General features: G+C 41.9%; 2 protein-coding genes across 2 annotated transcripts; both read right to left on the reverse strand.

The window, feature by feature from the left end:
- Window positions 1-1270: 1270 nt before the first annotated feature.
- Window positions 1271-2221, reverse strand: LOC142204507 (olfactory receptor 2B8-like). The gene has a single exon (XM_075275822.1). It carries the CDS (start codon window positions 2219-2221, stop codon window positions 1271-1273), a length of 951 nt encoding a protein of 316 aa, XP_075131923.1.
- Window positions 2222-9125: 6904 nt separating this feature from the next.
- On the reverse strand, window positions 9126-52139 carry LOC142204508 (olfactory receptor 2B8-like). The gene is made up of 4 exons (XM_075275823.1): window positions 52065-52139; window positions 51546-51737; window positions 11283-11369; window positions 9126-10094 (listed from the first exon to the last, which is right to left on the reverse strand). Exons 1-4 carry the CDS (start codon window positions 52137-52139, stop codon window positions 9126-9128), a joined length of 1323 nt encoding a protein of 440 aa, XP_075131924.1.
- Between the last annotated feature and the right edge of the window lie 19950 nt (window positions 52140-72089).

Raw genomic sequence — 72089 nt, forward strand, 5'->3', positions numbered from 1 at the left:
ACGAAGGCCCTTACTAATTTTGTTTATACATTGTTAACATATATTATTTGATCCTGTGCCATTGTGAGACATTTTTAAAATATGAAAAAATAGAAACCCTTATAGGGTTTGTCCCATCTCAAGGATCCTATCTATACTGCTAGCTTATGTGGATTTAAGACTTTTTCTAAATACATTGCTTCATCAAAACAGCTTTGTTTGGCCATTATCTGAGATTATTCACTTCATTGTTTACACTGAGTTTCCATAACCACGGACCTAGGGATGATCTTATCTCTCTGCCCAGGACAAGTGACATAGTTCCCTGCTCTCAGGAGGGAGGGGGAACTGAGTGCTCAGGAACTTGTATTTCTGAGCTGTTTATCTCCCAGTTATCGGGTCTGCTAATTGCATTTTGATGATAAGGGCTGAGACAGGGAGTCTGTTACCTCTGTATGTAAACACAGACCTAAAACGGAATTTATTGCAAGCTGACTCTTGGTTATGTAGCATGTAAATTTGGGATTCTCATCAGCAATCAGATCCAGCTCTGCTACATCAGCTTTATATTGTGTATCTTCCAGTGATACTGTGCTAATTTATTAACAACCATCCCTCCTTACTGACTACAAATATGTACTGCTATGAAGAGAGCTAAGCAGAGCTGGCTTTGTCTGTGAGACAGCAAGTGAAACCCCGCCCACCAATTCACAGAGAAAACCAGGAAGTGAACAGAGCAGACAGCCTGCTAGGTGGTGAGTGGGCGAGTTGGGAATACCCCTTTAAGTTAAAAAAAAAAAAACTGTACTAAAATATGTAAAAATAGGACTCTCCCTGCAAAAGACAAGCCCATAGACAAGTCCTTAGTTGTCCTTAGAAGTAATTTTGTTCTCCTTTTCCTTCAGAGTGGTTTAGTTGGTAGGGTGAAGGATGTCGGCTTGTAAGTCTTTAACTTACTACTGTCAGTGTCTTACCTCCTGTATAAATGCATATTTGGAAATAAAAATAATTAATAAAAAAAATCTTCTGGTCGATACAAACTGACCATAAATGTTAGTGCTTCATAAAAATGTAGGGGAGCTGCGCTCCTGTCCCACAATCACCACCAAGTAGAATGATGAATATTGTCTCAATATTTGTGAAGGTATAGGTATTAGAAATATGCATTGCCGGAGTAACATGTAGAACAGCAGAACCTCCTAAGGCTAACAATGGATTTTCTCTTCTCTTAACACTGTACCTACAGAAGAAAGTATTAGGAAAGCTTTTACAAAAAGACACATTTGTGGTATTAATGTCCAGATCCTTTGTCTAACACAATCTTTTTTCTTAAGTCCACAAGTGCCCCTATCACATCCTTGTTCCTCAAAGTGTAGATCAAAGGATTCAGCACTGGGGTTATAACACTGTAGAACAAAGTGGCCATCTTGTCTTGGTTTGCTACATGGGTTGATCCAGGTCTCATATACATAAATATGATGGTGCCATAAAACAGGGATACAACTGTAATGTGTGAAGCACAGGTGGAGAAGGCCTTCCTCCGTCCCACTGACGTGCTTATCTTCAGTATGCTGGAAATGATATACCCATATGTGATGAGGATAAGGAAAAATGGACCCATCACCACCAACATAGCAAAGAAGAAAATAACAGTCTTATTCAGAGAAGTATCTGCACAGGCCAACTCCAGGACTGAAGGAACCTCGCAGAAAAAGTGGTTTATTACATTAAAACCACAAAAGGGCAATTGCAATGCCAAGACTGTGTGCACAATAGAGTTCAGTATACCTCCAACCCAGGAACCAGCTGCCATCTTATTACACAAGCCAGAATGCATAATATTAGTGTAGTGTAATGGGCAGCATATAGCCACATAGCGGTCATAGGCCATTGCCAACAGGAGGTAGCACTCCGTCCCACCGAGAGATAGATGAATGAACATCTGACTGACACAACCATTAAAAGATATACTTTTCCTTACTGATAAGAAATTAATAAGCATCTTTGGGACGATACTTGATGTGTACCAGATGTCCAAAAATGATAAATTACCTAAGAAGAAATACATAGGGGTGTGAAGCCGGAAGCTAATCCTACTAAGAGTTATAATGACTATGTTACCACCTAGTGATATAATGTAACACAATAAAAATACAATAAATAACACTATCTGAATATTCTTTTGACTGGTTAGCCCAAGAAGAATGAATTCTTCAACTCTCCTACAACTGGATATGTTCATCTCGGTGCTAATAATCCAACATGTGAAAATTCATCAGTCACCTATAGGAAACAAACACAGCCATGTGAATGAAGAAATCAACATCAATGCATTATGATATAGTACATCTAGCCAGTTTGGAGTCATTTGCACTAAATTTATAAATTGTTCCATGAGGTTTGATATATTTTGAGTCTATATATAAGTGTAATGCTTAGGCCACCCAGGAGTGAACATATAATGGAAGAACTTCTACTTCTTTCTTCTTCTCCATCCAAATTACAGTTGACATACTGTATTTGTTGCAGAGACAGCGAGACAGGCGAACCATGTCCATTTTTCAACTCATTTTTCAAAACGTGGGATATATGGTTTAAAAATACATAAAGTTTTTTTGCAAACAAGATCAAATAGTTGCAGATGTCTATTTTGTGATCTTTTAATGTCATAATTCTGGAGTGCAAGGTTTGATAAATTCACCCAAGTTCCACCAAGTTGTCAATTTATTAAACAAACATTTCTAGGAAAAATAACAGAAGAATGGCACAATGCGGTATTATATCAAAATCATTATTTTGTAGGAAATAATAGCATTTACTAAAGCAGATATATCTGGAGAGGTGATAGCTCCTCTTTACTAGCTGGTTGGACTATTAGCATTTACATTTCTGTAACTAGAAGCCATGATAGAGCGCACCCTACCATGGGGCAAAAAATTTATTAGAATTTCCACAATATTTTGGGTAATTAGTATTATTTTCCTATCATTTTTATAAAAATAAAACAACATTTTGGATTTTAGACAAATACACAAACCAAAACAGAAATAGTTTTTCTTTCCTTTAGCCATCTTGTGTAACAGTGTAGTCTAGTAGCAGTTTGAGAGTAATGTTGTTGCTACACCTAAAATAAGCCTATTAAATTATTCATAAAAACCTTGCAGTGTCTAAACCTAGTCCATATCAGTATAGAATGTGTAACCTATATAATATACAGCACTTAGTTTACAAACTTTGCTCCATTCACATCAGTCTTCAATTCTTTTTGCTTCCAAGTGACCATTATAGCTATAGAGATGATGTATCACATGACTATGACAAGATCATACAACATATATACATTGTGTTCCCATGTAGACCTATTGTATAATATAGAAAGTTCATTTAATTAGATCAGTTCTACAAAGAAAGATAGGAATAGAATCTCAACCCTAAGAAGCATTTGGTGCATATAGTTGTTTGGTTTAACATTTTCAAGACGAAATCTTCCAATGCCCACTGGGGTCCATGCGATTTCACTGCACACCGCTTGTGAATGCGTTCAGTAGTCCATTCGGGGGGTTCCATGCAGACTCCCCAAACGGATTATCAAACGCAGATGTGAACCAAAGGTAATACATGCACCATTTCCTTGAGAAACCAATTTTTGTAAATGGGGCTGAAGTACAATGCAGGCTAGACAAAGCATCCAAAGGCTCTATATTCAGAAGCTCCATTCCATTGCACTCACTTCAGCCCATGGACAAGGGTGGTGCTAGTTCTGGAAAAATGTAGCATTTTATGGTGTGTGTATAAACTCAAATGCAGATAAATCTTTGGAGAATTTATGCAACTGTACAATTCAATTGAAGCATATGCTGCAGAAGCGACCACAAATGGAATAGATTTTAAGTTACAGAAATGTCCGCAGCTAATGGGCCACATGTGAACATATCCTTATCATCATGTAGCAATGAAAATAATATTGAGGTTTGTTTAAAGAATGCAATTCTAAAGTATATAATGTAATTCTATAAACATACATTGTCTACATTTTGGCTGGTCCATTCACCAAATGATCTCATTGGTTGTGGTGACTGGTGACTATTTACTCATACATGTATTTTATAAGCATCAAGGTTTTTCTATGCCACCATTATACTAGTTATATTCTCTAACACACAGTCACAATGACAGACACAATGACATACACATACAAAGATCCCTGCAGTGATAGTTACCTGTAACAATAGCTTCATAGACTATCGATATGTGGCGTTTATGTAAAACACAAATGTCATTACAATTTCGTTTTCTTATTTCTCCTTCCAGTCTTGGCAGTATTATAAGAGGACACCATTTGTTGAATACAAGTCCATGTATCTTGGCTTCAGATGGATTTCAGATTCAGGGGCTTAGAGGTTGTTTCATATCAGAAACCGTCTGAAGTTCAGGTTCTGTAATAAGCCCTTTATAAGATCAAGCTCAACCTTTTCTAGTTTACATAAGGGATTATATCCCAAAGTGCAGCTAGGAAAGGGAAACTTTTTAACCAGCTTCTCAGAAACTTTATTGTCTGGAAATTAGTTAGAACTTTGAGTGGTAAAAGTCATTATCATGATGTAAGTTTATCCAGAAAGTATATGAAATAATCAAATTGTTTTATTAAAGCAGTTTTCTGGTTTTAGGATAAAATGCTTTATCATGATATACTGTACATGAAAATAATATAGTATATGAAATGCAAACATGATTAGGTTCAATGTAGTTGTCTTCAAGAATTTTATTAGATTTTGGGGTCTTTGACCAATAATCTCTTTGCTGTTCTACTACGAATCTGGGAAATTAAAGGGTTCTTATCGTTAAAACTTATTTTTTCTCACTGCCATGTAGGAATAGCTTTAAGAAAGGCTATTCTTCTCCTTCCTTTAGATGTCTTCTCCGCGCCGCCATTCGGTATATAATCCGGTTTTCGACAATATGCAAATGAGTTCTCTCGCAGCACTGCTGCCAGAGAACTCTCCAGCGCCGCCTCCATCTTCTTCAGGAATGGGTCTTCTTCCGGGGGTTGGCTTCAAACTTCTAGGCCTCGGGCCTAGGGCAAAGCTGACTGTGCATGCCCGCCAGCAACAAGAAAATGGACACTTACACAGTATTGTAAGCGGCCATTTTCTTGTGGCAGGCAGGCATGCGCAGTCGGCTGCCCGAAGCCTAGAAGTTTGAAGCCACTGCCGGAAGAAGACGCGATGAAGACCCGTTCCTGAAGAAGATGGAGGCAGCACCGGAGAGTTCTCTGGCAGCATTGGGGATGCCCCCAATGCTGTTTGAGCGCTGGGGCCACCCCCAGTGCTGCGAGAGAACTCATTTACTTACTGACAAAAAACGGATTATATACCGAATGGCGGCTCAGAGAAGACATCTAAAGGTAGGAGAAGAATAGCCTTTCTTAAGGCTATTCCTACATGGTAGTGAGAAAAAATTAAGTTTTAATGATAGGATCCCTTTAACTCCTCAGATGTTATGGTCAATATTCACTGTGGCAGCTAACTAGTTGGGGGGGGGGGGGGGGGGTTCCCTGTCTTCCCAATAGGGCCCTTATGCAATACCATTTTCAGGGTGCCAAGGAGTTGCTATATGAGCTAAAGGCCTCAAACTAAGGCCCAACATTGCAGAAGTGCATTGATTTTTTTTTGTTGCGGAAACACAGCAGGAAAAATGCTGTGTTTTACAGTACCCACAAAAACACCATAAAAAATACTGTGAAAAAAATGTGATGTGTTTTTACAGTTTTTTTTTCTCTTCAGAGTTTTTTTAGCTGTGTTCTGTAACATGGGGCCTTAGCCTTACAGTGGCCTCCATTCTGCCATGTACAGAAGACTATTAGGCTCAGCCTGAGATACAACATATAATATAATATAATATAATATAATATAATATAATATAATATAATATATAATAATAAGTCCACTGTGGGACTGAATAAAAAAAATCTAGACATTTTTTAAAAAACAAAAAAGAATAGAAATTCTTAAAAGTTAAAAAATAAGCTATAGCAAGATATTTGAAAAATACGTCAAAATAGTTCCAAGAAAAATGAAATCTCTCACTGCAAAAGACAAGTCCACACACAACTCCATCAACAGAAACATCATAAAGTTATGTTTATTAGAATATGGCAGGGTAAAATCATTTAAAAGGTTTATATTTTGTAAAAGTAGCAATAATAGTAGTAGTAGAAATCTAGTATGGTGGTGGATACCATGTTATTTGTAACAGAGTAAATGCTATAAAAACATTACGCATAAAACAATAATTGAATTTCTGGTTTTTATTTATACATTCTCCCAAAAACATTAATAAAAGCTAAGCAAAACTTTATATATACTTATACCCTAGAAGATTGACATCTTGCTCAACCCAGCTTGTCCTGCACACAAATGGCTTGATGGATATATAAAAATATTATGGCCTTTGAAATGGGGATAACATAAAATGAAAATCAATAAAATGATAGAGCAATGAAAGTGACTCTATCCTGAAGTATATAATAGGCTGTATCATTGGCAGGGTAATAGGTTAAGTCTAGTTATATAATGGATCTCAGGAACTCAATAATCATTGATATAGTCATTGATCTTGTCAAATAAAATCTGCCATTTTGAGAATAAAGTCAATGGCATGAGCCGCTGAATTCGACCAGTCATTTGCCCTTTTGCCCAGGCCCTGTTTTTTTTCTAAACTGCCCACCCCTGGGCAATTTACTTGTTTATATTAGACTGAAGCCCCACGTTGCGGAAACACAGCTTTTTTGTTGCGGATTTTGCCACGTTTTTTTGAGCCTAAGTCAAGAATGGTTACAAAAGGATTGAGATTGTTGATCTATATAATCCAACTATCGATTGATCAACTACAATAAAATCCATCACTATCTGATGTGATGGCAAAATGATGGGACTATATTGGATACAAAGTCCATTATAGCCAATAAGGTCCCTCAGCGTCGGGTTGGTGTCATTTAACGGATCCATTCATATTGGGGTTTCCTGTATTTTGTTCCTATAATGGAACAAAAAACAGAAATAGAGCATAGGTGTGAACTTACCCTAACACATTTGCTTAGTTTACACAGTTAATTTAATTTAGCATCTTCATTGACATAACACCTACTTTATATTGTTACATTTATTACATTTGCTTTATTGTGTTTACTTATTTCTGTACAATTTTCTGTGCCAGTGAAATTTTCTTATTATGAAGCTGCTGCACAAAAGACTATAGAGGCTGAAATATGAATCGATGGTTTTGTTACATTGTCTTATAATACACTTTTACCAGATAACATATTGGCCTGCTAAATAATATCAATGTATATATTCTCTAACTAATATATTGTTCACAATCATTTATACAGAGATATATTATGCATAAAAAGTTGAGTAACTTTGTAACTATATAAAATTATTTATTTTGCAATGACCTAGTGTTACAGTGTGTACTGTAGCCAAGAGCTGCATTCTCAATTCTGCTGGTTGCCATTGAAAACAAATAACAAACTTGATACTGGAAACATCTATTTTTCCTTACATTATATCAGATTGTTGTAAAGTCCTTGGTGTTAAGACTACACATACCAGAAAACAAAGCCCCACAGAAAGCTCTATGGTCATTCGGAGTTATTGCCATACCCATATTCATAGTTATTTTTTTTTTTTTTTAAATGTAGATTGTGAGCCCCACATAGATCTCAAAATGTACATTTTTCCCTATCAGTATGTCTTTTTTTGGAATATGGGATGGAAATCCATGCAAACACGGGGAGAACATACAAACTCCTTGCAGATGTTTTTTTGCCCTTGGCAGGATTTGAACACCAGGACTCCAGCGCTGCAAGGCTGCAGTGCTAACCACTGAGCCACCGTGTGGCCCCTCATATTCATAGTTATTGTGAAATACTACAGCGAAATTTTCCAAAGGATTAAGTTTTGTAAAATTTGAAAATTAACTACCGTATATACTCGAGTATAAGCCAACCCGAATATAAGCCGAGACCCCTAATTTTACCACAAAAAACTGGGAAAACTTATTGAGCCTAGGGGAGAAATGCAGCAGTGACTGGAAAATTTCAAAAATTAAAATGGTTGGAGTTTTTGGGTGCAGTAGTTGCTGGGTGATGGGGAAGGGGAGGGGGTGTTTTGGTTGTCCGTCTGCCCCTTCCCTGAGCTTGAGGACTGTTTTTTCTTCCCCCACTTGGAATTCAGTCTGGCTGAATACAGGGTATCTGCAGTGCACCTATTAACCCCTTCCCGACGGAACAGGAGCACTGCAGATCCTCTATATTCAGTATTTTTTATTAATTTCTTTTTTGCACTACTTTATGGGAGATTCTATACATTGATATTGTGGCTGGTTATAGACCCCCCCCCCCCCTCCTACTAAAAAAAATAAATATTTTTTTTGCTGACTCGAGTATAAGCCAAGGGAGGCTTTTTCAGCACAAAAACTGGGCTGAAAAATTCGGCTTATACTTGAGTATATACGGCACTATTTTTTCTTGGGTGTAAATCATATCTAATATGGAGGTTTCTCTGGTCATCAAAATATTACATGTATGCCTGATGGGCAAGACAGAAGACTGTTCTTTCAGCTAAATAGGCATTGTCTCAGCTCTATAATATACCTCAAATGTACCCCATGTGATGTATGTGCTGTCCATGGACCAATTCACATCAGTGAATGAACTTGAACCATAAAACGGGCAGAAACAGGGCATGTCTTGAGTTTTGCTGGGGCCATAGCCTCCACAAAGACCCATGAAAAACAGGATTGTGTGTATAGGAGTCATAGAAATAAATAAGTCCTTGTGATATCTATTAAAAATACATAGCACGGAGACAAAAATACATTTGCAAGTAAGGGACCCTAGAGCTAAGCTAGATGCCCCAGATATATTTCAGTGGCTGGATGATAAATTTGGCCTATTTTTAGACACCTATGTCTAACTGTAGATCAATTTTATGTAAATTTTGTCCATTTTATAAACATTGTAACCCACATCCTTACAATCAAGCAACACCCCTTCCCACTAAACCTCAACCCCCTTCTCTGACAAGCCACAGAAACTGTTCTGATACATTTTAACCAATAAAGTAGCCCCATTGTTTGTGGAATCAATGTCTAGAACATTTATTTGACTGAATCCTTTTTAGTCTGATGTCCTTAAATGCCCCTATCACGTCCTTGTTTCTCAAAGTGTAGATCAAAGGATTCAGCATTGGGGCTATAACACTGTAGAACAAGGCGGCCATTTTGTCTTGGTTTGCTACATGGGTTGATCCAGGCCTCATATACATAAATATGATGGTGCCATAAAACAGGGATACAACTGTAATGTGTGAAGCACAGGTGGAGAAGGCCTTCCTCCGTCCCACTGACGTGCTTATCTTCAGTATGCTGGAAATGATATACCCATATGTGATGAGGATAAGGAAAAATGGACCCATCACCACAAATATAGCAAAGAAGAAAATAACAGTCTTATTCAGAGAAGTATCTGCACAGGCCAACTCCAGGACTGAAGGAACCTCGCAGAAAAAGTGATTAAGTACATTTGGACCACAAAAGGGCAATTGCAATGCCAAGACTGTGTGCACAATAGAGTTCAGTATACCTCCAACCCAGGAACCAGCTGCCATCTTATTACACAAGATAGGATGCATAATATTAGTGTAGTGTAATGGGCAGCATATAGCCACATAGCGGTCATAGGCCATTGCCAACAGGAGGTAGCACTCCGTCCCACCGAGAGATAGATGAATGAACATCTGACTGACACAACCGTTAAATGATAACGTTTTTCTCTCTGACAATAAGTGAATGAGCATTACAGGAACAATGATGGATGTGTGGCAGATGTCCAAAAATGACAAGTGGCTTAAGAAGAAATACATAGGGGTGTGAAGGCGGGAGCTTAATTTACTGATTAGAATGATGGCTATGTTACCAGCCAGCGATGTAATATAACATGGTAAAAATATCACAAACAATATTATCTGAATATTTGGAAAGCTTGTAAGTCCAAGAAGAATGAATTCCTCAACTGTAGTGTAGTTCCACTTCTTCGTGCCAATGCCAGGATTCTGGAGATAAAAGTATACAGTAAAATACCATGGTAGTCACGTTATGTATAAAATTGTCGTGTGTGGATGTGTTTTCTATTAAGGTTCAAGGTGGCTAAAAGCACAAAAGTAGTCACTGATCCACCACCGCTCCCAACACCCTGAAATGCTGCTCAGCCGATCACAGGTTATGGCATGCAAAACTGACCAGATGTCACCCGCATTTTCCGAAAGTTTTCTGTTTGTCCAAACACATAACTTTGAGGGTTCATCCCCCATGACCAGGAAACACTTCAGACTCCAGAATATAATAGGTGGAGGCCCAAGGGAGGTGTAAAAAAATAAAACAATTATACTCATCTTCTATCACCTCTTTTAGGCCTCCTTGCGGCATCCAGCGCTATGACTCGACCCTCTTCTGGTGTCTTCCAGTTTCCTGGGTGATGCTTATGTGTCCAGTATCATTAATGAGGCCTGTGATTGGGCCATAGTAGTCAGATTTGACATGCCGAGGCCCAGAAAAGATGGTGAGTACTCTTTGTTATTATTTTTACAACTTCCCTGGGCCTCACCTCATTCAAACTGGAAATAAAATGAATCTTTAGAGGTTTGGCTATGTCTAGTAATACATTTTACCTATGTATCCCTGTTTTTATTAAGTTTAGTGAATCTACAGCATACTAGATGTACTTCTCTTATAAAGCCTGGTTCACATCTGCATTCGGTATTTTGTTTGGGCAGTCCACTTGGAGACCCCCCTGAACGGAATACTGAACGCATTAAAAATCAGTGAACAATGAAACCACACGGATCCCATACGAACTCCATTATAGTCTATGGGGAACGTTTGCTTTCATTGATCACTTACTTAATGCGTTCGGTATTCCATTCGGGAGGTCCCCAAGCGGACTCACCGAACGGAATACCAAACGCAGATTTGAACAAGGCCTTACTACTGGACAAGTTGCACTTTTTGTTTAATTGTACAGCAGCAAAATATATTTTATATATATGACATGTCTGCTATAGTAAATTCTTGCATTCTCAATGAATTAAAATCTCTGCAAATGTGTCATTTTTCTGCTATTCCACCTTAAATTTGTGAATAACAACTTACACTAGGTTTACACCTGCATTCAGGTTTCCGTTTGTGGGATCTGCTTGGGAACCCCACGAACGGAAACCTAATTTGCTTAAAAAAATGGTTACCTGAAGAAACCCGCAGACCCCAATGCGGAGAGACAAGTTCTGCTTGCAGTACACAGGCACTGTATGGTCAAGCTGAGTGCCCAAGGACTACAGTAAGATGAACATCAATTAAAATTATACATGAATTAAAACAGTACCAGCAGCATATAGGTAAAAACTGAAGTTCTTATATCTGTCAGCACAAACTAGCACCCATGTCCACAATCACACATACATACATGTTAAGTTTTCTTGTATTACTTGTATTGAAGTATATGGACACTCCGCTGATATGACCACAGTAACCATATGGCCTTCATACTCTACAGTTTAAGACTGGGATAACACCAGAGCTTGGCTTCTGTCTGGGCATTCTAACTCCAATCCTGTAAGCAGGACTTTTCTATTCGCATTTTTCAGGAGGGTCTGCAGGTAACTACTTTTTAAGCAGATTGGGTTTCCGTTTTTTGGGTCCCTAAGCAGACCTGAGGAACGGAAACTTGAGAGCAGGTGTGAAGCTAGAGTAACTTTCAAGTGCAATAAACTGAAAAATCTGAATTAGAAATATCTGCTCACAATCACACAGACAACACACTTTTACAGATACATAGTAACCTATTACATTTGTGCTCACCTCCCTTTTTATACTGTCCATACGTAAGATTGCCATATAATAAATATACATTTATTTAGACGTATTTTCTCAGTACTTCTCTTTGAAAGCTTTCTCCATTCTTGGATTTAAGTCAAGGTGCCAGGTTAGAGGATGATCATGAAAGTCCGTAGAAGTCTTTCTCAGCTATGTTTTGAGCCAGAATTTATATGACTTTTAGGCTCCCCAATGAGCACTTTGTGAGCTGCAGCTACACTTTCAGTTTACATAAGGGATTATGTCCCTGAATGCAAATAGGAAAGCCAAATGTTTTAAGTAAGACATTTTCATGTCTGCAACTTGGATAAAAAGTTTTTATGGTGAACACTTGTGAGTACTCTACTGTATAGTGTCAAATTTTTATGCAGGATGTGAAATATCTGGAATAACATGCATTTCTAGATTTTGTCCTTAGGGACTACCAGACCTTAACACTTACGCTATTATATGGGAATTTTTAAGTAAAAACATGTCCTTCCTATTCTAAACTAGAAGGAGATTCGTAAAGCAAACATTTAATAGCTGAAAAGTGGCGCTGTCATCTTCCCGGACATTTCTGTTTTGGCAAATACTTACATTTCCTATGTGAAAACCCACTTTTGGGGACTTGTAAGTGCAACAGACTTGCGAAAAGTGAAAAGTGAAGAAGTGGCTTTAAAAAAAAGCAACCAAAAATTACCCCTTTATAGGTGCAGAATGCTGCACCACCGTGGTGTTCCTATTGGAAGATACAATGGTGTTTTTCTATTTTATTTTATTATTCATAAAACAACAGTGTGGCAGTGACAAGTATCAACTACAGAATGTGAAGAAACATTTGTGGCACACAATCAGTGTGTGTAAGAAATAGACCTGGGACATCTACATTTAAAAAAAAAGAAATTTACCAGAGACTCCAATGATTATTCCACAAACACAATTTATGTTTAAAAAGTAAACAAGCAATATTTCAGTCCTAGAACCATTTTGAAACAGAAACAGATGCCAAACACTGGAAGGCATAGAGTTTCATTCTCATCCTCTGAATTTAATTCAGATCAATCGGCTACATCATTTAGTGAAGACTCACATTCTAGTGGACCCTCATCATCTACCATGCGGGAAAAACAAAGATCTAATTGGGAAAGGAAAAGGTCAACGCCAAAAAACGGATCCGAAGAGCAGGGAGAAAACACAAGGTCGCATCAGCGGTATCAAACCCGCTCGAATCGGAACCATCTATAAATTATCGGAATGCCAAGAACAATATTGTTAACCTGTCTTCGTATGAACTGTCTGAAAAAGAGTGTCAAGTCCTTACAAAAGGCTTGGGTTTTGTACCGAGCCAAAATTTAAATTTTTTCAATACAATCTTGGATATTAATAGATTTGTCAGATTGGTTACTGTAAAAAGACACTTTTTTGAGAGCAATAGGAATATGGACAATGACACTGATGTTCCCAAGGAAGATAGGTGTGAACTGGATGAGGATGTTAATTTATTTTCACAATTGATGTTTAATGAACAAGTAGCCTTACTTGATTTGGGTCAGCTACAGGAGGATAATGAGCCATTCAACGTTAATCTATACATCACGTTGGGGTGGATGGCTCTAATCCTTCCTTTTATCCCTTGGGGTCCCGGGCTCCCACCTATGTACTCTTTCAATAGGCCATGGAGCGGGACTTCGGGACCCTGAGGGATAGTATCAATGCAAAGTATTATAAGAACAATTTCTCGAAAGGAGAATGGGATGCATTAACTACTTTGTGTAAACAGAAAAACATTATAATAAAAAAAGCTGATAAGGATGGGAAAATAGTCCTAATGGACGGTGTAGATTATAGACGGGCTTGTTAAGACATCTTGGAGGATGGAACAACTTATAAACAACTAGAAGGCAATCCAACAATAATTTTTCTTAAAATATTAACAGACTTAGTCCAAAAGGGAATAAAAGCAGGGATTTTTTTGAAAAAACAATCTAAATTTTTGATACCTCAATCCCCAATCATAGCCATATTCCATGGACTTCCAAAAACACATAAAAACTTACCTTTTCCCCCTCTTCGTCCGATAGTTACGGGAATAGGTTCTTTTAATGAGAACCTATGTTCATGGTTAGACGAACTTTTACAACCTTTAGTTACCCATATCCCGGGTTATATCCGAGATACTAAAATGTTGCTAAATATGATCCAAGATATTAATTGGAAGACGGATTTCTCCTGGATAACGTGTGATATACAAGCCTTGTATTCCAACATCCCGCATTCGGTGGCGTTACAGGCGTTAACATTCCATTTAAACAAATACAGCAAATTTTCGGACATATTATGTGAATACATACTAGAGGTAACAGACTATTTATTGTCTCATAACTTTTTTCAGTTTGATAAAAAATATTACTTGCAGATTAAAGGGGCCCCGATGGGGGCACCCTTCTCACCATCGCTGGCCAATTTGGTCTTAACGTGGTGGGAGGAATTGTATGTGTTTTCCTCCAATAATCCTTTTTTGGGGAGTTTACTCTGGTACTACATAGATGACGTGCTTATCATCTGGCGTGGTTCTGCAGTGCCCGTACCAGAGTTTATTGCATTTTTAAACTCCAATCCCATGAAACTAAATTCACCTTTCTACAAAATCCAACCAATGTGTCCTTCTTGGACGTTTCATTGGTGGGGGATGTTCAACAGGGCAAAATTCATACTAGCCTGTTTAGAAAAAATACGGCCGGCAATACTCTCCTTTTGGCAAATAGCCATCACCCACACCACACTTTAAAATATATCCCATTAGGAGAATTGATCAGAACCCGGAGAGCTTGCTCTCTGGATACTGTTTACAAAGAACAACAAGAGATCACATTAAACCGGTTACGGACACAGGGATATCCAGAATGGACATTAACAAGAGCAATAAAAATCGTTGATAATATGTCCAGGGAATCACTTTTAAGAGATCGAAAAAAAGAAAGATAAACCAGGGAAATGTAAAAAGTCCAATAATAAAAACATCACATTCTCTACTCCCTTCAGTAAACAATTTTCAGAGATCAAGAAGATTTTTTATAAAAATCTTCCAATTTTACAACAAGATCCTATTACAAATCAAATTTTACAAAATAACATTCGGGTAGTTGCAAGAAGGGGAAAAACATTGGGTGACAGATTGTCACCTAGCGTATTTATGAGTGATAATGTGACTTCTGATACATGACTTGATACTAAGGGCTTTTACTGTTGTGGTAAATTGCGTTGCGGAATGTGCCGATATGCTAAAAAAATTAAGAAATTCTATAGCTCTGACAATCAAAAAAGTTTTTATATTAATAAACTTTTAAACTGCAGTAGCCACCATGTAGTGTACATAGTAGAGTGTGGGGCATGTAAATTGATATATGTTGGGTGCACGATTCGTAAACTTAAAGTCAGGATTTCTGAACATATCACAGACAGTTCAAGGGGTACGGGCAATATATCTAACCTCTCAAGACATTTTTTTACACAATATAATGGCAATACATGTGATTTGAAGGTATATGCTATAGAACAAGTACCAAAACCTGCTAGAAACGGGGATTGGAGAAAAAAAATTACTGCTTAGAGAAGCATATTGGATCTTGGAACTGGGTGCAAGGCAACCGTCAGGATTAAATATCAGGTCGGACCTAGCCTATATATACTGTACTAACAACTAAGGGTTAATGAGTAGAGATGAGCGAACACTAAAATGTTCGAGGTTCGAAATTCGATTCGAACAGCCGCTCAATGTTCGTGTGTTCGAATGGGTTTCGAACCCCATTATAGTCTATGGGGAACAGATACTCGTTAAGGGGGAAACCCAAATCCGTGTCTGGAGGGTCACCAAGTCCACTATGACACCCCAGGAAATGATGCCAACACCTCTGGAATGACACTGGGACAGCAGGGGAAGCATGTCTGGGGGCATCTAACACACCAAAGACCCTCTATTACCCCAACATCACAGCCTAACAACTACACACTTTACACACTCAATACCACATCTCTGACAGTAGGAAAACACCTTGAAACATGTGTATTTGGCACTTGCAGTGAGGAGAGCTTGTCACCAGCAGTGAATTTGGCCCTTGTAGTAAGTTGAGGTTGGCACCAACATTTGTTTTGAAAATCAGGGTGGATTGAGCCTCTAACCAGCAGAGTTTGGGCAAATTCATGGTGGAGGGAGCCTCTAAACACCCCAGTTTGGGCAAATTCATGGTGGAGGGAGCCTCTAAAAACCCCAGTTTGGACCAATTCATGGTGGAGGGAGCCTCTAACCAGCCCAGTTTGGACCAATTAATGGTGGAGGGAGCCTCTAAACAGCCAAGTTTTGGGAAATTCATGGTGGAGGGAGCCTCTAAACAGCCCAGTTTGGACCAATTCATGGTGGAGGGAGCCTCTAAAAAACCCAGTTTGGACCAATTCATGGTGGAGGGAGCCTCTAAACAGCCCAGTTTGGGCAAATTCATGGTGGAGGGAGCCTCTAACCAGCCCAGTTTGGACCAATTAATGGTGGAGGGAGCCTCTAACCAGCCCAGTTTGGACCAATTAATGGTGGAGGGAGCCTCTAACCAGCCCAGTTTGGACCAATTAATGGTGGAGGGAGCCTCTAACCACCCCAGTTTGGACCAATTCATGGTGGAGGGAGCCTCTAAACAGCCAAGTTTGGACCAATTCATGGTGGAGGGAGCCTCTAAAAACCCCAGTTTGGACCAATTCATGGTGGAGGGAGCCTCTAACCAGCCCAGTTTGGGCAAATTCATGGTGGAGGGAGCCTCTAAACAGCCCAGTTTGGGCAAATTCATGGTGGAGGGAGCCTCTAACCAGCCCAGTTTGGACCAATTAATGGTGGAGGGAGCCGCTAAACAGCCCAGTTTGGGCAAATTCATGGTGGAGGGAGCCTCTAAACAGCCCAGTTTGGACCAATTCATGGTGGAGGGAGCCTCTAAAAAACCCAGTTTGGACCAATTCATGGTGGAGGGAGCCTCTAAACAGCCCAGTTTGGGCAAATTCATGGTGGAGGGAGCCTCTAACCAGCCCAGTTTGGACCAATTAATGGTGGAGGGAGCCTCTAAACAGCCAAGTTTTGGGAAATTCATGGTGGAGGGAGCCTCTAACCAGCCCAGTTTGGACCAATTAATGGTGGAGGGAGCCTCTAAACAGCCCAGTTTGGACCAATTCATGGTGGAGGGAGCCTCTAACCAGCCCAGTTTGGGCAAATTCATGGTGGAGGGAGCCTCTAAACAGCCCAGTTTGGGCAAATTCATGGTGGAGGGAGCCTCTAACCAGCCCAGTTTGGACCAATTAATGGTGGAGGGAGCCGTTAAACAGCACAGTTTGGGCAAATTCATGGTGGAGGGAGCCTCTAAACAGCCCAGTTTGGACCAATTCATGGTGGAGGGAGCCTCTAAAAAACCCAGTTTGGACCAATTCATGGTGGAGGGAGCCTCTAAACAGCCCAGTTTGGGCAAATTCATGGTGGAGGGAGCCTCTAACCAGCCCAGTTTGGACCAATTAATGGTGGAGGGAGCCTCTAAACAGCCAAGTTTTGGGAAATTCATGGTGGAGGGAGCCTCTAACCAGCCCAGTTTGGACCAATTAATGGTGGAGGGAGCCTCTAAACAGCCCAGTTTGGACCAATTCATGGTGGAGGGAGCCTCTAAACAGCCCAGTTTGGGCAAATTCATGGTGGAGGGAGCCTCTAAACAGCCCAGTTTGGACCAATTCATGGTGGAGGGAGCCTCTAAACAGCCCAGTTTGGGCAAATTCATGGTGGAGGGAGCCTCTAAAAAACCCAGTTTGGACCAATTCATGGTGGAGGGAGCCTCTAACCAGCCCAGTTTGGACCAATTAATGGTGGAGGGAGCCTCTAACCAGCCCAGTTTGGACCAATTAATGGTGGAGGGAGCCTCTAACCAGCCCAGTTTGGACCAATTAATGGTGGAGGGAGCCTCTAACCACCCCAGTTTGGACCAATTCATGGTGGAGGGAGCCTCTAAACAGCCAAGTTTGGACCAATTCATGGTGGAGGGAGCCTCTAAAAACCCCAGTTTGGACCAATTCATGGTGGAGGGAGCCTCTAACCAGCCCAGTTTGGGCAAATTCATGGTGGAGGGAGCCTCTAAACAGCCCAGTTTGGGCAAATTCATGGTGGAGGGAGCCTCTAACCAGCCCAGTTTGGACCAATTAATGGTGGAGGGAGCCGCTAAACAGCCCAGTTTGGGCAAATTCATGGTGGAGGGAGCCTCTAAACAGCCCAGTTTGGACCAATTCATGGTGGAGGGAGCCTCTAAAAAACCCAGTTTGGACCAATTCATGGTGGAGGGAGCCTCTAAACAGCCCAGTTTGGGCAAATTCATGGTGGAGGGAGCCTCTAACCAGCCCAGTTTGGACCAATTAATGGTGGAGGGAGCCTCTAAACAGCCAAGTTTTGGGAAATTCATGGTGGAGGGAGCCTCTAACCAGCCCAGTTTGGACCAATTAATGGTGGAGGGAGCCTCTAAACAGCCCAGTTTGGACCAATTCATGGTGGAGGGAGCCTCTAAACAGCCCAGTTTGGGCAAATTCATGGTGGAGGGAGCCTCTAAAAAACCCAGTTTGGACCAATTCATGGTGGAGGGAGCCTCTAACCAGCCCAGTTTGGGCAAATTCATGGTGGAGGGAGCCTCTAAACAGCCCAGTTTGGGCAAATTCATGGTGGAGGGAGCCTCTAACCAGCCCAGTTTGGACCAATTAATGGTGGAGGGAGCCGCTAAACAGCACAGTTTGGGCAAATTCATGGTGGAGGGAGCCTCTAAACAGCCCAGTTTGGACCAATTCATGGTGGAGGGAGCCTCTAAAAAACCCAGTTTGGACCAATTCATGGTGGAGGGAGCCTCTAAACAGCCCAGTTTGGGCAAATTCATGGTGGAGGGAGCCTCTAACCAGCCCAGTTTGGACCAATTAATGGTGGAGGGAGCCTCTAAACAGCCAAGTTTTGGGAAATTCATGGTGGAGGGAGCCTCTAACCAGCCCAGTTTGGACCAATTAATGGTGGAGGGAGCCTCTAAACAGCCCAGTTTGGACCAATTCATGGTGGAGGGAGCCTCTAAACAGCCCAGTTTGGGCAAATTCATGGTGGAGGGAGCCTCTAAACAGCCCAGTTTGGACCAATTCATGGTGGAGGGAGCCTCTAAACAGCCCAGTTTGGGCAAATTCATGGTGGAGGGAGCCTCTAAAAAACCCAGTTTGGACCAATTCATGGTGGAGGGAGCCTCTAACCAGCCCAGTTTGGACCAATTAATGGTGGAGGGAGCCTCTAAACTGCCAAGTTTGGACCAATTCATGGTGGAGGGAGCCTCTAAAAACCCCAGTTTGGACCAATTCATGGTGGAGGGAGCCTCTAACCAGCCCAGTTTGGGCAAATTCATGGTGGAGGGAGCCTCTAACCAGCAGAGTTGTGGGAAAGCAGGGTGGAGGGAGCCTCTAACCAGCAGAGTTGGTGGAAATCAGGGTGGAGGGAGCCTCTAACCAGCAGAGTTGGGGGAAATCATGTTGGAGGGAGCCTAGTATTAGCAGAATTGTGCAACGCTTATGGTGGATGAGTATGAGGATGCGGAGGAATTGGAGAGGTTGAGTACAGACATGGAGTTTCATGTTGGGGTGCTTTACACAGGTGGGCACAAAAATGAAGGCTCTATCCAGTGGTGGTTCATTTTTATCAAAGTGAGCCGGTCGGCACTCTCAGCTGACAGACGGGTGCGCTTGTCAGTGATGATGCCACCGGCTGCACTGAACACCCTCTCAGATAGGACGCTGGCGGCAGGACAGGACAGCACCTCCAAGGCATATAGGGCAAGTTCAAGCCACAGGTCCAACTTCGACACCCAATACGTGTAGGGCGCAGAGGGGTCGGAGAGGACAGGGCTGTGGTCGGAAAGGTATTCCCGCAACATGCGCCTATACTTCTCACGCCTGGTGACACTAGGACCCTCCGTGGCGGCACTTTGGCGAGGGGGTGCCATCAAGGTGTCCCAGACCTTAGACAGTGTGCCCCTCGTTTGTGTGGACCGGTGAGAACTTGGTTGCCTACTGGAGGAACTGCCCTCCCTGCCGCCAACGTCACATGCTGGAAACATCTCCATCATATTCTGCACCAATTGCCTGTGGCAAGCATTGATGCGATTGGCCCTCCCCTCTACCGGAATAAAAGACGAGATGTTGTTTTTATACCGGGGGTCAAGGATAGCAAAGATCCAGTACTGGTTGTCCTCCATGATTTTGACAATACGCTTGTCGGTTGTAAAGCACCCCAACATGAACTCAGCCATGTCTGCCACAGTGTTAGTTGGCATGACTCCTCTGGCCCCACCGGAAAGTTCAATCTCCATTTCCTCCTCATCCTCCATGTCTACCCATCCGCGCTGCAACAATGGGACGATTCGAAGTTGCCCGGAAGCCTCCTGTATCACCATCACATCATCGGACAACTCTTCTTCCTCCTCCTCCTCCTCCTCCTCCTCCTCCTCCATTAAACGCAGTGAAGTGGACAGATGTGTGGACCTACTCTCCAGCTGTGACGGATCGGATGCTATCCCTAACTCCTCTGTGTGATCTGAGTTATCCCTGATGTCAATCAGGGATTCTCTCAGAACACACAAGAGCGGGATTGTAAGGCTCACCATCGCATCCTCAGAGCTCACCCTCCTTGTGGACTCCTCAAAGACCCGTAGGATGTCACAAAGGTCTCTCATCCATGGCCACTCATGGATGTGAAACTGAGGCAGCTGACTTTGTGGCACCCTAGGGTTTTGTAGCTGGTATTCCATCAAAGGTCTCTGCTGCTCAACCACTCTATTCAACATCTGAAACGTTGAGTTCCAGCGTGTGGGGACGTCGCACAAAAGCCGGTGTTGTGGCACATGCAGGCGTTGCTGGAGAGATTTTAAGCTAGCAGCGGCTACTGTCGACTTGCGAAAGTGGGCGCACATGCGCCGCACTTTCACCAGTAGCTCTGGAACATTGGGGTAGCTCTTTAGGAAACGTTGCACCACTAGGTTGAAGACGTGGGCCAGGCATGGAACATGTTGGAGTCCGGCAAGCTCCAGAGCTGCTACCAGGTTCCGGCCGTTATCACAAACGACCATGCCTGGGCCCAGGTGCAGCGGCTCAAACCATATTGCCGTCTCATCGAGGAGGGCATCCCTCACCTCAGAGGCAGTGTGCTGTCTGTCCCCCAAGCTGATCAGCTTCAGCACAGCCTGCTGACGTCTACCAACGCCAGTGCTGCAACGTTTCCAACTCATAGCTGGGGTCAATCTAACAGCGGAGGAGGAGGCGGTGGCGGAGGAGGAGGCGGTGGCGGAGGAGGAGGCGGTAGAGGAGGAGGAGGAGGGGGGTGTTCTTCTCGTGTCCCTGCCAGGAATGTTAGGCGGGGAGACGAGGTACACCGGGCCAGTTTGGGAAGCAGTCCCAGCCTCAACTACATTCACCCAGTGTGCCGTCAGTGAAATGTAGCGTCCCTGTCCGCATGCACTTGTCCACGCGTCGGTGGTCAAGTGGACCTTTGTGCAAAGCACGGAACTAAGGGCCCGCCTGATGTTGAGTGACACGTGCTGGTGTAAGGCGGGGACGGCACACCGGGAGAAGTAGTGACGGCTAGGGACGGCATAGCGAGGTGCCGCAGTTGCCATCAGGTCCAGGAAGGCGGGAGTTTCAACAAGCCGGAACGCCAACATCTCCTGGGCCAGCAGTTTAGCGATGTTGGCGTTCAAGGCTTGCGCGTGTGGGTGGTTAGCAGTGTATTTCTGCCGCCGCTCCAATGTCTGAGAGATGGTGGGTTGTTGTAAAGAAACGCCTGATGGTGCCTTTGATGGTGCAGGAGAAGGAGATAAGACAGGACCAGGGGAGGATGAGGTAGAAGTCAACAAAGTGGCGGAGGCAGATGAAGTGGTGTCCTGGCTCGTCCTCTGGAGTGCATCGCCAGCACAGTCAGCAGTGGCAGTGGCAGAGGCAGAGGCAGTGGCAGAGGCAGTGGCAGTGGCAGTGGCGTGAACGGCAGGCGGCCTTTGTCCTGCCGTTGCTGCCTGCCACTGATTCCAGTGCTTGGATTCCAAATGACGGCGCATTGAAGTGGTGGACAGGTTGCTCTTCTCAGAGCCCCTAATCAATTTCGAGAGGCAAATTGTGCAGACAACACTATATCTGTCCTCGGCGCATTCCTTGAAAAAACTCCACACCTTTGAGAAACGTGCCCTCGAGGTGGGAGTTTTTCGGGGCTGGGTACGAACTGGAACATCTTGGGAGATTCCGGGTGTGGCCTGGCTTCGCCTAAGCTGCTGACCTCTGCCTCTGCCTCTAGCTACCCTTTTTGGTGCTGCACCTGCCTCAACATCCACACTACTTTCCCCGCTTGACATCCCCCCTGTCCAGGTCGGGTCAGTGTCCTCATCATCCACCACTTCCTCTTCCAACTCCTGTCTCATCTCCTCCTCCCGCACAATGCGCCGGTCAACTGGATGCCCTGACGGCAACTGCGTCACATCATCGTCGATGAGGGTGGGTTGCTGGTCATCCACCACCAAATCGAACGGAGATGGAGGAGACTCTAGTGTTTGAGCATCTGGACACAGATGCTCCTCTGTTAGGTTCGTGGAATCGTGACGTGGAGAGGCAGGTTGAGGGACAATGAAAGGAGCGGAGAACAGCTCTGGGGAGCAGGGACAGTTTGGGTTATTGTTCTGTAAAGCTTCGGAATTTTGGGAGGAAGGAAGACAAGACTGTTGGGTAATAGGAGGAGAGGAGGCAGAGTCTGACTGGCTGCTGGACAATGTGCTGTAAGCGTTCTCTGACAGCCATTGCAAGACCTGTTCCTGGTTCTCGGGCCTACTAAGGTTTGTACCCTGCAGTTTAGTTAATGTGGCAAGCAACCCTGGCACTGTGGAGTGGCGCAATGCTTGCTGCCCCACAGGAGTAGGCACGGGACGCCCTGTGGCTTCACTGCTACCTTGCTCCCCAGAACCATTCCCCCGACCTCGCCCACGGCCTCGTCCACGTCCCTTTCCGGGAGCCTTGCGCATTTTGAATTCCTAGTTAGAAATTGGCACTGTATACCAGTAGTAAAAATTGTGGGTGCACGTAACCCCAATATATTCTTTGAATTACCAGTCAGAAACTGGCACTATATGGCAGTAGCAAGAAATGAGGGTATTTGTATTCCCAATATATTCTTTGAATTCCCAGTCAGACACTGGCACTATATGGCAGTAGCAAGAAATGAGGGTATTTGTATTCCCAATATATTCTTTGAATTCCCAGTCAGACAATGGCACTGTATACCAGTAGTAAAAATTGTGGGTGCACGTAACCACAATATATTCTTTGAATTACCAGTCAGAAACTGGCACTATATGGCAGTAGCAAGAAATGAGGGTATTTGTATTCCCAATATATTCTTTGAATTCCCAGTCAGACAATGGCACTGTATACCAGTAGTAAAAATTGTGGGTGCACGTAACCACAATATATTCTTTGAATTACCAGTCAGAAACTGGCACTATATGGCAGTAGCAAGAAATGAGGGTATTTGTATTCCCAATATATTCTTTGAATTCCCAGTCAGACAATGGCACTGTATACCAGTAGTAAAAATTGTGGGTGCACATAACCCCAATATATTCTTTGAATTCCCAGTCAGACACTGGCACTATATGGCAGTAGCAAGAAATGAGGGTATTTGTATTCCCAATATATTCTTTGAATTCCCAGTCAGACAATGGCACTGTATACCAGTAGTAAAAATTGTGGGTGCACGTAATCCCAATATATTCTTTGAATTACCAGTCAGAAACTGGCACTATATGGCAGTAGCAAGAAATGAGGGTATTTATAACCCCAATATATTCTTTGAATTCCCAGTCAGACAATGGCACTGTATACCAGTAGTAAAAATTGTGGGTGCACGTAACCCCAATATATTCTTTGAATTCCCAGTCAGACACTGGCACTATATGGCAGTAGCAAGAAATGAGGGTATTTGTATTCCCAATATACTCTTTGAATTCCCAGTCAGACAATGGCACTGTATACCAGTAGTAAAAATTGTGGGTGCACGTAACCCCAATATATTCTTTGAATTACCAGTCAGAAACTGGCACTATATGGCAGTAGCAAGAAATGAGGGTATTTATAACCCCAATATATTCTTTGAATTCCCAGTCAGACAATGGCACTGTATACCAGTAGTAAAAATTGTGGGTGCACGTAACCCCAATATATTCTTTGAATTCCCAGTCAGACACTGGCACTATATGGCAGTAGCAAGAAATGAGGGTATTTGTATTCCCAATATATTCTTTGAATTCCCAGTCAGACAATGGCACTGTATACCAGTAGTAAAAATTGTGGGTGCACGTAACCCCAATATATTCTTTGAATTACCAGTCAGAAACTGGCACTATATGGCAGTAGCAAGAAATGAGGGTATTTATAACCCCAATATATTCTTTGAATTCCCAGTCAGACAATGGCACTGTATACCAGTAGTAAAAATTGTGGGTGCACGTAACCCCAATATATTCTTTGAATTCCCAGTCAGACACTGGCACTATATGGCAGTAGCAAGAAATGAGGGTATTTGTATTCCCAATATATTCTTTGAATTCCCAGTCAGACAATGGCACTGTATACCAGTAGTAAAAATTGTGGGTGCACGTAACCACAATATATTCTTTGAATTACCAGTCAGAAACTGGCACTATATGGCAGTAGCAAGAAATGAGGGTATTTGTATTCCCAATATATTCTTTGAATTCCCAGTCAGACAATGGCACTGTATACCAGTAGTAAAAATTGTGGGTGCACGTAACCCCAATATATTCTTTGAATTCCCAGTCAGACACTGGCACTATATGGCAGTAGCAAGAAATGAGGGTATTTGTATTCCCAATATATTCTTTGAATTCCCAGTCAGACAATGGCACTGTATACCAGTAGTAAAAATTGTGGGTGCACGTAACCCCAATATATTCTTTGAATTACCAGTCAGAAACTGGCACTATATGGCAGTAGCAAGAAATGAGGGTATTTATAACCCCAATATATTCTTTGAATTCCCAGTCAGACAATGGCACTGTATACCAGTAGTAAAAATTGTGGGTGCACGTAACCCCAATATATTCTTTGAATTACCAGTCAGAAACTGGCACTATATGGCAGTAGCAAGAAATGAGGGTATTTATAACCCCAATATATTCTTTGAATTCCCAGTCAGACAATGGCACTGTATACCAGTAGTAAAAATTGTGGGTGCACGTAACCCCAATATATTCTTTGAATTACCAGTCAGACACTGGCACTATATGGCAGTAGCAAGAAATGAGGGTATTTGTATTCCCAATATATTCTTTGAATTCCCAGTCAGACAATGGCACTGTATACCAGTAGTAAAAATTGTGGGTGCACGTAACCCCAATATATTCTTTGAATTACCAGTCAGACACTGGCACTATATGGCAGTAGCAAGAAATGAGGGTATTTGTATTCCCAATATATTCTTTGAATTCCCAGTCAGACAATGGCACTGTATACCAGTAGTAAAAATTGTGGGTGCACGTAACCCCAATATATTCTTTGAATTCCCAGTCAGACACTGGCACTATATGGCAGTAGCAAGAAATGAGGGTATTTGTATTCCCAATATATTCTTTGAATTCCCAGTCAGACAATGGCACTGTATACCAGTAGTAAAAATTGTGGGTGCACGTAACCCCAATATATTCTTTGAATTACCAGTCAGACACTGGCACTATATGGCAGTAGCAAGAAATGAGGGTATTTGTATTCCCAATATATTCTTTGAATTCCCAGTCAGACAATGGCACTGTATACCAGTAGTAAAAATTGTGGGTGTATATAGCCCCAATTCTATTGCTAGGGGACTTGCAGGGTATTTCTGGGGTGAAGGTGGGGGGGCACACCGTTGGAACGGGTATCGGGGTATATATCGGGTATACGGGAATACACTGACAGTGTATTCCATTCAGGATCCTGGGAAAGCTGGGTTGCGGCGATTGAGCCCGTCAGTGCCACGTTACACTGACAAGCTTCTCCCTGGAATTTAGCTCTTACAAGAGCTGTTGTGGTTGTCTTCTCCTTCCTATCCTAGCCTGTCCCTGCCTACCCAGAATCTAAGCCCTAGCTAGCTGGACGGAAAACTCCGTCCTCGGTGAATTGCAAGCTCAGAATGACGCGAAGCTGGGCGGCGCTGTTCTTTTAAATTAGAGGTCACATGTTTTCGGCAGCCAATGGGTTTTGCCTACTTTTTTCAACGTCACCGGTGTCGTAGTTCCTGTCCCACCTACCCTGCGCTGTTATTGGAGCAAAAAAGGCGCCAGGGAAGGTGGGAGGGGAATCGAGTAATGGCGCACTTTACCACGCGGTGTTCGATTCGATTCGAACATGCCGAACAGCCTAATATCCGATCGAACATGAGTTCGATAGAACACTGTTTGGGGCCACACGGTGGCTCAGTGGTTAGCACTGCAGCCTTGCAGCGCTGGAGTCCTGGTGTTCAAATCCCGCCAAGGGCAAAAAACCATCTGCAAGGAGTTTGTATGTTCTCCCCGTGTTTGCATGGATTTCCATCCCATATTCCAAAAAAGACATACTGATAGGGAAAAATGTACATTGTGAGCTCTATGTGGGGCTCACAATCTACATAAAAAAAAAAAAAAAAAAAAAAGGAACACTGTTCGCTCATCTCTATTAATGAGTACAGTACGGTACCAAATTTATATATTTTGTCTATTGGTTTAGTGAATGTGTCCAATATATTTGCATGGTCATTCTAATCTATTTCCCTGTTTCTGCAGGTTTGTGTCGCATTCTAGATTAAAGAACGTTTTATGATTATTGTGGGGGGGTGATATATGAGGTTGTGTCACGGGGCTCCTTTAGTGTCTTGAGTGACGGTATTTATAGAGCTTGCGTTGTGACACAGGAGATCATATTACACAACATGCCTTTTTATATATGTAGTACCTTGATGAGGATGTTGGGATTGGGAGAATGTCGATATGTCGATAACTTATCCATTCTATTTACCTTTGGTAAGTTTGGTCTGGAACACGATTCTCTTTCTGTGATGCGGACTATATGAGTTAGTGTCACGAGATGCCGTCAAGTGACGGTTGGTCACGTGATTATTCTCAGCGTCCTAGGAGATGGTTATCTATGTGAAGCTGCTTGGTGTTACGTGAGGATTATATCACGTGACCCAAGTTGCTTATGCTAAATGTCTGCAGAGGGACTTTTTTGGATTATAATACGTCCTGTTGGATGAAAAATACGTATGAATATAAATGTTGGGATATTAGATAGTCTGTCTAAGTTAGCCTGTGATAATATGGATATGGTTAATACGCAATATATAAAGATAGCATGAGGTTCTACGCAGGAGACATCCTGGTAATTTTCCCTAAGGGGTTAATGATTTTATGGGAGGGGTTATTTTATTAGGTGTGCTCTATATAAGCTTTGTGTGTCATAATACAAGTATGCCATGAGGAAGGGACATCTCTAGTCCCGAAATGCGTAGCAGCAGTTACAACTATGCACTTACGTTAACTATTGATGGTTGCTGTATGGAGAACTTTTTAATAGATTTCGAATAAAGGTTATATTTTATACATCGACCGATTCGTGCTGGATACTTTCTCTTTGTGAATTACAAGTTGTTCCAGCTGGACAAGTCCACCGGCTTCCGTGCACATTGGTTGGATGAATACTAATGAAAATTCACATAAGGGTGAGCTGAAAAAATCTTTTTATCTACATTTGAGACTGTGAGGTTACCAGTCTTTTCTTAACACTTTCTGTTTTAATGTGTGGTTCCTTTTAAGATTTGCTTGTCTGTCTGTCCCGAGTCTTTATTAGGCCAGTTCCGTCTTTTCCTCACTGCTGGCTATTCATTATTCCTGGTGGTTAAGCTGCTTGAACCTGCACCTGCTTGTTATTTGTTTCTGACCCTCTGGCTTTGTTATCTGACTATGCCCCTGCCTTCAGATTCGGCTCTACGTTTCTCTCTGTTACGACCTCTTCTTGCCTCCTAGACTTCTCTCCGCTGAACCGATTTTGTACCACGCTGATTGCTCAGTGCCAACTGGACTGTTATTAATTCTCCTGCCTGATCCTCTTGTACTGCATCAACCTCTTGTGACTGACCGGACCGACGACCACGTTTATTATTCTGCCATCTAGCCTTGCGGCTGTACCTGCTCTCCAGTAATCTCACACAATTCTGGTAAGTTGTACTGTTTTTCTAGGTCTGCTGTTACCTGTGGTGCACCAAGCTTACTGTACCTTCTCAATAGCTGCTAACTTTGGCTGAAGGAATCTGCCAAGTCCAACTCCACTACTAGGGGCTCTGGTGAATACATCTGGAGGCTGGACTAGACACCACGGAGCCATCAGCAAAAGGGGACGAGGGAACCAATAACTCCTGCAGTTTCTTCTTTGTGCAGTAGTTGTGTAGACTGGTAGACTGGGACATCACTGCACTGGGACATCACTGTGCACATTACCCGTACTATAAAATCACTATGTGTGTTATTCTTGAGTATACGGGAGCTTAAGATGGTCATGGTAGATTGGGGCCCCAGTATAAGTTTGCTTGGGGACCCCATGATTTCTTGTTACCCCCCTGCTGGCATTACTGTACATGAGGAGATCACAGTTTTACACAATTTTGTAGTTACAAATGAATATTTGGGACTGGCATTTCTGTGTTTAAAATTGGGTCATGGTTATTTGTAAAAATGACATTTTCTAGTAAATTGTGATTTATGACTATGATCATGAAATTGTCACATTGGAAATAAACTGAAGATTTACTGTGAAGATGATATATTAATGTAAAAAGTATGTCTTCATAAGTCTGGCAAAGGTGCCTGAGCTGAGTAACTTTGTATCCTCTGGAGATGATCCTTTAATAAGCCATAAGTAATTATATGAGTCTCTCTGAGCATTATTAGCATACGTATGTCTGCCATAAGTGGTTTGGGAATAGCATTATCACCCTGGGAAGAAGTTCATTAAACTTGCTACTTCTACTTTTTGCAACTATTTTATATTGTATAGTGAAAAAGAGTTTTGTAGTCTATTAACACAATAAGTCAGATCTGTCACTTAATACTAGAAAGGGGCTCAAATGGTCACATCTTATTTTTGTTTTATGCATCATTTGGCTATTGTTGTTCTCTCCCCCTCTTTTGTTGTGCTTTTTTTTTAAACTGAATTCATTTAGTCATATATACATGGGTTTTAGTCAGGGCAGGACTCAGAATAAGAATCAGCCATATTTACCGCATACACATAGTATATATCACACTAACTACATATGAAAGGATATACTGTATAGATAGGGATGGATTAAGGCTACTGTGGGCCCTGACCTGTATGAAGAATGTGGGTTGTCCACCAGCCTAAAGTTATAAAATGAGCCGAGACTTACTGCCTGGATGCAGAACCAGAACTAGAACCAAAGTTACTACATAAAAGATAAAGGATCTTTATCAGCTTAACAGTTGTTGAAACAGAAAAGATCGCAGTGTACAGCGTTGTTGTTCATGAATAAATAAAATAAATCTGAAAGCTGGCAGACATTACAGTTTTACTTTAAAGGGAGTCTATCATTGGCTCTAGTGATTTTTAGCTAATCACATCCTTGCATAGCCTTTAGTAAGTGTTACTTACCTCTCCACGATCCTGCCAGGCCTCCTTTCTGATGTCTCTGATGTCACATGAACCCGGCCTGCGTCCCGGGTCATGTGACGTCATTTCATAAGGACACCAGCAGAGAAGACCACGTAGGAGCCGGGGACAGGTAAGAAACAGTAATTTTTTTTATGTTTTTATTCCCCCGAGTATAATAATTGTTTATGGGTGTCCACTATGGGGGATAATACTGTGTGCAGGGGCCAGTAAGGGACATAATACTATGTGCAGGGGCCAGTAAGGGACATAATACTGTGTGCAGGGGCCACTATGGGGGATAATACTGTGTGCAGGGGCCACTATGGGGGATAATACTGTGTGCAGGGGCCAGTAAGGGACATAATACTGTGTGCAGGGGCCAGTAAGGGACATAATACTGTGTGCAGGGGCCAGTAAGGGACATAATACTGTGTGCAGGGGCCACTAAGGGACATACTAATGTGTGCAGGGGACACTAATGGACATAATACTGTGTGCAGGGGCCACTATAGGGGATAATACTGTGTGCAGGGGCCAGTAAGGGACATAATACTGTGTGCAGGGGCCACTAAGGGACATAATACCATGTGCAGGGCTTACTAAGGGACATAATAGTGTGTGCAGGGGCCACTATGTGACATAATACTGTGTGCAGGGCTTACTAAGGGACATAACAGAGTGCGGAGGAGGGGGTCGGTCGAGGTCTTCGACGTCGGTGGGGGGGGGCATGTCAAAAGTTTGCCACGGGGCCTTGCCATTCCTAGTTATGCCACTGGCAGCAGCCTTCTCTGATCTCACCTCCCCGCTTATACATACATCACACAGTACTCAGTGAACTTCTGCTGCTCTGTGCTGGTCAATTAGCATATCAATAAAAGCAGGCTAATTCAAAAACTACTGAACTAATTTACATACAAAAAGTATGTGTGGAATAGCCTTTCTAAAGGCTATGCAAGGATGTGATTAGCTAAAAATCACTAGAGCCAATGATAGACTCCCTTTAATGTCAATATATCCTGCCCATATATGCAGGATAAGAGACACTGTGCAATGCCCATATATGCTCATTAAATCTATGTATACAGATATGAGGAGGGTATTGTAAAATGTCTATATATATATATATATATATATATATATATATATATATATATATATTGAAAAAGAAATGGTACTGTGCAGTGGCCATATATAGATTACGAGCTGTACACATGCATACACAAGCACACACACACACACCTAAACTCAAAAGTACACATTACATATTCTCTACATTTTCTCTGCAGAGGATTTTGGACCTTTGGAGGACCTTTGACCTTTAATGTCCCTGAAGAGCTTCTGCATACATCTATGTCAGGAGCAGACACATATGTATTGCTTGCTTATTGTATAGAGCTAAATCAAACTTAGCATTTTGGCTCTGGGTGGCAGCCTAAACTTTCTATAATTTAATCCACTACTGTGTATATGCTCACTAAACGCATCAATACTGAGCAAATGACATACTATATGTTCACAGATACATTATCTACAAATATTGATATACTGATCATGTAGAAATACACATTATGAAGAATACAAGATCTTGAACCAAAGTACTGCGATGATGTAGACACTAGGAATGATACTGCTTAAGTTCCTTTGGTTAAAGGGAACTTGTCACTAGAGATGAGCGATTCTCTCAGGATGCGTTTTGTTTCAGGTCCAGATGGCTCGGGTCCAAAATTTGTTGTGGTTAGAACAAAACATAGTTAAGAACACTCTCGGGGCTCCTAGGACCCTAGCTATCCAATTTCTTCCTCTAGAGGAAACACAGCCAAAGTTATATCAAAGTGAAAGTGACATTATTATACTCTGGGGTCTCTTTAGACCCAATACTGTAATAGGTGAAGGCTCCGAGGAGGTGTAAAAAAAAAATAAAATTCATAATTTTTTTCCCTTACCTCATTTGGGCCTCCTCGTAGCATCTTGCTCCCCACATAGCGAGCTACAGCCAAAAAGCACTGTGGGAAAATCCGCTGTTGATTTTTTTTTTTCCATAGTGGAAGCACAACACTTTTTTTTTTCTGCAGCATTTTTCACAGAAAGTCCACAGAGTTTTCCTCTGTGGATTTTCTGCTCCTATTATTCCTATATGGAAAATGCCACCGTTCCATGGACGCTGTGTATGGGGACTCTGTACCATCATATACCACCATCAAATTTTGGGCAGCTGAATTTAAACGTGGCTGTACCAGCTTGGTTGACGATGAACGTTTGGGACGGCCAAAAACTGCAACCACTAAAGAAAACATTGCTCAAGTTCACCAAATGGTGCTAGAGAGCCTCTGCTATCTCTCTAACCTTCATTCAATGGTTCATTCGACACATATCAGAAAATGAAGAGGAATTTGAGGAGGTTTTCCATTTTAGATTCTACTCTACTTTTCTGACCTGTGCATCCTGCAGTGGAGATTTCTGCCACGGGCTCATTGATTAGCTTCAGAAACAATGGGACTAAACAAGTGTCCTTGTTAGGATCTAGTGCGATATACAATGGAGAGTTAGTCCTGGGCAACCAAAGTCCCCTGCACACCGAGGAAAAACAGCACCAAGTGTGCAATGCTGTCCAAACCAGAGCAGAACCAGTCCCCAGAGGTCTTTGCCAGAGATCCTGATGGTGGAGATGGACTGGTAAAATTCTGGGACCCAGAACCATGACCGCCTAGAGAGAGTCACATGCACAGTCCACCCCAAATTGCAGTGGAACCAGAAAAAATGAAAACCACTCACCTAGGTGAGTGAAGAAACAGGTGAGTTGAGTGCAGTAACGGATGATTGCCAGAAGATAGCAGAAGAACCACATGGTAGTTGTAAAGACCGGGTCAGTAGAAAAGAGGTCAAGCATTATCCAGGGGTAGTCAGGACGTAGTCAAACAAGCTGGGTCGGTACACAGGAGGTCACGAGGTAACAGAGGGTATAGCAGGAGAGTAATTAGATAAGCCAGGTCAAACACTGGAGGTCACAAGCCACCAAGTCCCAGGTCAAGGAGAGGTAGTCTTCAAGAAAGCCGGGTCATTCACTGGAGGTCATGAGGCATCTAAATCATAGGTCATGAAGAGATGGTCTAGGAGGCAAGCAGGGTCATACATGGAGGCCAAAACAGGAACACAACAGGAATGCAGGGAGAAGCAAAACAGGCAGGAGTAGAAGCACAGGGTTGAGCTGATTCCCAGGAAAACTGAATAACCAGCAGTAGGCTGGAGCCTGAATGAGGCCCAACGCTGACCCCCTGACCTCAAAAGTGTCTATCCCAGGAGGAGACCAGCAACCCCTGAAGACTACTGCGGATGTTCCGACCCTCCCTCTCCAGGGATCGGAAGTGCTGGACACGGCGCAGGTAGCATAGTGGCCCGGCAGCCTCCGTGCATCACAGCGGAGACTCTGGCCTGTGATCTGACAGTCCTACATTGGTCTTTGCCTCCCATTGAAAAGGATGTGTAATTCAGGATAGAATTTGGTGCTGATTTCAGGACAGAATCTGCCTCAAAATCAGTGCCAAATTTCCCTGCGTGAACTTACCCTTAGAGTGCTGGCAGCTGACCAGGAGAACTGTAGCAGATCAGTATTTTGAGAAATGGCTGACCAGTTGGCCTTATATGACAATGGTATGTTGAAAGCCCTTTAGCTCTGTAGTAATATGGATTCTGTAACAACATTTTTATCTGCGGGGATTATGTACCTGAAAAACTAATATCTGTAAGTTCCATTAAAATAGATTTTATAATGTTTTTTTTTAGATTTGTTATATTTGCCTTGACTTTGTATGCCTTGTCTTGCCTATATTTTGCCTTGACTTTGTTTGTCATGAGTAAATTTTGCAGTTGATTGCATTTATTTTTTGATCAAGTAAACCGATTTTTGTGATTGGTTCTCTGTTTTAACTAATAAATGTCCTTAAAACAAGAATCTTTGAGTTAGTATAACCCTAAGGACTCCTTACATTATATTTATAGTTATAACGCAAGTGGCTATTAGTAAAACTGTCATTACAACCGCCCCGTAGAGAATAGGACAAATCACAAGTGGCAGAATTAAACCAGCAGGGTTTTTATGCAGTGAAAGTTGGGAATTAGAAATTCTTACTGCTGAACTGAGCTGAAATATGGCTATACTTTCTTTGGAGACTATAACATTGTTTGTTCACAATACAGGATGTCATAAGGAATAACTTTATCCTGGATCAGATCAAGATTCCTGGAAGCCCCTGGCCAAAACAGGAAAGGAAGGGAGTGGGGGCATATGCTGGATTTTATCATCTATAATAAACCCATATAGCACATCTAAACAATATGCTCTAGTGTACAACTAAACAATTATGCCTCACTGTACACATACAAAATACTTCCATATGGTAATCTAAAAAGTTCTAACGGGGTGTTCTTAACACCAACATATTCCACACACACGGGTGACATATGCTGCATACACACTGTAGACCCCTAAATACATTCAGGTCTTAGATCAGACCCCAAAAGTAATATAGTCCTGTGGATAAATAAAAAAATATTTCTCCTGACCAGACCTGTAAATAAATCCAGACACAAGACCAGGCCACTAAATTACTCAGACCAGATCCATAAATTAAAGGGATAGTCTATCTCGAACACTTTAATGTACCTAGTCCTGTCTATAAAGTAATTAATATGTACAGCTAACTCTATTTTTTTCCAGAGTTTCTCAAATATTCCTCTTGTATGCCACTTCCTCAGCTCTGTATTTTATTATTTACTGCACCTGCAGCATTGCAATCCCAAATTCTGACCTCAGACAAGCGAAAAGAGATATTGAGATCTCTGATCAAGTACCTCCTTATACTCACCACTCCTTCATTTTCAGAATGAATTTTAAGTGTTTGCCCCAAAGTCTAATAATGGGGGTCCAGTGTCATGTCTTCTTTCATGGGAGGCCGCGGTGTGTTCTGACTCAGTCCCTGATATCATTTGTCTCAATTTTGACTGGGCCTCAGCTCATCATCTGTTATAATCTGGTTAATGCAGATCAGCATGCATCCCTTGGGGCAACATGGTGGCTCAGCGGTTAGCTTTGCAGTGCAGGAGTCCTTGGTTCGAATCCTGCTAGGAACAACTCCTGCAAGGAGTTTGTATGTTCTCCCCATGTTTGTGTGGATTTCCTCTCATTCTACAAAGATATACTAATAGGAATGACAAAAAAGTACATTGAGATCCCTATATGGGGCTCACAATTTACATAAAAAATGCATCCCTGTAGTAACCCTGAAAGTATCAAAAAAGTTACAGGTGGTGAATTTAGAAAAACATTTTTTTTTAGCAAAGTTTTAGATTTTTGTTAACAAGTTAAAATGTGACTAAAACTATATAAATTTGATATCTCCATAATCATACTGAAACATAGAATACAGGTGACATGTCATTTTGGCTGCAGAGTGAACACCGTAAAAATGAAATCCATAATAAAGTCCCACAAATTTTTTTCTCCAACTTCACCCAATTCTGAATTTTTTCCAGGTTCCTAGTACATTATACAGAACAATAAATGGTACCATTATGAAGAATCATTTGTCCCACAAACATTAACCCCTCATATGGCATTCTGAATAGAAAAATAAAAAGTTATGGATTTGGATGTCACCGGTGGAAGGAGTTAAAGCAGCTAAAGTTAGGGTCCTCATTGGAATATATTGTTGAGACACATACTGTATATCTAGGCTTTGACAACATAGTACTATTTATTAATTATTTCATATGCTTAATCAGATTTTGGAATATTTATATGTAGTTAATGTGCAAAATAATCTTCAGTGCCAATAGTAATTAGAGATGAGCAAACACTATTCGAAACAGCCGTTTTGAATAGCACGCTTCCATAGAAATGAATGGACGTAGCTGGCACGCGGGGGGTTAAGCGGCCGGCCACTACCATTCATTTCTATGGGAGCGTGCTATAGTGTTCGCTCATCTCTAATAGTAATCTTCATGTGTATGGAGTAAAATGCAATATGGCCACTAGGTGGAGATATACTTTATGTTCTTCAATACAATATCCTGCTTGCAAAAGGAAAAAGAAAACCACTCAGAAAATTAAATTTATCAGATAGCAAAATAGGCAAATGACGCATCAAACAGTTAACAAAAAATGCTGTGATACTTTATAGTGATGGACTGGACTCATCCTTAAGTAAGTAAATGATCCTCACATGTTATTAATGGCACATGATGGTTTGTGTGCAAGTCTGGCACCCACACTATGCTATGATATACATTTACACCAATTTGTTCTAAGTCCATAGCTAGAGCCCCATATGTGAACATCAAATGCTGTCAAAGGCAAAGCGTTACCTGCATTTTTTTAAATTTAAATGAGAGAATGGAACCTACAAACTTGGCAATGCTTAACTTGACTTTCTGCAGGGTGAGAGAGCTGGATCTGTACAGCGAGAAAAGTCAGCTGAGTATAAGCAGAGACATAACATGAAACTCCTGTGGCCCAATGTGAAATCTGTGACCGGCACCACAACTGTAGAGTATCCGTATAGTCCTGGTCTCCTCATACTAATAAGAGGCACCTTATGGGTCCCCTTAGGCTCCTAGGCCTGATGCGACTGCACTCCATAAAGTTACACCCTTGAGTGCAGGATTAGTGCAGTTAGCCATAAAGAGGAGTAGGAAGACAGATATCCCAATAAAGGCAAGCCCTTAAACAAAAGGGTATATTCACACGTCAGGATTCTGTTCAGTATTTCAAAATGGCAAAATCAAGAATGGAATCTACAGAGAGAAAGTATTTGCAAATGGTGTGTGTTTTGGACCCACTCTTGGTTTTGGCTTACATACAGTGTTGCAAAAATACTGAGCAGAATATTTCAGTGTGAATGATCTCCAAGAACTTAAGAAGGACCATATCTGGTATGTAGAACCTGAAGGTCTCATCATGAGGCGGTCATAGTTAACAAGGACTGTATTAATCCTTCAAACAATGCCATAGTGTAATGTTATTACTCTAATAGACTTATAGGGCAAAAAAATTCCATAATGCTTCTTTAAAGCAAAGAAAATAATACAATATTGTAAATAATAGGAGCTGCCATGTTGCATTTTCTTTGCAGATGTAAGAATATGCTTTGAATAACCGGGATCACATTGTTTTCAGTTTCCTTGACACATAATGAAAGTGGAAACGCTCTTTGAAAAGATGAGCTCAGTAAAACAAGGTTTACAGATCCAAGGAATATTTGCCTGAGATGAACTCTTCCAGTCCTGGTACTCTTGTATCTATTTGCATTTTTGCATTATATATATATTTGTTTAATTTTCCGTTTTTATTGAGATTTTTTTTATTTTACAATGTACAATACAGAAAGAACAAGTATAGAAACTTAGCCTTACATCTGAATACAGTAACATAAACCATCATAAGTGAAGTAGTATTCATGAATTGTTAATACAATGTTACAGTAGTAACAAGGGCATTGAGAGTGGGGAAGGGAGGAAAAGAGGAGAGTGGGAGGAAAAGGTAAGTCTAGGAAATGAGAAAAGGAAGAAGAAGAAGGTCGCCTTACAGTAATGTTAAATTCTAACAGGTAATGTTACTTTCAAGATCAATCAGAAGAGTTCAGATTAATGTTTGCCTGAACCTAAGGAATCTTATCTCTGCCACTATTCCATAAGTAAGAGGCCTGATCTAACTTGAGTTTTCAGAAACGAGTCGTGGTTTCTATTTGAACAACTAATTAGCTCCTCAAACCTCATATCCTGATTTACTGTGGCCATCCATTCTTGGAAGGGCAGGGCGTCTTGCTGAAGCCAGTACCTTGGAATGAGGAGTTTCACGGCCTCAATAAAGAGTTTGGCCAAATCTGATCTCGATGGACAGAAGTCCGGTGTTGGGCATGAGAGAATCACAACTTCAGGGAAGAGCACTATTTGGCATTCGGTCACTTTCTGAATATTGTCTTGAATCTGACTCCAGTAAGACTAGATTTTCTCACAGAACCACCATATATTGGACAAAGAACCCTTGGCTTTCTGGCATCTCCAGCATCTATTAGAGTTTGCTAAATTGTGAGTGTGCAACCATTCTGGTGACCTGTGCCACCGAGTCAGAGTTTTATAATGAGTCTCCTGGAGCCGGACACAAGAAGAAAAGTCATGGGAACTTTTTAATATAAATCTGCTATCATCTTCAGACAGTGTAAATTCTAATTCCCTCTCCCTTGATTGCAAAAATATTGGAATATGATGCTCAGGAAACTGTCAGAGAAGCTGATATTGTATGTTTTTTTTATGTTTATCAATGTGAATATCATTAATTCAGTTTTAGTTTCTGCACTTAAAGACAATCTTTCACCACCAATAAGTCCAGCTCTTTACATCAATTAATAGCTGCTGCTCCGCTGATTCTGGCATGGATATAATATTCCTGAGCAATCAATGCAGTTAGTTTTGCTATTTGACTCTGTACTGTCAGGGGGGCGGTTTAAGGCAGGAGCAGACAGGGCTGTGTGATTCTGGGCTCTGACACTGGCTGCCTCTGATTGGAGATCTGAATCACCCCCCCCCCCCCCCCCGCCTACTGAAACTAACTGTGTTTATTGCTCAGGAATGGTGGGGGCTAGAGATAAAATTCCAACTGTTCTGGAATCAGTGTAGCGGTAGTGAAAGGTCCTCTTTAAAGGGATTTTATTGTAAAAATGTATTAAGACAAATTGCTCATGTGTTAATAAGGAATGCATCAGAGTAAGATGTGCCTCCTAAACAATTGTAACATCTTCTAGCAGTCTGGGGGCCAAAAACTGAGTACTATGCCCCATTAAGTTTTGCTCAGAAAATGTGGCCTTTTCGCCGACAATGAACTATCAATACAATCTAGCATGCCCTATCACCAATACATGATCAGACTATATTTTATTTAATTTTGCAATGGATTAATGTAAACGAGGAGTTATACAACTGACTGTGTTCTGTGTGGTCCGTTGGTTTATAAGCTACTAAATGTGTTATGGACCAGAACCAGGTTGTGGATCACTTGGTACCAGGCTGGCCCAGTCTTTGGGGACTTCTGTAGGCTACTACGTAAGTGTTCACTGATGCTCCTAAACTGCATGTAATATGCAACATAGGAGAATCAGCCAACACCTAGTAAGTGTCCACAGGACCAGTGGCGTAACTACGGGGGTAGCAGGGTAGCGGCTACCACAGGGCCCAGGACATTAGGGGCCCGGCGACAGCCACTACCCGCTGTGATTTTTTTTTCTTAACAGGCCGTTACCGGCTGAAGTTATTCCAGTTGGTAACGGGCCCTATTTACTTACCGATCCTGGCAGAGGCCAGGATTGGTAAGCGACGCCGCGGGCCCCACAGACACTATCATTATATTCGGGGGTCTTTTCAGACCCCTGAGTATAATGATCGGAGGCCCAGGAGAGGTAAGGGAACATAAAAAACACAGTTACTTACCTCTCCGAGCTCCATATAGGCATCAGGCCAAGTTGTGTGACGTCCCTGCTGCTTTTTAATGTGTATAGGTTTCCATTCATGGGGTCCCCAAGCAGACTCCCCGAATGGAAACCTAAATTCTAATATGAATTGGGCCGTAGACATGTTTTTGCTCACCATCCATCCATCCGGCATAACGTAGAGAGGAAAGAGGGTGTGACTGCATGGAAACTGGCTTTGGGTTAAGATACTACAGTGTGACATTAATGCCAAACACAAGCACCTACAGATTTAGATATCCTTTTAAAAAATAGGGCACTAAAGTAAGAAAGAATAGGGTATAAATGCCACTTTGGATACTAAAAAAATCTTGCAGATAAAAGTCTTGGTGAATATATCCCAATATAAAAACTGGTGTCTAGTTTTTATTCAATGCTTATCCCTTCCTGCCCCTTGTTTGTGAATTAAACCATTGATACAGATGTTCTCAGAGGAAACATTGTTTTACAAATCTAAAAATGTAAAATATGATGAAAATGTTGGGCGTTGTGGAATAAAACCATGTGCTTATTTTTTGTTCTCCAGTGTTTTTATTCCTCTATACGACTTATTTATTACAACTTGTGAAATTGTTGCATTATTGTATCAAGAATGATTTTTTTCACATGTTGACAATGCGAGGAACCCCTTGCTTTGCATCTGGAGTACAATGAGTTAACCGATTCCATTCGTCTGATGTTTTCAGATTCGCTTTTATCACAGTTTTGGCCCAACTCAAAGCACAGAAGGCACTGAGGGCAATAGACTAAATCCAGACATCAAAAGCTATGCCCAGCATGTATGCCAGAAACCACCATACGGATTTGTCTGATCTAAGAACTGCCTGGCAAGACTGAAGTCGTGATAAGACTAGAAATCCTGTAGTAAACAGTGACTGCATCAGATTTGTGACTCATATTGATATGGATAGGCATGGTTTGCTTGGTGACTTGGAACAGACATTTCCCATGAAAATTCAAAGAATTTAGCATGCAAAATTTCCATTGCTAAAAATAGCCAGTCATTGTTATAGATGCTTTTTGCTTTATTTTATTCATACAACACTAATCCCTTGCATTAATATAGCTTTAAGAAAAAATCATGCTAGCTGCCTGTAGTCTCCACTAAAGATAATATGAGCGTTTACAGTACAGTAAGACCCCAGGATCTGCTAGTAATAGGCTCAAAGGCCACCCCACAGTATATTAAAGGGGCTCTATCAGCAAAATTCTGCAGCTAGAGCCCCACATATGCATGCATAGCCTTTAAAAAGGCTATTCAGGCACTGTAAAAGTTAAATTAAACTACCCCCCCCCCCCGTTTTAAAATAATAACTTAAAAAAGAATGTTCTCTACTTACGGATCGTGCACGCTGGGTGGGCATTCAGGGTGCGCCGTCTTCTTCTTCCCCGCCTCTTCTTCCTCTGACGTCTTCGGGTCCCGTCCTCCTCCGACGCTTGCTCGCGGACACTTGTAAAAAAAAATAGCCCGGGCGCATGCGCAGTAGCCGTAGTAGAAGCCGCGTGCTACTGCGCATGCGCCCAGGCTATTTTTTTTTATCAGTGTCCGCGAGCAAGCGCCGGAGGAGGATGGGACCCGAAGACGTCAGAGTAAGAAGAGGCGGGGAAGAAGAAGATGGCGCACCCTGAATGCCCGCCCAGGGTGCACGTTCCGTAAGTAGAGAACATTCTTTTTTAAGTTATTATTTTAAAACGGAGGGGTAGTTTAATTTAACTTTTACAGTGCCTGAATAGCCTTTTTAAAGGCTATGCACGCATATGCGGGGCTCTATCAGCATGATTTTGCTGATAGAGCCCCTTTAAGCCTGCTGGCACAAACTGAGGGGCAGCATTTTTTTTAAATCAGCCACTACCTATTGGTTTATTCCAACAGGTAGCGGCTGATATTCTCTTCACTGAGCTCGACTCCTTGTTCTTTTTCCAATAGTCGGTACAGCATTCTTCAGCATTCACACCTGTAATATATAGCAAGCAGTCCTGTCTCTTTAAGAGCAAGGACTCATGGGAACAGAAACTAGGAAGGAGATGGGGGTTGCTTGCACATGGCTGAGAAGAAGTTGCAGATCTATGTGTGGAGATGCAAATAAACCAAGTCTCTGTTGGATTTCATCCCTGACTCCTCGTACTTCTTGAAGACATTACAACACCCTGGAGGCAGAAGCAGAGGCCGGATGCAACAGGAGCAGGGATGGGTGACTAAAATATCAGCCTCTGCCTGTTATAATAATCAAATAGGTAGTGGCCGAATTTGTGCGGCACCAAGGAGGTGATAAAAAAACAACGAACGGTTATACTCACCTCGCTTGGGCATCCTGCAGTCCCCTGTTATACTGTGTGTGGGTCAAATAAAGTTAATAATGGAGCGGTGTGGCCTACAATTTTAATTAGGGAAATCCCATTATGAAACCAAAGATCACTGGGTCTGTATTTTTGAAGGACAGGAGGCACCTTTTTCACAGTCGTCATACGAATAAATACAGGCTTTCACTCCATGGCATGTAACACAGGTAACACATTTAGGTCACACAGGCTGCTCACAGTACGAGCAACATGTGGCCTTGCATTGCCTGCTAGAAATATGGCTCCTAGGATGCTTTGCTGAAATCACCACACCATTGGCCCCCCAAACAAAACAATATAACTCCAAACTGTTAGTGTAAATGAAATGAAGACTAGAGTGGTTTGGCTACCATACGTTATGCCACCACACACCATAATCCTGGGAGTAGGACTATTGTGATGATCCCTTGTGAAGGTCTCATCACAGCATTGCCTATGTGGTCTCCTGACAAATCTATGTCTATCATTGTGTCTGAGATAAAAGTTGGACTCTTTGCCGAAGAGGATAGCCTCCATTGTCATCTTGCTGTGCGCCATGCAATGTTGTCAGGAGGTCAAAAGATCACCTGTATCTAGAAGTCTGGCTCATAGCCAATGTCATGGAAATGACTTCTAATGGTTTGTGTCAATGCTGTTTGCTGCCTTTGAATGTGATGTCCAATTTCACTTGCGGGACAGAATGGATCACATTCATTACATGTCATTCTTACGATCTTGTTGCCATTCCAGTTTGTTTTTCCAACCACCACGTCATGTAACATTGAACAGTTGTGACATTCCCACCTAAGCATGTAGCAATCTGCTGAAGTAATAAAGCTAAATTCTGTCCCTCTCGAAGGATTCTGTCCCTCTCAATTTATGACAAGTGGCAAACTGACAAATAGAAGGCATGGCACAATCATCCCCCAAGACTTCATAGGATTTTTTTTTAGCCTTCATGTGGTTGAAAAACATTCCCATAACATTGTCTGGTGACTATCTATGTCTGTCACTAATGGGCCTTATTCTGCTGCAATTGAAATTTTATGTCATTTGCGACAGCATAATATGGGGTCTCTTGCACACTCAGATGCGGATACCCGGCTGTCATTTGCTCTTCTGTCTGGGATTGGAAAATCTGTGATCCTGGGTATTAAACCATATAGATGCCACTGTCAATATCAACCACAGCATTTAAGGGGTTTTGGAGAGAGGGGGCTCCCTTCTGTGGGCATTGGAACATCTGCAAACAAGATCACAGGGGTCAGACATCTTGTTAGTATGTATTCTGATGCCTTTACATGGCAGCTAGTGGGCCTAATGAAGGCCCCTGGGCTGCCTATGCACATTCCTTTTAGACTTTCTTCTCAAAGAGGAACCCAGCATGAGCAGAGGCATTTCTAACAGTAAAAGGTAGAAGTCATAATGCTGACTCCAACAGTAAAGGGAGATGAGTGGATTGAGCAGGAAGCAGAAGTATTTATTATGTTTACTTGTATAGCGCCATCATATTCCACAGCGCTTTGCAAAAATTGACAATCACTATCCCATATAGGGATCACAATCTACATTTCTTATCAGTATTATTTCTTTGGCGTGTGGGAAGAAACCCACAATACATGGGGAGAACATACAAACTCCCTGCAGCGCTGAAGTCCTGAATATGGAGTTTGTATGCAAGGCTACAGTGCTAACCACTGAGCCACCGTGCTGATCGGAAATAGAAGTACAGTACAAGTACGTTTCTACAACATAGCGCCTCTATTACAGGTTCAAAACCTAGACCGCATAACCTGTAGTGACGTCATCTCAGTTCAGTTATACCTCTGTGTATTTTTTTCTTTATTTTTTATGTTTCTAATCTATAATATTATGCACAATTTTGGGCACCTACTTATAAGAAATATATCTGAACTAGAGCTAGGTGCAAAGGAGAACAACCAAAGTAATTACAGTGATCGGTGGGTTGGATTGTAAAGACAGGTTATCAAATTTGGGATTGTTCAGTTTGGAAAAAAAGATGGCTTAGGGTGACCTGCTTATGATGTACAAACATATGAATGGACAGTACTGAGATCATTCCAATGATCTCTTTACACCGAGGTCTGTAACTGTGATAGGGACATCCTGTACATATAGAGGAAAAAGGGTTTTCATCTTTTACTTTATTGTTTCATGTTGACGAATGTCACGTGAAATTTTGCTGTGGATTTTAGTCAAATATCATCTGTTTGTGTACATGGTGTTAAACAAAAGTAAGCTATAATTCCCATTCATCCTTTATGATACATTTTACGCAGTGTTCTGATTTGTGGACAACTAATCGAACGTGTAAGTATATTTTAGGAAAAAATACGAATGTGATTAGGGGTAAATGTCTTGTCATGGGCAGAAGTCTTAACATATCATTGTAAGTATTTATGACAATAATGATATAGTTGTAAATATGAAATGTATGATGTAAATTTAGATGATGGAACAGTATATAGAATTACTATACACAAACAATGAATTGCACTGGTACTGTGCAGACCTCAGATAGCACATTACACCCCCTCGCTACATCTATATGTATAACCTTTTGCCTGCAAGCAATTATCTGGAGAGCACAGACCATCTATTCATTTTAAGAGAAAAAATGAAACAGACGCAGAACATTGGTGCCTTGTATACATCAAACTTTGTTGATTTAGAGACACTGTTAAAGTTGCGTTGCCATTTACTGATGAACAACTTGTCCTTATGAGAAGTAACATATTGTATGAGTTAATATTCTACTAGTTACTGCTGCAATTGTATCATTTTCATAATGTTTCTGCATTTCTTATTTCCTTTATTTTGATTTAATTCATGGACTCATTGGATTGTATATTTGACCTGTCTGCCCCGAACTTCCTGCCATTTTACAGATTGGGAGGATTAAGAAAGCAGCGTCAGAGCAGAATCTAACAATTTAAATAGAAAAATAAAATAAAGCCCGAAATTTCTCTTAAAGTGTACATGGGTTGCTTACCAATAGACTCATTCAGCAGCTTATCTGATTGGATTGCTGAGATCCTTATAATAATCAGTTTTCATTGTCTTTTTTCCCAGTTTTAAACATCAACTGGGAAAAATTAGAACTTTTCCTTCAAATAAATGTAGAACATCGCACAAAATGAAAACGCCTAACAAGCAAAACACAGAAGCTTGGTACGCTGTTCCTCTTGGGAGAGCACCACAGCTGCAGTAACTTCCCCATGACCAAACCCTCACCACTCAACCTTCCCTCAAATCCTGATGCTGCTAAATTCCTCCCTTCCCTTCACAATCTCTGCCACCACTCTCCAGAAGTCTCAACGCAGGAGAGTGCCAGCACCAGTGGCGGATCTAGGCTTTGTGGGGCCCTGGGGAATTGACTTTGGCAGGGCCCTACTTACCGGAGGGTCTGGGAGGTATGGAATAAAATGAAAAAATTAGCCCTAAAAATGCATTTTTCAAATGCGATTCCTATTTTCTGGCATTACAATAAATACAATGCACTAATACTCACAGGAGACGTCTCCCCACATTTCCCATCTCTTCCCTTTGGACCGCCATGACCACTTCTTTCAGCTGTGTCTTGACTCTGTAAAGTTTGAAACATAGACATCTTTGACTCCTCACTTCTCCACGCACCCAACCCATATATATATTTTATATATATATAAATATATATGTATATATATATATATATATATATATATCCCGCAGCGGCTCCTGCAGCCTATATTATGCCCCATAGTGGCACAATAGCCTGTGGGGCATAATAGAGGTTGCAGGGGGGCCGCTGTGGGGCATAATAGAGGTTACAGGGACCACAGTGGACCCTTCAAGCTCTATTATTATACTCAGAGGTCTTTTCGGCCACTGTCGGCTTTCCAGCGGTATATACAATTGCCTTTGTCCAAACCCATGAAAGGTCCTCTTTAATCCTAGCAGGCTTCGGGCCTATATGGTACTGCTAGCACAGGCTTTGGGCCTATATGGTAATATACCAGACCACGTGACGTCTGTGCATTACCATATAGGCCCCAAGCCAGCTAGGATTAACATCGGATCCTGGAGACGTAAGTAACATTGTTTATTATGTTCCCTCTTCTCCCCTGGGGCATTATACTCGAGGGTCTGAAAAGAAAGTATAATAATAGCGGTAGTGGGGTCGCGGCCTGGCCCGGGCCTATTCACTGCCGGCCTCTGCGGCCTATAGTACAAGGGGAAGCGGGGGCGGCAGTGATCAGGTTCCAGGGAGGTTGGTAAATAGGCCGCTACCTGCTGGAGATACTCCAAATCTGGCAGTCAGTATAAAACCCTGGATCAACGTGTCCTTAAAATCTAGAGACCATAACCCATTATATTTTTCTCTTCAAGAAAGGCATCCAGGCCCACTTTGAACTTGTTCAGTGAATCTGCCATCACCACATCCTGGGGCAGAGAGTTCCAGAGCCTCGTTGTTCTTACTGTGAAGAATCCCCTTCTATGTTTCTGGTGAAACCTTCTCTCCTCCAGACGTAGATGATGTCCTCTTGTCACTGTCACTGGCCTAGGAGTAAAAAGATCCTTAGAAAGTTCTTTGTATTGTCCCTTCATGTATTTGTACATTGTTATTAGATCTCCCCGTAGACGTCTTTTCTCTAAACTGAATAACCCCAAGTTTGTTAATCTATCGTTGTACTCCAGTCCACTCATTCCCCTAATCATTTTGGTTGCCCGTCTTTGCACTTTTTCAAGTTCACTTATGTCTTTCTTGTATATCGGGGCCCAAAATTGTGCACAATATTCTAAGTGTGGCCGTACCAGTGATTTGTATAGAGGCATAACTATGTCCTTGTCATGAGAATCTAGACCTCTTTTGATGCATCCCATAATTTTATTTGCCTTGGCAGCAGCTGCCGGACACTGGTCATTAAAGGTAAGCTTGCTGTCCACCAAAATCCCTAAGTCTTTTTCATTGACAGTCTTACCCAGTAATTTACTATTAAGTACATAATCATACATTTTATTACGTCGCCCAAAGTGCATTACTTTACATTTGTCAACATTAAACTTCATTTGCCAAGTCTCCGCCCATGCTTCCAGCTTCCTTAGATCCCCTTGTAATATTCTACTATCCTCCTCATTATTGATTACCCTACAAAGTTTAGTATCATCTGCAAATATAGACACCCTGCTTTGTAAACCCTCTACCAGGTCATTAATAAAGATATTAAACAAGAGAGGACCTAATACTGACCCTTGTGGCACCCCACTGGTGACTGTGGCCCAGTCTGAATATTTACCCTTAACAAGTACCCTCTGTTTCCTATCAGTGAGCCAGTTGCTAACCCAAATGCATATGTTTTCCCCCAGTTCCAACAATCTCATTTTGCATACCAACCGTTTATGCGGAACAGTATCAAAAGCCTTTGAAAAGTCCAGGTACACCACGTCTACTGCATTACCCATGTCTAGATACACCACGTCTACTGCATTACCCATGTCCGGATACACCACGTCTACTGCATTACCCATGTCCAGTCTTGAACTGACCTCCTCATAGAAGCTGATCAGATTAGTCTGACAGGACCGATTCTTCATAAACCCATGCTGATTGGGTATTATAAGATTATTTACATTTAGATACTCCAGGATAGCATCTCTTAGAAAGCCCTCAAATATCTTTCCCACCACAGAAGTTAAACTTACTGGCCTATAGTTTCCAGGTTCCCTTTTACACCCCATTATTATTATACTTACCGATTGCGCTGCTGCTGCTCCCGCTGCCTCCGTTATCCTCTTCTCTCGGCAGACGTCAGATGTCTACATATCAGCGTAGGCGGCGTCATCACGCTGATACGTAGACGTCTGAACCAGCGCACAGGGACTTCATTGAGATCAGAGGCGGAAATCTTGAAGAGGAGGGGCAACAACAAAAAAGGAGATTGGGGCCGGAGCCCCACGTGTTGTAAATGTGGGGTTTTACAATCCCTGCAAGGTGGATTGAATTGTAGCGAATCTCATCCACACATTGTGGACAAATATGTGCAATGGACACATTGCGATTTCCAAACCCCTTGTGGTTTCGGAAATCACAGCATATCAATTATGCATATGAAAACGCCGGCAATGTCCCTATAGTATAATGGAAGCAGAAAGTATAAAGTGCTGCAAGAAAAATCACGATGCGTTGCTGCCACAGTTTTTCCTACACCGCTATTTTACTGTGGCCCGCTATGTGGGTCCTTAGCCTAAAAGTTTAATCCATGCTGCTGCTCTCCTAATGACGATGTTGATCATCATACGCTGATGAGCAAAAGGGAAACAATGTTTTGAACTTCTGACTTTCAGGCTCCATATTTCACCATCCACTATAGTTTCGAACATGAGACTACCATCATTTTATAGACAATCATCTTGGCTATCCTATACATAAATTTGAAAAAACAAAACATCAATTCCAACTTTTTCATGTTTTTATTTTTTTGTAATCCCCTGTGTGGCATACATACTACTTTTATTCTTTATGTATGATTACAACAATAGAAAATCTACTGTATATGGATTTTTAATTTTTTTACTTTTATACAAGCATTTATACATTTACAATTATACATGCATTTAAAAAGTTGTTTTTGTGTCATCCATATTCTGACAACCATAACTGTATTACTTTTAGATATAGAGATACGGTTTTGGTACCATTTTGGGGTTCATACAATATGACTTCTGATCACTTTTTTTTTTTTTTTTGGGCGATCTGAAGAACAAAAAAATCCTATTTCTGTAATTTTCCTTTTGTGACCATGTGGGATAAATAACAGGATATTTTTATAGTATGGGTCATTACAAATATGGTGATAGCAGTTTTGTATAGTTTCATTGCCCACATTATTATCAGTGGGATTATACAGACATGTTTTTCATATTCCTTCGTTTTCTTTGTGTAAGTAGGGTTTAATTACAGGCCAAAACCTATCACTAGAAGGAGTCTTGCTTCTTGGAGAAATGTCTGCTTTGCTTAATTCAACGGAAACGAGTGGTGTTGGAGTCTTCCCAAGGCGAGGGAAAGATGGCTTCAGAACATATTTGTGTAATATCATCAACTCCAATATTACCCTAAAGTGGTGGTAATGTTAAACTGAAACACATTTCAGGGGGTGGATTTTAAAGCATTTGGCCAGTGAAATTGTTACTATTCCAAAACCTTAACACACTGTATTATTTACAAAAAGAATTCTGTTCCAAATCTCAACTTCTTATAAAACACTGAATTGTAAGTTTATCTAATGAAATCTTTCTCAGTTTCATCGATGATCAAAGAGCATTAGTGTACACATAAGTGTTCCATTATTGATATACTCAATCCTCACATGTCATGGTCTAGCACACAGCTTGTTTTTCCCAATAATCCTTTAACTTTGTACCAGTTGTTGGAGCAAAGCGTGCTATGAGTCACTAGACAATACTTGGATTTTCTTCCAGTTCTCCAACACCCTCTTATAAAAACTGTTACTAGAGCCATGGAAGTAGAATTAAGTGGGGAAGTACATTTAGCTTTTTGACATATTGTAATGTAACACCACATTATTGTTAATGTAGTTACTGATACCTACACTAGAGTGAAAGCCATGTTATTATCAATTCCTAGAAATGTAATTATTTAATTAATACCCTTTATTTTTATATCTTGCATCATTTGTAATACTTAAAGGAATTTCTAAGACTTTTATATCAATGACCAATCCTGAGAATAGGACAGCAATATCACAGGGGTGGGGGGGGTGGGGCAAGACACCTGCCATCCCTGCTGTTTAGCTCATTGAAGGGTCATGGCTAGAGATGAGCTCCATCATGAATTTTCTATAATATTTGGGTCAACTGAAGAGATTTGCAGTTTGCCACCCACAAATCACTATTATACTCTTTAGACCCCAGAAAATAATAAGCAGAAGCCGAGGGGAAGTTCAGAAACTTAATAAATGCGGGTACTCTCCTTCTTTCACCTCTTCTAAGCTCCATCATGGCCCTTTGTGGTCATCTTCCGGCTTTTTCTGGCCTCCTGGATGAAATAATGGGCCTTGGAAGACCAGTTAACCCTGTGATTGGGCCTCGGTGGTCAGATGGGACACGTTGACAATTGACATCATGACAGTTTCATTAAAATGTCAGTGACGTAACAATCGTGGTCGCAGGAAGTGCCTGGCTGGGCCAGCCCAGGTGAGGTGTATAAAAATAAAAAATAGACTTATACTCACCTTTCTTGGGCTGAATATTCGCTCTGGGGCTATTCTTGTGGTAGATGCTAAATCCTAGTGGGCTAAAGGACCTTTGATGTCATCAAAGGTCCTTTAGCCCACTAGGATATTATCGGACTCTTGTGTTGGCGGAGCTATCTGGATTGTATAGGACAGTGCGCACGCTTCAAGGAATCTGAACTTCTCTATACCCCTTAATTGCTGTCCATCTCACATCTTTGTATTTCCCAACCTACCCAAGATAGCACTATTTACTGGTGTTATCATGAACATAGGGAAATCCATTTAACATAAGTGTAAAAATGTGTTAGATACAGTATGCCTATGATTTTTAGAGCAGAAATTATAGCACATACTTACAGCCAGTAGCTGGGTTGATATGTTGGCTTCTGGTCTCCTTAATCTTAATAAAATGTCTTCAGAGTATTGAGGAACATCATCCATATAGAGAGTCCCTGGTTAATACTGGACATCTATTTTTCTGGTTTACTCCTCATGATCATCTAGAGTCCCGGGTACACAACTTGCTCTGATGACATAACTTAGATGGCATATGAAAAATAAATCAGGTCACCTTCATACCACTTAAAGAGGACCTATCCTGGTTTGGGGCACAGACAGTTCTATATACTGCTGGAAAGCCGACAGTGTGGTGATCTTGGTGACTAATCAGAACAGTCCTGACAATAGTTCAGGAACGTCTTCAAATGTAAAAAGTACCCAAGACACTATCCCTCTTCAATGGGTTAACTAAATCTAGAAAATCATGGCTACTTTCTAACAAAAACATTAAAGCACTTCTCTAAAGGATGTTAGTTGTATTGCAGCTCAAGTCTTTTCACTTTAATGCGACTGAGCTGCAATACCTCTAACAATCTACAGACAGGTGTTTTGTTATTTTTAGAAGAAACCAGCCATATTTTTTATAAGGCTTTATTTAGACATCAGACGACAAAACCCTGACTCAGTGATGCTTTGTTCCCACTTGCGCTTGGTGTCCGATGTGTGCATTCTGCCAGGTTTCCGTCTTCAGCCCCGGCAAAACTGGACAGGGGACGAAAACTGGCGGTCAGGTTTAAAAGCCATTCACTTGAATGGGTTTGTGAAGGTGGCCGCCCATGTCCGCCTGCGGCCTGTTCGTGGGGAAATGTGTTTTTTTTAGCCAGACACAAAGTCCTGCATGTCCAACGGTTTCCCTGTGGACAGGCCACAGGCAGACACGGGAGGTCACCTTTACAAACCCATTCAAGTGATTTCTGTCCTCTGTCCAGTTTTGCCAGGGCTGAAGACTGAAACACAGCGGAATACACAAACCGGACACCAGGCGCAACTGTGAAAACCCCCTTACTCAGTGATAAGGTACAATGAAGAGATCTGTGTTTTTGACCTACTCTTGGTTTAGGCTAACAATTACAAATCCAAAACACTGACCAGAATACTGACATATGAATAAGGCCTAATCCTGGAGAGAAATTTAAACATTAAATATCCCTATGTGTTTCTCTGGGGCCATTCACACTTCAGTCTTACCCAACAAAAAATGCAAAATCATCCACGTTGAAAGATGACAGAACAGAGCTGGAGCCTAAATAAATGGTTTGCTAAAGCAAATGGCGTATACCTTATAGGACTGGTAATAGTGGTTTTTAGTTTGTATAAGGATTGGAAAGGAGTAGAGGGTGACAAAATGGGAGACTAGAAATATATTATTAATAAATCAGGTTGTCAGGTCTTCTATAACAGTAAAAGTAAAGAATAGCTGCTCCCAAAATAATCTTCCATTTGATGTTAAGTAAAAGGTAGAACAGACCCAACAAAGTAAAACATTAAGGGAGCCAATAGTAAATGGATCAGGACCAAGTAACAGTTCTGTAAGTATACTTTCTTCAGGGATGTACGGTGGGTCCATTTTAAAGACTTCCACTGAGACCCAATGAATGTGCTGGAACAAGCAATGTCCTCTGATGTTCCCATGGACTCCTAAGCATTTGGCAGGATCTTTCTGTAGGAGATGATAAAGAGAAATGTATTTAGATTTATTATCTGGAACCTGTGACCTGAGCACAAGACAAGAATCTGATCACTGAGGTCAATAATAGACAACAAATCACTTTTCCTTAATGCTGCTCTTCATAATGTGATGTCTACTGTCGTGATATTTTCAGTGAATGGGTAACATCTCCTCTTATCCCAAAACAGGACATTTTAATTGTTTCTTGGCAGGCTTCAGTTTTTGACAAAATACGTGAAAAACAAAGAAATTGTTGGCCTATATGTGCAAAACTGTCTTCACTGCATCTCCTACCACAGCGTCTGGGAACATACTCACCTTTTTAATGATGTCCTTGGCGCTGGAGGATGTTTCATAAAACACTGTAGGATCATATACACACTCACTGGTCATTTCGATTATGAATACTCCAAGTGAAATCCAGTCTACTCCGGCGCTGTACCCCTCCCCAGTCTGCATCTGCCATAAACAAGGGAACCATTGTTACTGGTGTTACATCTTGTATTCTCCTTACTAATCCTGTATGTACCTATCCATATTATAATGTGTCATTCAGTAAACACAACCTGGGGCCTATTCATACATATTTATTTTATTACATTACATAATAGGAAGTTAATGAAGGATAATAAAATCAGAACCTATTCCCTATTCTGTAGATAGAGGATAAGTTTTATTAGTAATAGTCATATAAATACAATTGAAAAAGTAGTAAATTGTATTCTCACCTCAGGAGCCATATATACAATGGTCCCAGTGCATATGGTGGCTGTTCGGTTTCTGTGCATGTTATTAAAGAGGACCTTTCCTGGTCCGGGGCACAGGCAGTTCTATATACTGCTGGAAAGCCGACAGTGCGCTGAATTCAGCGCACTGTCGGCTTTCCCGATCTGTGCCCCAGGTAAAGGGCTATCGGTCCCGGTACCGTAGCTCTTTACAGTCAGAAGGACGTTCCTAACAGTCTGTCAGGTACATCCTTCTTCAAAGCAGTGCCTATTGCGCTGTACAGTGTGAGCAGGGAGGAATGGCTGCAAGATATCACAGCCTAGAAACGTGTTAGGGGTTAGCATTTTTTCTAACTTTAGGGGCTAGATGATCTCCGGAATTGATAGAGATCCTTGCTGGTCTTAGTAAGCTTTGGCAGTTTGAATGATCTCATTTAACCAGGGAGACGCTGAAAATTAGTTTTTCCTGGTTCTAGTAGATCGGAGGTGGGAGGCTGTGAACTGCCCCGTAGGCTCGGTCTAGATCTAATTTTAATGGGACTGATAAATATGGGGCTAACAAAATGAACACTGAGAAATAAAAATTAATATCAGTGTGTTAGATCTAGTTTAGTGCCGTTCTATTTATTTATTTATTAAATCCCCTGACACATTTATACTGCGGTGAATCTATGCAGGCATTGTGCTGGATTCCTAATATTAACCTAGGAAATATTGCTGCAGTTATTTGTCGGTCAGTGACTTTTTACTCACGCACCTGCACATTTTCTTTTTGAAGGGTGAATTCTCTATTTTAACTTTTGATAATAATAAAGGTTAACGTATTTAATAATAATATATATCCTCTTGGGGTGGATGTGGGACTTTCCACTATTGGTTTTTTCTTTCTTACTTGAGGGTAATACCTGATACAGATTTTTTATTGTTAGTGATTGACTCATTATTATTATTATTATTAATAATACATTTTATTTATATAGCGCCAACATATTTCGCAGCGCTGTACAGTTTATAGGGTTCAAATACAGACAGAAAGATACATTACAAAGAAAGTCATTTCACACAATGGGACTGAGGGCCCTGCTCGCAAGAGCTTACAATCTATGAGGTAGAGGGGGTGACACAAGAGGTAGCAGGGGCGTTATTGCTTATGCAGAGGTCAGACACTTTTGTAATAGAGGTTACTGTCATTACACAAACTTAAAACTTTATGAGCCGTCACCAGTAGTGTCCTTTAACATGTGGATGGAGCTTGGACCTATAAAGTTAGCTTGAGATGGCATCATATCATGTGGGGTAATGTGGGAGCTGGAACAGAGGAGGGTTAAATTTTGGGGATTCTAATTATGGTACGGAAGGGTTTACGTTAGAAATTGTGATAGGCCTGTCGGAAAAGATGCGTCTTTAGTTTGCCTTTAAAACTGTAGAAATTGGGAGTTAATCTGATTGTCCGGGGTAGAGCATTGCAGAGAAGTGGCGCAGCTCAGGAGAAGTCTTGTATACGAGCGTGAGAGGTTCTGATAATAGAGGATGTAAGTGTTAGGTCATTGAGTGAGCGGAGAGCACGAGTTGGGCAGTAGACAGAGATGAGGGAGGAAATGTAGGGAGGTGCGGCATTATGGAGAGCCTTGTGGATGAGGGTGATAACTTTATATTTTATTTTGGACCCTGCATTCAGAATAGATTGTAGAGGGGAGAGTTTAGTGAGGGGAAGACCGATTAGTAAGGAGTTACAGTAGTCAAGGCGAGAATGAATCAGAGAGACAATAACTGTCTTTAGTGTATCTCTGGTAAGGAAAGGGCGTATTCTGGAGATGTTTTTGAGGTGGAGGTGACATGAACGTGTGAGTGATTCAATATGAGGGATGAAGGGAAAGTCTGTGTCAAACATGACCCCGAGGCAGCGGGCCTGCTGCCTAGGAGTTATAGTAAGGCCTGAGACTACAAGACTACTAGACTTAAGTTCTAAGTGAGTATGGACAGATAAGTAAAAAGTATTGGCAGCTGCTTATTGCAATAACACAATACGCACCTGCAGATTAACCGGTTAAGGACCAGGCCCAAAAGTATGTTAAAGACCAGGCCTTTTTTTTCAAAACTGACATGTGTCACTTTAAATGGCAATAACTTTGAGACGGTTTAACTTACACAAATGATTTTGAGACTGTTTTTTTCGTAACACATTATACTTCATGTTAGTGGTAAATATTAATCAATATTTTTGTATTTATTTATAAAAAAAACTAGGAAATTTGATGGAAATTTGGAAAAAATTGCAATTTTCAAAATGTGAAATTCTCTGCTTTTCAGGCAGATAGTCATACCACCCAAATACATGAATAAATATTATCTCCCATATCTCTGCTTTATATCGGAATCATCTTTTGATTGTCTTTTTATTTATTTTGGACGTTACAAGGCTTACAAATGTAACAGCGATTTTCTAGATTTGCTAGAAAATTCTCCAAACCAATTTTTTAGGGACCGCTTCAGTTCTGTAAGGAATTATAAAGGCCTGTATAATAGAACCCCCATAAATCACCCCATTTTCAAAACTACACCCCTCAAATTATTCAAAACAGCATTTGGGATGTTTGTTAACCTTTTAAGTTTTTCATAAGAATAAACATAATATGGAAGTGAAATTTAGACATTTCATTTTTTTTCATTAATACATTCATTTAGACCTAAAATTAACACATTCACAAAGGGTTAAAGGAGAAAATGCATCTCACATTTTGTTATGCAATTTCTCCCGTGCACAGAAATACCCCACATGTGGGCGTAAACTGATTTTTTGGGTACACGGCAGTGCATGGAAGGGAAGGAGCGACACTGGGGGTGTGAACAGCAGATTTTGCTGGAATAATTTTCAGGCATCATGCCTCATTTGCAGAGCCCCTAGAGTACCAAAACAATGGAAACCCTCCAAAAGTGACCCCATTTTAGAATCTACACCCCTCACAGAATTCATCAAGGGGTATAGTCAGCATTTTGACCCTACAGTTGTTTCACAGATTTTACTAACATTGGGATGTGTAAATGAAAAATTACTAAAATGTCACTTTATCCCCAAAGTTTTAATTTTCACAAGGGGTTAAAGGAGAAAAAGTCCCCCCACAGTTTGTTAAACAATTTTTCCTGAACACGGCAATACCCCATGTGTGGCCATATTCTGCTGTATGGGGACATGGCGGGGCTTGGAATGGAAAGAGCGCTGTTTGGCTTTTGGATGGCAGATTTTGCTGGAATAATTTTAGGTGCCATGTCGCATTAGCAGAGCCCCTAGAGTACCAATACAGTGGAAACCCCCTAAAAGTGACCCCATTTGGGAAACTACACCCCCCACAGAACATATCAAAGGGTAGAGTGAGCATTTTGACCCTACAGCTGTTTCACAGATTTTATTAACATTGGGCCATGAAAATGAAAAATTACTTTTTTTCCAATAAACTGTCAATTTAGCCCCACATTTTTCATTTTCACAAGAGGATAAAGGGGAAAAAGCTCCATAAAGTTCGTTAAACAATTTCTCCTGAACACAGAAATGCCCCATATGTGGCCATAATCTGCTGTATGGGAACATGGCGGGGCTCAGAATGGAAAGAGGGCTATTTGGCTTTTGAAGGACAGATTTTGCTGGAATATTTTTCAAGTCCCATGTCGCATTTGCAGAGCCCCTAAAGTATCAATATAGTGGAAACCCCCTAAAAGTGACCCCATTTTGGAAACTACACCCCTCATAGAATTTATCTAGGGGTTTGGTGAGCATTTTGGCCTCACAGCTGTTTCACAGATTTTATTAACATTGGGACGTAAAAATGAAAAATTACTTTTTTTTCACAATGAATCGTCCATTTAGCGCCATATTTTTAATTTTGCAAGTAGTTAAAGAATTAAAAGCCCCCCACAGTTTGTTACACAATTTCTCCTGAACATGGCAATACCCCATATGTGGCCATAATCTGCTGTATGGGTACATGATGGGGCTCAGAATGGAAAGAGCGCTATTTGGATTTTGGAGGGCAGATGTGGCTGGAATAGTTTTCTCGTGCCATGTCGCATTTGCTGAGCCCCTAAAGTACCAATACAATGGAAACCCCTCAAAAGTGACCCCATTTTATAAACTACACCTGTCAAGGAATGAATCAAGGGGTATTATCATTTTGTGCCTAAAATGCTTCCAAAAAATGAATGTCCAAAATGAAAATTGAAATTTTGAAAGAAATATGCCATTTCGGTGCCCAATACGTTGCACCCACTTTGTGTTGTCAGAGACCTGCACTCCTAAAACTATTAAGGGGCCATCCCGAGGGGCAAAAAATGATATATGTGGGTGTAAACTGCTGCTTGGGCACACAGCAGGGCTCAGAAGGGAAGGAGCACTGCGCTTTTTAGCTTTTGGGGTACAGATTTAGAGGGACTTTCTGGGGGCCATGTTCCTTTTGGAGAGACCTGGAGGTAACTGTAAACCCCATTTTGTAGGGGCAAGTTTAGGGTCTCTGCAAAAGTGTCATGGCATCCAAAAACCAAACCATCTGTGCTCCAAAAAACCCAATAACCCTTCTGTGTCCGTCTGTGCCCTAATATCAGTTTATACCCACATATGACATTACGTACGTTATCCCGGGTACACCAGTGTCATACATGTTGCATAAACTGTAGTTTGGGCACACAGCAGGGCGCAGAAGGGAAGGAGCGCTATTTTGGTTTCTGGAGCACAGTTTGGTTTTTGGACGTCACTTTTGCAAAGCCCCTGAATTGTCAATAAAGTGGAATCTGCAGACATGTCACCCTATTTTGGACACTAGCCCACTGATGGGATTTATCAAATGGCGTAGCGAGAATTTTTAACCCTTGAGTGTTGCATTTATTTAGTTTCCAGAAATGAAATCGCAACTGATAATGAGAAGTTAAAAATGAAAAATTTCCAGAGATTCGCCATTTCAGTACCCGATATGTTGTGCCAGACTTATGTCAGCAGAGACACTCCAAAAACTGGTAAGCGGGTATCCCGGGCACAACAGCTTTCAGAGCGTTCATCTCTGATACAAGTCGGGCACAATATATTACGCACTGAAAGGACGGATTCCTGGAAAAATGGTCATTTTCACCTTTCACAATCAGCTGCGTATTCATTTATGGATAATAAGTTATAGCAAAACTTGGGGGCTAAAAATGCTCTCTGTACCCCTGGATAAATCCTTCAGGGGTGTAGTTTCCTAAATAAGGTCACATATCAGGGGATTCCACTTTACTGGCGTTTCAGCTCTGCAAAAGTGTCATGGCATCCAAAAACCAAACCGTCTGTGCTCCAAAAACCCAATAACCCTTCTTCCCTTCTGTGTCCGGCTGTGCCCTAATATCAGTTTATTCCCACATATGACATTACGTCCGTTATCCCGGGTACACCAGTGTCATACATGTGTCAAACATGTGTCATAAACTGCAGTTTGGGCACACAGCAGGGCGCAGAAGGGAAGGAGCGCGATGAGGCTTTTGGAGTACAGATTCAGATGTTTGGTATCTGGACGCCATGTCATGTTTGTAGAGCCTGTAAGGTACCAGAAAAGTGGATTCCCCAAAGGAGTGACCCCATTTTGAAAACTGCACCCCTCAAAGAATTTATCAGGGGGTGTAGTGAGTATTAGTATCCCAGACGTGACTGCACAGCGGATGGCGAAGAGGGAATATATAAGCTGTGTGGAGGACATTGGGGACACCAAATTCCCTACTATGTCCCAGGAGCTCCTATGATTGGGGGAGTCACTCTGGGGGTCACTTTGGGGGTCACTTCTGGTGTCTGTTCCCTCATAAGCTGTAAATCTGGGGTGTCCACTGATATTCGCTCACACCGCTTATATATTCCCTTCCTGACGCCGCCAGTTGTATTCTAATGATTTGGCGATTTTGCGTGATTTTGTCTTCACATTGCTAGATGCTATATTTTCTTTATTCTTTTGGTGACGCGGCCATATAAGGGCTTGTTGTTTGCGGGATGTGATGTATTTTGTAATGACACCATTTTTGGGTGCCTACAACATACTGAATACATTTTATTAACTCTTTCTTGCTGGATTTAAAAAAAAAATAAAATAAAAAATCCTGGCATTGAGTTGTACCCTTTAAATTTTGCGCCATGCAGCGTACAGTATAAGTAACATGTAGCCTTTATTCTGCAGGTCGGTACGGTTATGGCGATACCTCATTTATAGTATTTTTTTATGCAATACTAATTCTGCAGAACAAAAACACATATGGGGACATAAATCAGTGATTTTTGCATCGCCATCTTCTGAGAGGCGTAACATTTTTATTTTTCGGTTGACAGTGTTGGTTGAGGGCTTATTTTTAGCGGGACAACCTGCGCTTTTTATTGGTACTATTGTGGGGTGCATATGATTTTTTGATCACTTTTTATAGCATATTTTGTAAGGTGATATGGTGAAAAATCATTACTTCCGGCGGGTTTTTTCCGTTTTTTTTTTTTTTTTTCAGATGTACACCGTATACATTAAATATTATTTCACTTTTATTGTACAGGTTGTTACGGACGCGGCGATACCAAATATGCATTGTTTTTATTAATTTTTAGTACTTTTTTTATATAATTCATTTTGTATAGAGAAAAAGGGATTTTTGGGCTTTATAACTTTATTACTTTTTTCATACACTTTATTTTTTTTTAACTTTTTTTTTTTTTTTACTTTTTCATGTGTCCCTTTAGGACACTTGAATCAGTTGATGCTTTGATGAAAGCATCAACTGATTCTGTATAGTAGCTTGCAGGACACGAGCAGGACATGAGCCTGCTCGTGTCCTGCAAGCTGCAGAGGAAGTGAGACACATCGCTCACTTCCTCCATCGGTCGGCAGGATCAACCAGGTATGTGGGGGCTCCGGTAGTCTGGGGTCACTGGCCAGACCCCAGACTACCTTTTACTGACATCGGCACCCCCCGATCTCGCCGCGGGGGGTGCCGATCAGCTTCAATCTGCGGCGGATCCCTTTCGATCGCGCCGTGATGTTTCATGGCACGATCGAAAGGGTTAAAACGTTCAGTCGGAACTGAGTCCGACTGAACGTTGTTGAGGGGGTGGTTAGGTGTTAGTAACACCTAACCCCTGCCCTTCCCCCGCCCCACCCCCTGCCTAGTGAGTCTCTGAAGACTGGCCGTAAATTTACTATCGGCTGGTCTTAGAGACCAGGACTGCTGGCCGTAAATTTACGACCAGCGGTCCTTAACCGGTTAAAGAAAAAAAAATGCTGTGCCGCAGTTTATTCCATGCCATTGTCTCATGGAACATATGCCCCTGGACAGAGGGTGCGCACTGAAATGTGTCATCTGGCATAGATTTCAGGCATCATGGTGCCAGTACTCTGACATTCAAGAAAATATATCTGAAAGTGGCACGGGTGGCGCAAACCAGAAAAAATTCAAAAATTCAATAAAAAACAAATTCTTGTGCAAAATCCTATTTGCACATACATGTGCAACTTTTTTTTTTGCCTTGTACACCATATAACTCTTGTAAAAGGTATACCGTATTTTGCGGACTATAAGGCGCACCGGACTATAAGGCGCATTACCCATGAGCGCCTTATAGTCCTGCCTAGGTCCATATATAAGGCGCACCGGACTACAAGGCGCAGCGCTGTCCGGTGCGCCTTATATGATTGAAAGCGGCGGCCGGCAGACTTTGCCGGCGGCCGCTTAACCCCCCGCGTGCCGGCCGCTTCTATTCATTTCAATGGTACGCTTCCATTGAAATGAATGGAAGCGCTCGGCACACGAGGAGTTAAAGAACTTCCTTCTTGATCACGTCGGAATAATCTCCTTACCTTTTTACCATAGCCAGCGCCGCCTTCTTCCGCAGCTCCGTCTCTGTCTTCTTTGGGCCTCATGGATGACGCATGCGCAGTCGGCTCTAACAGGCTCTCGCAGCCAGAGCCGACTGCGCATGCGTCATCCATGAGGCCCAAAGAAGACGACACGGAAGGCGCGAACACAGCTCAGGGAGAAGGCGGCGCTGGCTATGGGAAAGGTAAGAGACGAATAGTCTTTTAAGGCTATTCCGACGTGGTTAGGGGGAAGAGGTTCTTTTAATGGTAGAATCTAGAGTTGAGCGAGTACTGTTCGGATCGGCTGATCCGAACAGTACTCGCTCATCTCTAGTAGAATCTCTTTAAGCAGCGGCCGCCGGCAAAGTCTGCATGCCGCTTCCATACATTACAATGAGAGCGCGCTATTCAAATAGTTAGAGATGAACGAATACTATTTGAATAGCGCGCTCCCATTGCAATGTATGGAAGCGGCATGCAGACTTTGCCGGCGGCCGCCGCTTAACTCCTCGCGTGCCGCCGCTTCAAGCCTTATATAAGGCGCACCGGACTATAAGGCGCACTTTCGATTTCTGAGGAAATCGAAGTATTTTATGTGCGCCTTATAGTCCGGAAAATACGGTAATAAATCTGCCACATTGGGGGAAATGGGAGCAACTTATAAGATTGCCTGTCAATCACCATTCTGCAGATTTTGACTGGTGGAATAAATGGGTCGCTGCAACCTGTGAATCTCCACAGCTCCCTGAATATATAGCACCACTGCCGTCCAGATACAGTGTAAGAATGTTATGTCAGTGATAGAAATCTATGAGCAGCATCATGGGGGAAGTTTATGGAGCATTTGCAATCAAAATAATGATATGAAATAAAAAAAAAAAACATCAATAAATCCTTAAGGGGTTAAAGATGTTGAGAAATAGAAAAAAGTAACTTCTCTCTGCCTAGCATTTGTCTGATACTGAAACTCAGCCCCATTCATCACTCAAACATTGTTATTCATTTATCATATCTAAATTCTGTATTATAAATTGTGGAGCATTATTTGATTTTGATAAAGTTAAATTGAATTACAGTCATTTTCAGACATATTACTTAGCAATATCAGAAGATGGCCTCTCTAGTGTAATTGGGTTTTTGCGCGGTGGTACCTGAATCCCTATCTAATAGGTATTTTGCATTTATGGCAATGTGCAAGCAAGCATACTTTAGATTTCCTTGAAATAACATCTGCTTTGCTTACAAGGTAAAGAAACACCTACACATAAGCTTCTTGGTAATTCACTGCGGTGACATTTTATGCATGCATGAAGCAGAATATGGGCACCTCTAATGGGGGCAGATCATGCAACGCCTATGGGGCAATGACGAATCTTGTTATATTCTTTAGATCTACCTGCTTTAACTTTAGGGGATAGACTGCAGGACAATAACCACAGATATATACAGAATTCATGGGGCACAATAGTAAAATTCAGAAAGGGCCCTACCTCACAATCCATTTAGATAACATGATGTGCCATTATTTGTGACACAGCTGCATGCTTTTTTCTCCACCGATCTTTGGTGGAGACTTTGGCGTAGATGTGAACTTATCCTTAGACTAATAAAATAAACTCACGCAATTTGATTTCTTTATTATTTGTATATTTTTTCCTTTTCTCTCTCGTTCTTATCCCCTTTGGGTGGGTATGGTGGTCTTGGAATATTGGAGATTTATATTTTGCACATCATAAATAAGAACTCTAGAATGGCCTATTTAACTATTTTTCTCTGTTTTGTACATTGTTTTTCTAAATTTGGATTTGGAGTATGTATGTTTGCATATAGAAAGACAGAGACAAACTGCTTCCAGACATCCTCCAGAGGACAAGGAATATGGCACTTTGAAATATTACATGATTGATCCTTGTTTTCACTAACATGATGCATCTGGGAAAAAAAGTTGTGTCTAGGAAAAAAAAAAAAAAAAAATCTGCATACAACATATGTCCTAGGGGGAAGTAAATCTGGGAAAGTCACTGGTGGCCCCAGCTGGAATTTGCAGTTCAGTTCTGGGGATCGGTTCATAGAAAGGATGTCCTATAGATAGAAAAGGCGCAATGGAGGGCCACAAAAATGATAAAGGGAATGGAGGACCTCAGTTATGATGAGAGATTAAAGCCGGGTCCCCACATTGTGAATACACTGCATTTTACAATACCTACAAATTGAATGAAAAAAGAAAAAGACACCGAGCAAACCGTAGTGTAGATCTGTGACTTTAGGGTTTGGTGAAATAACAGTGTAGGCTCACCTTTCAGAGTTGTGTGGATACACAACACTTCACTAGGCAACAAGATCCAGGCAGGGATCCTGTAGTTGGGTACAGCTGCGGAGTACCTTACACCACGAGGGTGTATGAGAATACGAAAAAGGACCAAGTTGTCAAATTGTGGTTACAATCCAGGACAAAAGAGGACCCGCGCTGATAGGTTTAGGTGAAGGAAAAATGACTTTATTGGAACAACACACAACGCGTTTCGGGCATACACTCTGCCCTTCTTCAGGTGCAATGGTTCTTTAGCCGTCCTTGCCAGGGTTTCACTTTTTGCTCTAGATAATTGCTACTAGAGTAAGTACAAAGAAATACCATATATCAACCAATACATACACAGTCCAGTCATATTAATGTGACCACCGCCTACTTTTGACGTCAACATTAAATAACCAATCGCAGAAGGCACGTGTCATCAGCCATCTAGATGCACTCATCATTGTGGAAGGCATGATGGATTAACACAAGTATGCATCTATCCTTGTGGACCATGTTCACCCCTACATGCGAAATGTTTTTCCTCAGGATGATGGCATCTACCAGCAGCACCATGCGATGTGTCATAAAGTTTGCAGTGTATGTGTGTGGTTCGAGGAGCATCAGGATGAGTTTACCTTACTCCCTTGGCCAGCAGATTCCCCGGACTTGAACCCAATTGAGAATCTGTGGGACCACCTCGATTGGGTTTTTTGCACCATGGATGCATGGATGCACAACTCTCTTCCTGCACATCTCGCAGCGGTCCACTCTACCAAAGGTGGTTATTCTGGATTTTGACAGGAGGTCACATTAATGTGACTGGAATGTGTATAAATGGCATTTATCGATATTGTAACATGCTGCAGAGTTTCTTCTCAGCAGAAAATCTGCGCAGTATACATGTCTGAACATGTGCAAAGAGTAAAATTGCCTTTGCTGCACAACAAACCAGAGCTCAACTAAGAAGAATTTGTTGCCCACAGAAACCAATCACAGGTTAGCTAAGAAGAAAGCCACACCCTTTTCAACTGTGATGTCATAATGCCGTCACAACTTGTATCCCATACACACAGTGCAGCTGCTGCAGTCTTGTCTTGCACATTTCAGCTGCAACTTCTGTATCCTATATAACCCTAGGTACTGTATACTAGGAAAAGCAAACTAAGCATAATAACCATGAAATTGGTCAAGTGGTATTCATGTGCCCAAGTTAGAGAGTGCTAGGTAGACTGTGGGGGCAAATACCAACAGTCTGTATATGGATAGCTGTTGTTCTGTCATTTTCTACTGAAGTCTGTAAAAATTCATATGGCAGGACCCATAACATAGTCAGTCTGGCTCCCTGAGACATCTTACTGGCTTTACAGTATATCCATATTTATGGCTTCCAATTTCTCAGCACCAAGAATTTGGTAACAAAGTAAAATATTTTCTATAGAATGTGAAAAGTGTAAAAATTGATGTCAGAAATCATTCCTGTTATAGCAACCAATCAGAATCCAGCTATACTTTCTCAGGGCAGAGTTTTAATAAATCATTCTCTGGCTGGTTGCTATAACAATTATGGAACTCTTTGGTGCAACAGTATGACATCATAGACAGATGTGGTTCAAGAATATACAATCAGTATAGTAGCAGAATACACTGAGTGGCCAAAAGTCATGGGAAGGTACCAGATGCGCTGTTAATAGCGGGTCGCCCTCCGTGAGCCCTGATAACTGCAGCAAAACGACGAGGCATGGAAGAGTTCTGGAGGGATATTGATCCACGCAGTCTGCACTGTAGCCCACAATTGGTCCTGTGTAGTTGGCGCTGAGTCCATGAGGCGGACACTGGTATCCACAGCATCCCATAAATGCTCTATGAGGTTGAGATTGGGCGAGCAGGCAAGACAATTGAGCAATTGAGGGTCATGAGGTCACTGGTGTGTTCATTAAGCCAGTCCCGTGCCACCAACGAGCGATTACATGTTACACTGTCCTGTTGGTACACAGCATCCCCATCAGGGAACTCCAACACCAGAAAGGGGTGCAGATGGTCTGCCATAAATTGCATGTATCGAGCACCGGTCATAGATCCCTGCACTCGGACAATTGGGCCCATTTGCGACCATGTGAACACGGCTCAGACCATGACTGAGCCACCTTCCACCTGGACATGTCCCTGTTGGCATGCAGGTTCCATGGCTTCATGGGGCATACACCATACTCTCACACGCCCATTGACTCAATTGGAACTGTGATTCATCAGATCATGCCACATGACACCACTGTTCCATAGTCCAATGATGATGGTCGCGGGCCCATGCCAGTCTTCCAGCTCTGTGTTGCAGTGTCAGCAAAGGGACATGGGTCAGGGATCGACTGTTGAAGTCTAGGCGGTGCAGTTCTTGGTGTATAGTCCTGGTGGAAATGGGGTCCTGGTACCCCACATTCAAATCGGCGGTGATTTGACCCACAGTAGGCCATTGAGAGCCCCATATGACTTTGCGGAGGTGACGTGACGTGAGTTCATTGAACACTCATGGTTGACCGGTGAGCTGGTTTACGCGGCTGCCAATGTTGTCTCTGCGATATTGTAGGTCCGCCCGAGACACTGTTGACCTTGGAAACTCAAATTCCCAGGTAATTTCCAAAATGCTATGCCCCATGCGTCTTGCACCAATTGTCATCCCTCATTCAAAGTCTCTTAACTCGTGATGTGCTGCCATGTTCACGAGACACCTGTCTGCATCAGACTACTCAGATATCCTGGCGACACTAGCGCTATAGGCCGCATCGCATCACACTGTTTGAGTTTCATATCCGTCACAACCGGCACTGGGACACGCCTTTGCGTGACTTCTGGCCACTGAGTGTAAAACACATTAATATAACATAATTACTCTTTCGTACATTAAAGGGATTTCCCATTTCTGTTTCCTCATCAGCTTTCCCTGCTGTCTCCTTCTGACTTCATCTATTCCGTATGAAACGTCAAAGTCAAAGCTGCTTCTCCACCCCCAGCTTACTGAGCAGGACACTATGAAGTAGCACAATACATATTATGATACTAGAAATATAATATAAATGCAGATCAAATAATATGTACATGCTTCAAGAGTCTCAGTGTTATCTGTTGGTTTACATACACATTGTTTCCATAGAGCTGGACCTCTGTAATAAGATAGGACAGTGGATAAGGCCAATGTCGCGATGCATAATGACGCTGGTGTAACCCATGTCTTTGACGTCACCGAAGAGGGCTGAAGACTGAGCAGGGAGTGACACTGGAGCCAGGGAGAGGTAAGCAACATTTGTTTATGTTTGTCACCTACCCTGGGCCTCTGATCATTATCCTCGGGAGTCTGAAAAGACCCTCGAGTATAATACGTTTGTGGGTCACGAACCCCAAAAATTTAGGCTTCTGCAAAGCCTAAAATTTTTCCAATATTTGTAAGGACCACCCTAGGGGACACTATCAGACATTATATTGTGTGGAGTGGCCACCGCAGGATATTATAAAATGCTAAAATGCTGCAGAATATGATGACACTATGTAGTGTGAGAGAGTGAAGGGTGTGGTTTGGGAAGACAGGTATGTCCCAGCCAGGCACCTAAAGGGTGTATGGTAAAGGCGCACACCAGGGGGGTCAGCTGACTAATCAGGCCCTAATAACAGTCTGTGTGTGAGGACTAGCAGTGTGGCACCATACTAACAGAGCTGACCTCTCCATACCAAACCTACAGAGCAGGTACTGTGCCACCCGTTGTTGTTGCCAAGGTGGGAGACTGGTAGCCAGTCTCCTGTATAGTTAGGGAAAAGTGTTCCTTATGTTTAAGATAGTTCTCAGCCCAGAAGGGTTTTGTTTTGGTTATTTGTGCCTCTGCAAAGGCAGTGTATGCACTGTAGTGTTGTAGTGAGGATGCCAGTCTTCTGGAATAAGTCCACTATGAGATGGTTACTCTTGTAGATCAGAACACTTTATTCCATGCTCCATCATGGCTCCCTGTATAACAACTCCTCCCCCTAAGCTCAGCCCCTCCTCCATTACTACCTCACTGTTGCTAGGCAGACAAAGCAGAATAAGAAATCAGAACAGAACATACAGAACATACTTATAACAACATCACATCTCTCCCCTTCTTATAAAAAAATAAATAAAATGCAAACATTATAAATGAACAATAAATAAAAGGTCCGAACTGAAAAGAAAATTTTACTGCAGAACATAGTTCCTGAGGTGCGTTGGTGGCCTTCGACTCATCCTTGTCGGGTAGCGTTGAGACATCTCGTTATCAGAAACAGTCTGTGAATTTTCGGAGGTATCTCTTGTTGGTGTTGCTGAACCAGTTGTACCTGGTGAAATTTCCTCATCATCTGTCTCCTCTGCACTGGCTCCTGGGTTGTAGTCACGAAGCTTTTTAAAATGGGAGACATTTCGTGTCACTTGATGACCCTGGCGTTGAGCAGTAACCATGGTACCTTTGACGTGTGTGACTTGAAAGGGTTCTGGATGATAAGGGGATGATAACTTGTCACTGGGTCTCAGCCTTTTAACAAGGACCCAGTCTCCCACATCCAGCTGTTTGAAGCGACAACTTCTCTTATCTGCATATCTTTTCATCCTGCCTTTGGCAAGGGAATCATTGAGGACCAATGGAGTCTGGACGTGAACTACTGGGATGTTTGGAAGCTTAATGCGCAAAGGCCTGCCGAAAAGCGCAGTCGCTGGCGGAGTTCCTGTAGTAGAGTGTGGGGTGACTCTGTACTGTCTAAGGAATCTGTACAATTCTTGCTGCAAATCCTTGTGTTCCATGGTAGCAATCCGAAGAGTTTTGTTGATTGATTGCATGAAGCGCTCCACTTCACCATTGGCTTGAGGCCAGTAAGGAGTTATTTTCCTGTGGTTAAAACCAAGATAAGTTGCAAAAGACTGAAAATCTGCACTATTGAAAGGTGGCCCATTGTCAGTCTTCACTGTTTCAGGTATGCCATATGCAGAAAAGATTTTGTCCAGTTTTGGTATGACAGCTCTTGCAGAGGTGGTGGAAACGGGTTCAATGACTGGAAACCTAGAAAAATCATCTATGACAACCAGTAAATAGGAATGATCTGGCAGAGTGCAGAAATCAACACTCACAGCAGTCCATGGATTGTCTGGCAGAGGTGTCATTTGTACTGGTGCTCGGCTATGGTCCACCGTAGTTGCTTGGCAAGGTATACATGTGGCAATAAGTGCTTCCACTTGTTTATCTAGTCCGGGAAACCATACTTTCTCCCTAAGTAACTGCTTTGTTTTAACTATACCTTGATGGGCCTCATGGGCCAGATCGATCACTCTACTCTGAAGTTTCTGAGGAATGACCAGGCGGTTGTCACGTAGTAGTATGTTTGAGTCAGATACAGAAAGAGAGTGTCTTGCATTAAAGAAGGCCTGCAAATATGCTGTTTGGCCCTGCGGTTGAAGACGAGTCTCAGCTAGAAAAGAGTTCCAGTTCTTAGACCGAACAGTGTCAATTACCAACTGAAGTTGGGGATCAGAATCCACCGCATGTTTAATTTCTTCGAGGGTCATTGCTCTTGGCACAGAGTGTGTAACAATGAAGTTTACATGCTCCTCAGCTAAGACAGTGGCAGGCAAGTCATCTTTGGTAGACTGTGGTGAAGGGTGTCTTGAAAAATAGTCTGCAGGGTTCCCAGCTCCTGCCTCATATCTCAAGTGAAAGCGATAGTTCTGCAAGCGGAGTAGCCAGCGTTCAAGTCGTGGGGGTGGCTTTGATGAATGTTTATTGAATATTGGAATGAGTGGTTTATGATCACTGACCACTGTGAATGGACGACCAAAGAGGTAAAGATGAAAATGAAGGCATCCCCATACAACTGCGAGAGCTTCCCTCTCAGTTTGAGAATAGCGCTGTTCCGTTTCTGTTAAAGCCTTGCTCGCATAGGAGACTGTGGAGATACTGCCAGTTTTGGACACCTGAGTTAAAATTGCACCAAGGCCTACAGGACTGGCATCCACAATGAGCTCAGTAGATTTTAGTGGGTCAAAATAGGCCATGACTGTGTCACTAGAAAGACTGGACTTTAGTGTATCAAATGCTGATTGATGTTCAACTGTCCATGACCAAGGAGTATCCTTTTTAGTGAGCTGTCGTAGGGGTTCAGAAACAGTAGCCAGATCAGGTATGAATCGTCCACAGTATGTGACCAGACCAAGAAAACTTCGAACATCTGAGACATTTTGTGGCTGGCTAGCAGAGGTTATGGCAGCTACTTTCTCAGGGTCTGCAGAAACACCATTTTCAGAAAAAATGTAGCCAAAAAAGTTCAATGACGTCTGGTTGAACTCGCATTTTGATGGATTAACAGTTAAATTGCAGGTTTGCAGTCTCTGAAAAACTTGTTCTAGGTGATTGTCATGTTCCTCTTGGGTTGTGCCAAAGATAAGGATGTCATCACTAACATTGAGGACTCCAGGTATTCCTGAAAGAACCTGCCTGATAACATTCTGAAAGATTTCTGCAGCCGATGAAATGCCAAAATTCAGCCTCTTGAACCTTCTTAGACCGACATGAGTGCTAAAAGTTGTGATATATCTGGAGTCTGGATGCAATTCAAGCTGATGATAACCAGATTTTAGATCAATTTTTGAGAATACTTTTGCACCATTTAGATCTGTGAGAATGTCATCAATGGTAGGCGTAATGTGCCTTTCTCTTTGAATGGCTCGATTGGCATGTCGCATATCCACACATAACCTGATTTTACCAGGCTGCTTAGGTTTAGGCGCAACAACAATTGGTGAGACCCAGGGAGTTGGGCCCTCGACACGTTCAATAATCATCTGTCTCCAGGTCTTGTAGCTCTTTCTCCACCAGCTTGCGGACATGGAATGGGATGCGCCTGTGAGGTTGAACTGACGGCTGTACTGACTGGTCAATGTGTAATTTCACTTGAAAGTCTTTCAGCTTTCCTATGCCTTGAAAGAGTTGAGGATATTTCTGCATAATAGTTTGGACAGAAGAGTGTGTTACGCTGTTTGCCAGTTTCACTAGGCCCAGAGATACCGCACTATTGCAGCTGAGAAGAGTGTCTGAAGAACATTCCACTACATAGAAAGTGTCCGTGATGGATTTCCCTTCAGCCGTTAGTAATGCCTGAAATTTGCCACATAGGGGTAATGCAGTAGCTGAACCATAAGGATATATCTGCAGGTTAGTGCATTGCAAAGCAGGTTTGTTCTTTAGCTGGCTATAAGTGGCATGACTAATAACATTGACAGACGCCCCTGTATCTACCAGTGTCTCCACCGGATTGCCATGTATTAAGATGACTTGTTTGGGATTAGACATTGCATGCACATTGTGAGACCCCTCAGTCACTGAGAATAAATGGGTGCTGCTGGGCTCATCCACAGGGGGCACTGACTGCACTGCCTGAACTTTCTGTGGCCAGGCTTGTTTAGCAGAGAGAGAAGATTGTGATTTTAATCTGCAGACTTTTGCAAAGTGATTTTGTTTCCCACAGTTATGACAAGTTACTCCCTTTGCTGGGCATGGTTTCTGATGAGGATAAGGACCTCCACAGTTGTAGCAGGTTGCAGCCTGTGTGTGAGGCACATGTGGCTTCTGAGTGAGCTTTGCTACAGAAGATGGCTGCTCTGGTATACAGTCTGTGTTCTCTATAAGTTTAGCTTGATTCTCTGCTGCATCATGAATACGTGCAATGTCCAGTAGCTTTGCTAAAGTCATGGTGGGATCTCTGAGTGCTTGTCTCCTTAACTTAGAGGATACACAACTGTCACGGTGGTCCTCAAGTCAGACCAATAGGTATATTGGATGGATTCCAAATTACGTCACACTCCGGAGCGTCAGTGATGCAATGACACAGAAACAAGTTGAATCTGGGCTAAAGCATAAAGTTTATTGAACAAATCATCTCTTCTTATACCCAAAGAAGTGGGCGTACATACAGGGTGTATTATAGAGTAATCATTAACTTGGTAGGCGTATATGGGTGTGTCATTGAGTAATCATTACCCGTTAGGATTCAGCAATTTCTATACATGAGTATTACAAGAATATCCCACCCCTAATCATGAATATTCTAACTGTTCTGACATCTGATGATGAGGTTCGCTCAGTGCGCATTACGTAGTGTATGTTTTAGTCACCTTACCGCGTGGCATAACAAAGTCTATTTTAATAACCATCTTATCACTTTATTCCAGCCACTTTATTACTCTGTTTATTATGGGGTGCGGCATTATGTCTGCAAATATTCTGATTAATATGGAATATGTGTCAAGCTGACCTGGAGATGCATGTTACAATCTTAAGTTATTGACAGAATGTATACACATATAGGGAATATATATGAACGTATTGATTTCCCTATCACAACCTTGTATGATTTGCATCAGAATTTCCTTGTCTATATCTGCAAATTCACAGTAAGCTGCAAGTTGTCTTAAGCGGACATGATATTCATCAATGGTTTCTGTTGCTGACTGTTTTGACTGTCTAAACTTGAAAATTTCAAAAGCTGCATTTATGTATGGAGAGAAATGCTTAGTTAGCGCTGCTTTGCATAGCTCATAGTCACTGTCCTCCCCTGTATTGGGCAGAGTTGTGAAGATATCATAGACTTGCTCCCCTGCATAGTGTAATAACATGGCTTTCTTTCTTGCATTATCAGTAATGTTCATTGCTTGCAGGAATATCTCAAAGCGTTTCAGCCATTTATTCCAGCATGCTGCCAAGTTTGCTTGGGGCTGGTGCACATCAAATACAGCAAAGGAGGGTAAGCAGGCCATGGCTGGTGCTAGGATTGCAGTCCTGTAAACAGTTTCTGTAGCAGTCAAATACCTTTAGCTGATTATTCTTAATCCTTGTCGCCAATTGTAGTGTTGTAGTGAGGATGAAGGTCTTCTGGAATAAGTCCACTATGAGATGGTTACTCTTGTAGATCAGAACACTTTATTCCATGCTCCATCATGGCTCCCTGTCTAACAACTCCTCCCCCTAAGCTCAGCTCCTCCTCCATTACTACCTCACTGTTGCTAGGCAGACAAAGCAGAATAAGTAAGCAGAACAGAACATACAGAACATACTTATAACAACATCACATGCACTACAAGTGAATAAAGCCTGAACTTGTGTGCAACCCGGTGTCTGTGTCCCTGTTTCCTGCACTGCTACAAGCATCTACCTGAGCAATTTCCCCACAGTAGGTAAATATAATGGTCCAGAATTTGTAGACACGATCATGAGTGTATAAGGTAGTTGAATATTTGGCACATATAGTAACGTGCTTAAACATCAAGATGCTGAGTTAATGGAAATTCAGCCCACCTAAAAATTCAGGAGTAAATACAATGTCAACACAGCTGTGGGATCCTGCCCATGACATGAAGACTTCACGAAGTATAAGCTGACCCCCCCCTCCCCCTGCCCACATCACTGTACTGTCACTACGTTGAACAGGGTGTCCGGTC

Source organism: Leptodactylus fuscus, chromosome 5, assembly GCF_031893055.1.
Source record: "Leptodactylus fuscus isolate aLepFus1 chromosome 5, aLepFus1.hap2, whole genome shotgun sequence".
NCBI classification, from domain to species: Eukaryota; Metazoa; Chordata; class Amphibia; order Anura; family Leptodactylidae; genus Leptodactylus; species Leptodactylus fuscus.

Coding starts and splice junctions, on each gene's coding strand:
- LOC142204508 (XM_075275823.1), bottom strand. CDS start 52,139: ATGACCAGTGAGTGTGTATATGATCCTACAGTGTTTTATGAAACATCC. Junction 51,738..52,064: donor CCAAGGACATCATTAAAAAG/GTGAGTATGTTC, acceptor CATCTCCTACAG/AAAGATCCTGCCAAATGCTT. Junction 11,370..51,545: donor TTAATGTTTTACTTTGTTGG/GTCTGTTCTACC, acceptor ATCTTACTGTAG/TCCTTGGGCACTCAGCTTGA.
- LOC142204507 (XM_075275822.1), bottom strand. CDS start 2,221: ATGAACATATCCAGTTGTAGGAGAGTTGAAGAATTCATTCTTCTTGGG.